Source organism: Tetrao urogallus (genome assembly GCF_951394365.1).
Source record: "Tetrao urogallus genome assembly, chromosome: 3".
NCBI classification, from domain to species: Eukaryota; Metazoa; Chordata; class Aves; order Galliformes; family Phasianidae; genus Tetrao; species Tetrao urogallus.
In genome coordinates this window covers 31131288-31203376 of record NC_136815.1, presented here as the reverse complement: position 1 = coordinate 31203376, position 72089 = coordinate 31131288, and the positions used below count along the sequence as shown (strand labels likewise).

The 72089-nt window shown below is 37.6% G+C and overlaps 1 protein-coding gene across 1 annotated transcript; it reads right to left on the bottom strand.

Annotated features, from left to right (window-relative positions):
* Positions 1-29583: 29583 nt before the first annotated feature.
* On the bottom strand, positions 29584-62991 carry TRPA1 (transient receptor potential cation channel subfamily A member 1; the record flags this gene model as incomplete). The annotated part of the gene is made up of 27 exons (XM_079533251.1): positions 29584-29815; positions 30271-30368; positions 30853-30963; positions 32071-32139; positions 32806-32988; positions 33114-33243; positions 34495-34664; positions 34886-34975; positions 37756-37903; positions 38349-38419; positions 39297-39395; positions 40705-40764; positions 41445-41538; positions 42610-42776; positions 43518-43632; positions 45622-45786; positions 45866-46035; positions 47286-47386; positions 49051-49150; positions 53349-53397; positions 55065-55201; positions 56607-56752; positions 57107-57215; positions 58140-58247; positions 58955-59130; positions 60442-60604; positions 62872-62991. The coding sequence occupies 27 exons, from the start codon at positions 62989-62991 to the stop codon at positions 29584-29586; spliced, it is 3381 nt and encodes a 1126-aa protein (XP_079389377.1).
* Between the last annotated feature and the right edge of the window lie 9098 nt (positions 62992-72089).

The following is a 72089-nucleotide window of genomic DNA, read 5'->3' as shown; positions in this document are numbered from 1 at the left end:
TCAAAGAAGCAGAAGATCTATCAGAGCATGGCCAATCTGAAAGTCCAGTTTTATTTGCTTCATTGACATCACCAGTGTTTTTCATTCCAGCAAAAGATTACCTGCAGGTTGTCTAGAGTATCAGCAACCCATATTACGCAGGGAAGAATGACTCAATTTTCCACTCATCACATATTATTTCTTGTAACAGAAGAAGACAATCTTTGCAGATACAAATTCCCCACTCTTTCAGATAAGCATGAAGAAAAGCACCAGAGAACCTCTACTTAAACTTAAGGAAATGGCTGTGATGGCCAGTCCTGGGAGTGCAGCTCAGCCTTCTTTTGGTCAAGTGAACGTTAGACTGTAAGGAAACATGTTTAAAGACAGTGTAATATACTGATTAAAAATAACATCCTGGATTTTGTTTTTTAAATAGCATTCTGAGTTATTTCAGTCATTTTTTTACTTTAAGAAAACTGGAAAATATTGTCAAACTTCTAAGATGTGCCTGAAATAATAACCAAAAATAATAATTAAGGAAAAGAAATTGAGATAAAGTACAAACATGAGAAAAAACTCCTTTACCTTGAGATCTGCGCAGAGAGGTGTGGAGTCTTCTCCTCTGGAGATAATCATGACCCATTTGAAAGCTTTCCTGTGTGCCCTACTGTGTGAACCTGCTTTAGTAGAGGGGTTGGATTTGATGATCTCCAGAGATCCCTTCCAACCCCTTCGATTTTGTGATTCTGTGAAAGTAGAACTCAAAGTAAGAAAGAACAGCATACAGTAAAACATACAGTAAAGCTCAACTTTACTTCCTTTGTACTCTGGCAAGAGCCTAGACCAAGGACATATATACAGCTGTCCTGATGAAGCAACACAGTTCTGACTTACTTTCAGATTCATTCACAGGAGACACAGCGATTTATCTCATTTGGTCCTTTAAGGAGATGTTTAATAGCCACTTAGGGGGTCCTCTTGCCATTAATAAGGCAGATTAACCTTTTACAAAAAGCATATTTCTTTCTGCTTAAAGCTTCCATGACCTCTGGCTGGTTGATGTGAAGCAGGTTGGCATTATGGAAGAGGAACAGCAGAAATCTCTCATACCATGCCTTCACTTTGATCTGAGGCTCAATCCGAATGTCAGACACAGCTGAGCAATGTGATGATTCAGAAAATTGGCTAACTGAGTGCAAAAGAGAAAAATGTTATAAGACAGTGTCCTACTAACAGCGGGGGCTGGCATCTGGTAGAGTTGTGATGAATCTGCATTTGGTCAACCGTCTTTTCACGAAGAATAAATAAGAAGACAACTTTTAGCGCTCACAGCTTTGGGTTAGGTTTTGTCTGGAACTTAGCAGATGTGAGGATGTGAGAGTAAAAGCTCCACATAAAGGCCAAAAATGTGGAAGAGTCAGGCTTTTCAGTGCTGCCTGGCGCATTGTGTCTTTATTATGGGGCTCACACATTCCTTACTCTGAGTTATCTGTGGCCAAAACGGAATTTCCAGCATTAAAGCCATTCAAGTCATTCCATTACAAAAACGACTTCTGAAGACAGGTATTGATTTTAAAATAACATTTTTCGTGTGTAAAAAAGAAGGAGCATCTTCCTTTCAACATTAAAAAAAAAGATTCATTTTCAGGCTGAAAATGCTCATTAAATATTTCATTTGCATTTTGGTGTGGGCTTTTTTTTTTTCCTTTTCTCTATGTTTTGAAGATGGAGACGTTGAAGACTGCAGACATATTGAACAGACTGTTCCACAGGTCCATGCTCCCCATAATTTTTTCCGCCCTCACTAAAAATAACATCTAAAAATAACAAACTTGACTTTGTAATGGATGCATACCATTATTTAAAATAGATTTCTGAACATTTTGGATTTTTTTTTCTGTTTAAACTCTCCAATTTTAGAGAAGTTTGTTGGTTGTGTTTTCAAGTATTTCCTTTTAAAAATCATTTACTGTTACGCAAACAGGCATGTGGTCTCTTCAACCTTAATTTAGAATATCCATCTCCAGAGAACCCAAGACCCTAACTTTAAAGATAAACTAAGGCTGTTAGTTTCCCCAAGGAATTTGCTCTGCAGACACAGCAGCAGCAGCCGCTCACCAAAATGACAGTAGTGTCACAAGTTCAGTGATATACAGACTGTGTCTGGTTATAAAATGACAGAGACTTAAAAATTACTTGAATAACTCTGACTTGAAATACTTAAGCCTGGCTCTTTAGTTTTAGCTTTTCTACTTCAAAAGTCCTTCTAAGATGCTGTACTAGTGGTGCTGTTAATAGATCACTGCCAACCAACCCCCCCTCCCCCCAGCAATTAAAAATCTCTTGCCACAACTTTTAGCTCTGCTTTCTTTTTCACTTCTGATGTGGATTAAAGTCTGCAGTCACAACTATGATAGTTTGAAGACATTTGATCCTACAGTATTTATCCATTATTGGCTTTGTTTACCCAAGGGAAAATTAAGTGCTATGCCTCAGAGCAGTGAGATTTGTAATACTCTGATGCTTTCAGTGATCTCTGACAGATGTGAGTTGTTGGGAAAAAAATGAAAAGCTACTTCTCTGCCTTAAGAATCAGCTTTGCACACTGCCCTTGCAGGTGCATATGTAATTTGCTAGGGAAACTGTACAGAGGTGAAAATGGTTGTAATGAAATGACGATTCAGCGTCACTTAGCTAACAAAAATCTTTTCTGTTATGGCAAATCATCTTTCACTCTCCTCACTGTCTTCCTGCTTGGGTGACCCAATGAGACACAGTTAGGGAGCTGCAGTTTGCTTGCTCTGCAGAGCACGCTTCTCTGAAGACAGTCTCTGAAAATTTCTTGGCTCTTAAATTTAGAAGCTGCAGGGCACATTTACGCTGCAGGAGGACACTGGTACTGAGAGCCAGCTTCTCTGCAGCTGTGTGTATTCTTGCTTAAAGAATTGCTAGGAGATCAGAATGCCCAGTTTTAGTAAGTTAGTTTTAAGTAAGTTTTAGTAAGTTAGTAAGTTACTTGTCTTAGAAGTATACACAATAATTTTGAAACCTATTTAATTTTTATGCTATAAAAACCTATATAATTTTTTATACTTAGTTGTACACAAAAATGTATCTAAAATATAGCAGGGTAACTAAGTAGTATTTTCTTCTTGCAATACTTTGCCTGAAGTAGGGAAGCGTTCCATACCGTTACTGTTTAATCTGAATAGAAAACTGAAGAGATACTCAGTGGAAACCTGAATCCTCTCACTACTGTAACTAACAAACAGCTCTGCTAGCAGTAGGTGAAAAACCTCATTTTGACAAGTTTGGGTGGACCACGGACTCCCAATGAATTTTTAATCTCCTTAACACTCTTCAGGTTGAGAGTCAGTCCAAGAGGCTGAATCCAAGTCACCACAGGGGATCCTGGCAGTGTCTGTGCAAGCTCCTTTAGATTGATTCAAAACATTAGTCCCCAAAAAGCCATTCTCATATACTTGGTGAGGTGGCAACATGATATATTAATGGCCTGAATCATTACAGCAGAAAAGCAGAATAAGCATAAAGAACATATTAAAATGTAAAGCCTTGACCTACTCATATTTAAGAGAGAGCTGCTCTTTGGTATTAAGTTATGTGACCAAAATGCTACTAAAAAGATTGAGGTGATTTACACAGCACTGAGAAAAAGATCCCCAGAAATGTTATTATGGAATATCTGCTTTCAGAAAACAGGGAATACTATTGGGCCAAACCTCTCCCTCTTATACCAAATAGGACAAGTGTTACATGTATGGTTCCAGAAATTTTTGAATAGGACTGCAGCAAAATATTTCTGTTAACAGAGGAAGAGATCTTTTTAATTTTTCTTCTAATAGTTTAAAGTTATGTACCTATTTATAGGAAAGCTTATGAATAAATCTACAGATTAAGAAATTCCACAAGAAATCAAGATCAGAGCCTAACAACTCGCTTTCACTGAAATTCCATCAGGAAGGAGAAACCCATTTTTAAGAATGATATACATAAAACTTAGGCAAAGGCAGGAAAAAAAAAAAGGGAAAATGTAACCTGGGTATTACAATCCAGATCTGTATCTGAAATAAATCAGTGTATCTTCTGTTGAATCAGTAGAACTATAATAGGTGAAAGTCACCAATTCGATGTCTAAAAAAATGACGGTAGTAAAAAGACCAGGATGGCAAAAGCCCAATTGCTTGTATACACATCTAAAATGTTCAGCATTCACACATAAGCAGGAATCAACAGCTACCTTTAAGAGAATTCAGCTTTGTTCCTTAATAAACAAACACAGTCAGGCTTAGTGAGCCAAGCAAACAACTGAGGGCATTTCTTCTGTACAAAGTATTGTAGTAGCTTTCACATACGGCAAATAAAATTATGCATCTCACCAGTAGGGTTGATTATAAATGTTATCCATGAACAATGAATTGTATTTCAATAGATAGCAGCTGCATTTCTGTAAGGAATGCTACAGGATGTCAAAAGCAAAAAAAAAAAAAAAAAAAAAAGGCCAGTCAGGTAAAGGGGAAAATGTAAGTTCCCAGTCCTGAGAAAAGAAAGAACTGGCCTTCAATTGTCTACTTAGCTCTTTGCACCCGGTCCTATTCAAATATGCAAGAATGATTGATTTAAGATAGTATGCAAAACTTCTCTCACTCTGTAAGAGTACAGTTACGACAGAAACATGTGTGCCTTGTTTTAAACAATCTCCATGAAAGAAGGGCACAGAATGCTCATTTGGACTAAAATTATTTCACAGATTATGGAATTTACTGTGTCTTATTATAAAAGTGGCTACCATCACAGATGTGAACTGTACAAACGGACAGAACTGATTGATTACCCCATAGATAAACTAATTTCACACATAATCAAGAAAAATTTACATCTGAAATATGGGAATAAGTACAGAATAAATCCAGTTTCAAGCATAATAATAAAGTTGTTCTAGATGTGTGAAGTGCAATTAAAAGTTTATCTCAAGTTGATAAGAAAATGATTGTTCTGAATACATTATTTTCTTCTTTTTTTTTTTTTCTTCCACCATCAGACATACCAGACTATTTTAGGGATGCACTATCACTTCTCTAGTAAATATCAACCCCAGCAAACGAAGTTCAAGACAGTATGTGAACTGACACAATGAGAGGAGTCTGCTCTTTTTTCTCTTTACAATAACATCAGGTCAATAATATGGTTGTCTGTAGCATACATGCCACCAGTAGGAGCTAGTGTGACTTGCGTAACTTGCACGACTAGTATAATACCTTGTTTGGAGCATGACGTAAAAATCATCGTATGTTAAAAAAAGGAACTGTTTCCCTAAAATTCAGAATTAAAAAAACTCCAACTTTGCCAAAGTCAAGGGGAGTTTAGCCACCAGCCGTTGACTTCTGGGAATTAAGATTTTCCAGAAGAGCTTCCATATAGGGCATTACTAACAGGAATTTACATGGCAGCAGTGTTGAAATGTGCCAGCAGAAATCCAAACCTCTCTGTGCTCTACCTTACAAACCCATAGCAAGAGATCATCCTAGCTGCATGGAAAGGCAGATGGAGGATAAAGTGGTAACAGGAGCAAGGCAGCAGAATTGTCTAGTTCTTCTGTTCATGTGCAGGTGACTTGGGAAAAGTGTTCCTGAAGGATAAATGTTCAGACAAGTGTTAAGAAGAGACTTGTATGGAAGAAGGAGGCCAATGACTGCTCAGGTTTCACGCCTAGGACAAGCCCAAGAACAAATGCTGACAGTGAAAGCACAACTGATGCTCAATCATGCAACATAGGCTTCTTCTGCACATTTTTCCCTTGCACTAGATATCTTTGGCTCAATGTATTTTGGAAGATCTCCTGGAAGTTGTAAAGTTTATGTGGTTTATCTGGCGCTAAATCCAGAGCAAAATGAGAGAAATCTCAATGTCCTGTAGCTGAGAAAATAAAAACCTTCCTTTTCAGGACAATGGAAGGAAGAATACCTTAATTACTAGCCTACGTTTAGTGCTGGAAGCATGGATCTGACCTGTTTCCCATTAGGAGCCAAGTGGTCTCAAAAGAAAGCGATGGCGGAAATGCATGTGGCAGGGGGGTTGGAGATTCATGATCCTTGAGGTCCCTTCCAACCCCGGCCATTCCGTGATTCTGTGATTTTGTGATTCTGTGATTGTGTGAAATGTTCAGATGGGAAATGGTGCTCCATTTTTGCTGTACTGCTTGCATGCTGTTTGCTGGACTGTTATGAATTCTAAACTATATTTTCTGTTTGTCTTATGGGCAAAAATCCCTTGCCTAAAGCCATTCCCATGTGTGGTCTGAGGTAGGTTATCACAAAGTCAATCAGTCACACCTTCACGCACTGCCTCTGTAAGTCTGTGGGGTATGAAAAAAGCTATTTTAATACAAAACAATCTTATCTTCCTGTTCCTCTAATAAACACAAACTGCATCTCATATTTTCATCATGAGTACTCCCCTTTCCCTGGTTATAGAAACACACTGCGTGTGTTGGAAATGTTTTGTGAAACAGACCTGTATATCCTTTCACATTTCAACATACCCAATTTTCTTTTTTTTCAGCTAACCTGTCTACACATCTCCTTGCTCAATAACTAAAAGCATTGTCAGATATATGGAAAATAATGCCCACGAAGTTCGGCTCTTAAGTCGAAAGATTTTTTTAGGTTGAGGGACTGCAAGACCTTTTCGAGGGAAATACTAAGCATATAATGCTATTACAACATCTCAGAAAATCTTTTGCAAGGAAGCCTTAGTTCCATGCTGCATATATTCTCGAGGGTCTCTTACAAATGACTAAGGAGGTGCTGCCTTCACTGTGTTTGTAGAGCACTTTCAACTACAATCTCTGTCCCAAACACAAGGTGAAAAGTCCTGTGATGTGTGCTGCTACCCACAGCTAATTTGAAACATTTAGCAAGGCCTGCAGTTCATTGTTTTAAAATCATACATCTTTAAACGGCACAGCTGTTCACCTCTGATTGCCAGCTAGATAACAGCTATAAAATACAAACCATAAGACAAATATTTCTGCAGATTTGGTAAGTTATAGCCATCCAACAATATTCCCTCTGCTGCTCAATATGCAAACACCCTTTCTACTGTTAGGTTTTATGACTGCGGAGGATGGAAGTTGTAAAGAATGTGATACCATTGTGCTGTATCATAAACTGCTATTTCACCAGATTCCCCAATTTCTTGGGGGAAATCTAGCGCAAAAAAGCAATTTACGTGGAAAAAAAATAATTTATTAGGACCTTTATACCTTTCTTCTTGGATACAGTTGAGTGCATTACCATAAATATGTTTTGCAAATACGGTGCTCTGAGTACAGACCACCCCTATTACTGCCAGTGAGTCGAAATATGGGGTTTGTCTGCATAATACTGCTTCTCCAGTTCTAACAGTTCTGCATTAATACGGTGTGAAAAACCTATATATAGAATGCTTTTGTTAAAATCAGATTATACTAATTCTATATGAAGTGCTTTAATGAAAAATGTTTAATGGCTGAAATACTATAAGACTGCAGTTAGAGTGCAGGTGCAAAAATGATATTCTACACTCCCTGGAGAGCAAACTTGTACATACTGTGAAATATCAATTAAAGTTTATAGTTGCCTGTACCAGTTAAATGTCTTTTTCATGGGAAATTTTCATCTTCTCTTATGAAACAATCACTTGAGTTAAAATGTGTACTGAATTATGTGGGCATTTTGAGTTATTAAGGAATAGATTTGTTTTACAAGCAAGCTGTGAGCATTCTTTGCAGTTTTTATGAGGTCATCTACATGACTTTTAAATGGCATTCTTGGCCAACCTCGATTCTCAGATCAGTTCATTAATTCACACAGCTGTCTTTAAAAAACTACAAGAATAATATATGCTGGAGTCTGGAAGAAAGAGGTGGATTTTGAAGCTGTATTTCAATCATGGGCCCTGTTGACATCATAAACTACGAGAGAACAGCCTAAGCTGTTTCGTGAACAGCAGCAAGCTTGTGGTTGAAATACAGTCCAGTTAATTGATTTCTTTCAGAATATATGGAGAAAAGATGCAAAATTTCTCCTTTAAGCAAGTAAGCACACCTTCCATAAAGTGTTATCTGGAAAACGTACTCAATATTCAGTGTTAGCAGAGACCATCCCAACAAAATCTTGTATTCTGTGGCATATGCCATAGTGGTCAGCCTGCTTACACACTTCAGGATCTGAATAGAGAAGATCTGGATTTAATTTCTGGCTCTGTTGCACTTCCTGGGTGATGCTGGACAGGTGTCTGATGTCTGTGGACTTCTGTTCCACATCTTCATATTACTGAATATTACGCTTCTTGTTTTTCCTTCTTTTCTATTTTTCTTTTCTATTTCTCCTTGCTATACAAAAATGCCAGGGTTAGTCTCTCAGCAAATATTTGTATTTGTATTTGTATCTATATTTGTATTTGTTTGTATTTGTATTCAATGCCACCAGCTGAAACCTCAAAACCCTGCTGCAAAGAAAATCAAATCCTACGTATACTGGTACAAAAAACATATATTAAGGGGATATTTAAGTGAATGCAATCTTTTTTCTTTGTCCCTTTTCTTCTTTTTATCTTTTTATTTTTACTTTTTACTTTTCCTTTTCATCTTTATTTTCTCTTCCTTTTCCTTTCTCTTTGGAAAGTTTTAGGGAAGTATTTTAGAAAAAAAAAATTACAAGTTTTTGCTATAGAAGATCTTCCTATAGCCACAACCTAATATTTAAAACACAAATGTCTATCATGTTTGTGTAAAATATTTGGAGTCTTGAAAAGGATTTCCTTACATTTACATCTAAATATATTGTTGTTCAGATAAGCTTTTAATGATATTCCAGATATGCAGACAGGCCTGGTAGGCTATGCCTTGGAATCTCTCAGATTTGAGTATGGAACTGTGTAAAGAAATGCAAGTCATCTCACCCACAGTCACACAATATTGGAATCAAGGGCAGACAAGAGCAGCAGCTTAGTGAGACTAAAACTAACACTGTCCATCTCCCATCCTCAGAGCAAGAAACCTGGAAGAAAAAAAAAAGGAAGAGAAAGGTAGGAAAGTCCAGGTAGGACAAAGAGGAGAATGTGATAGCTGGAATTCTATTACCATAACCTGCAAAGAAGTTGCTATGCACATTAAAATGCACAGAAAGCTCATAAATGACATTGTAACAGAGGACATCACCAAAGATTAGATATAGATTAAATCAAGAAGGAATAAAATAGGATACATGCTCTGGAAAACAGAGAAACTGCTCTACCCTTGTTTTTGCCAGATCTCATAGCATCCCATGGAGGAGAAAAACACTGTGCTCTCACTAGCTATACTACCACAGAATCTCAAGAGAAATATGAGGTGATAATTTGAATACTAGCTACCTACTGATATTCAGATTTCTGAAAGGGTGTCTTCTTTCCTGAAGATTCATGCTAGGGCCTATCACTTATTTTTTGGCCTCTTTTACATTTCATGCTTCTCGTTATTGGCTAATTCTGTTTTCTGTTGGTGTTCCCCGTAAGACAAAACATTTCAATATCTCAATATCATTAGTAACAGACAATGTATGCAATCTACTGGCAGTTAGAGTAGTTGTTACAGTGGAGCAACTTGTTTCAAGCACTACATCCCAAACATCTCATTTACAGTATTTACAGTATCCCCTTTGTTTACCAGGGGATATGGCCGTGCTTTCTCATACTCCCGTTTGCCAGTCAGGAGGCAAGATGTGAATCTTCAGCCTACATCACCTCACATACACAAGAAAGTGCTAACAGCTTTCAAGTACTGATTTACACTCTATATATCTGCTTTCATATACTAAAATCTATAGTGGTATCTTTTAGCTTCAGGTTTGCAAGCTCTTGACAAGTGTGTATGTCCAGGTTGCACTTAAAATATCTTTGGAAGTGTCTGGAAAGAGCTGTAGGTTCAAGCTAGCTCTGGAAACCTCATTATGGTTCTTGACTCATGTGAGACAGCAGGCAAGACCATCATCACGTAGAACGTGAAGAGAGCTGCATGGGACATGGGCAATAACATTCCATTCACTGCACAACCTGTGCCTGGTGAGGAAAAATGGTTTCCCCTTCAAGATCAAAATCCACACTTTTCAAACCAGAATCCCTGCCATCGAACGTAACGCAAAAGAACACCTAAACCATGGGTAGAGGCCCTCCTTATTCCTTGGCAGTGTTGGCATTCAGTGGAAAAGTAATCACACAGGTCATAAAATACGCTGTGCTGTAGCAGGCCATTTCTAACTGTGAAGCAGGGAAGACCATGGCAGCACACATGTATCTCCAGGCACTCTCGGAAAAGACTAAACATTGCTTCTTGTGATTCTCTGCATTTCCTGCTGGGAAATTGGCTGATATGTGGAAAGACACTAAAGATTCACTCTTCAGCTTTTTACCTTTGTAGCTACTTCATGCTTCTAAGGCCCAGAGCAGCACTGGCTATGGTGAGTGGTGTGGTTACTTTCTTTCTGCAGTCTTTGCTATGCTTGGCTGGCACAGGCCATTAAAAGGAAAGAATAACATGGCTGCCCAGCATTGCTCAGCTTGTCTGTGCCTTAACTGTTCATGTAATGGTACCTTCATTATATAACTGCCACACAATTCTGGATTTTCTGGCCTGATAGTTGGCTTCTTGGAAAGAAAATGTATTTCCAAAACCATTTTCTTCCATATATCATGATATCCATGAATGTTTTGAGTGTTTTCACCTAGCAGTTTGCTTTCCTTCTAATTTTCCCAAAGGAACTTACTGCAAGTCCTCAGCACCTTTGAGCCTGCCACATCTAGCAGTTGAGAGGATGGCACCATTTCCAGTAGTTTTTTTCAGCACTATTTGCTTCCAGGAACATTTGAAAGTGTTCAAGTCACCTGCTCCAGTTCTCTGCCAGTTCCCTTCCAAACTCAGACTGCTTCAGTTGTTCCATTTTTCCCACTTATGTACTTTATTTCTAACACCGTGTAAAAAAGACATGACACAGGCCTTTTGGCAAGGATCCTTGGGGCTTTTCCTCCTTAGGTCATTTCCAGGACATAGTCACGTGAGACCAGCAATGACTTTAAAAGATTCACTCATCCTGCAGGCATGAATAGGCTTCAATAAGCACCGTGCTGCACAGATCCTTTGGGCCCCTCTCCTACTCAACAGGACACTGGGGGAAGCAGGCAGTCCTTAGCCATCATAACAGCTTCTACGTGACTTCATCTTCTCCTACTGGCTAGAAGCAAACAGGAAAAGCAAACGGAGACACTTTTTTTTTTTTTTTTGCAGCAGTTGTTCTAGTCTGCAGCTGTGTTTAATTAATTACTTGGGGAACTGAGATGGATAGAAGAGCTTTGAAAGCTGTTGAGAACAGAGCTGTCTGCAAGCTAATTATACTGTTACAATAATCCCGTGGGATTCTTGGACTTTTCATCCTCTGACTGAAAAATACATAGCAAATCATCCAACGATCCCCTATATTTTTGAACAAACAGCAGAGAAGAGTGCTAAAAAAAACCAGGATCCAGTCAGGAAAGCTGATAGTTCTTTCAGCTTCTTAGCAGACAAATCATAAAAGATAAAGTCTCAAGAAAATATACAGAGAATCTTCAAAGGTTTTTCTTCCTTCACCCAAATGTTTATTTAGGTTTGATTTTTGTGCTTTAGGTAGCTGACATGATTCATTTTAACAAAAATACTTACTACTGATCAAAACCACTTGGGAAAGTTCTTTATAATGAACAGAGTTGCCAAGGAAGGAAAAACAACCAGAATGTCACTTAATACTTTTGCTCATTTGGGGATGAAGAATGTATATGCTAATACAGAAACATTACTGCCTCAGAGCCAAATGAAAGATTTTTTGAGGAGCTCACAGAGTGTACTTTTTTTGTCAGACCAAACTTTTATTGTATAACATGCCAGGTTACACCTGAGAAACTACACTGAGAGGCAGAAGGGAAATGCTGTCTGAGTACCTGATGAATTGGGAGAACTGGTAACAACGCATAGTTCTTTCATAAAAAGCAGTGAGACAGGTCTCTTGCTTTGTGTGCAGAACTACACGCTGCAAGCTACTCATGCAGTCAAAACAATGCATGAATCACACTGAGAAAAGTAAAGATTAAAAATGAAAAATATCTTCCAGTCTATGCCCCCAAAGTGTTTTTTTTTCTTTTTTCTTTTTAAATCTATTTATCTCTGCATAAGCCTCAAAGACCTTTCAGCACTTAACTCATTCTTCAGTGCAGAGGATTTGCCATCCTCTAAGATACACACGTCTGCAAATCTAATCAGAAATTAAAAAGCGCATACGCAAGGTGAGTAAAACTGCGTCAGCCAGTGCCTAATGATAACCATCAGAGCCACTGGTGGTAAAGGTCTACTGAATTTCTATTCAAACAGAGAAGTGAGATAAGAGATGGCTACTTAGTATCAAGCTATATCTCTGTTAAAGCACCATCACTTTCAATCTTAATATATAAAAAATGTGCCAGCTCAGTTTGTTCTCTGGAGCATAACTGGTCTAAATATTAATGGATGCATTAAATAAGACGTTAAGACTCAAACTATATTTGTTAAAACTAACACCTGATCTGTTTTGTCTTCAAGTCACCTTTTTAAACACAAAAGTTATTCCATATTAGCAACAAGAATGCAGTGACACAATGATAGTTTCAATGAACATATCTGAAGCTCCTTTATTTTTAGCTTTAATATGGTTAGCCCCACTAATGTAGATGCAATAGCATTTCACTAGCCATTCACTAGTGACAAGTATTTTCAGAGCTGACTGTGAGGCAGCCACAATAGCAGCAGTTGCTGACACTGTGGGCGGACAGTGGAAATGAACTGTGGAATAAATCAGTTGTATGAGCAACAGAGGGGAGCAGGGGAGTAGTTAGTGTAATGTACTGGCTGCCATCACAGAGACAACCTATTTGGCTGATGTATGGAGAGACTTTTCTGCAATATTTCAGGTATCTAGAAAAGACAACATTTTTTTAAGCTAAAGTTATGCCTGACACATTCATTTAGGTCATGTCATTAATAACTGGGCCAAGAGGAAATATCCCAACACACAGAGTCAACAGAAAGGTTCTTAAAGCAGCTGCTGCAATGCAATGACTTCAAAGTCCAGTTGGCAATTTTCTCATGTCTTGATAAAACCTTTGTGGGGGAGTGTGAAGTTGACAGTATTTCTCTTCCCTCTCCACCCCTCAGTTTTCTTGCAAAGGAGAAAGAGTGCTTTGAGTTTGGGATATATTGTAAAAGATACTACCAGCAGCTGAAGACTGGAGATGTCGCCCCCTGCCCTCGAATTTGCTCCAGGTATGATCCCATGATGTCCTCTGAAGGTGACTTTTTTCTGAAGTGCATAAATGGAGGTATTCCTTTTGCCTGGACAGATACGGACTTTCAGAGCTGCTTCCATCTCCTAATCCTTTTTGGGTGTTATGAAATGGGTTGGAAAAGGAGGTGAAATGTTGAATCTGTGCTCAGTGATGGCTTGTGTATTTTTCTGATATTTCCTCTGGCATTTTATTTCTCAGTTTATAGCTTTGTATCTCAATCTTCTCAAATGAAAAGACACTCAAGGAGGTCCTCACCTGGAATTAAGTATTTATCACGAAAACAGAGACCTGTATCCTAGGTGGGACCAGTTCTCCATGGATGCATGACCAGCTCTCTTTAGTTTGTGTATCATGAAGAAAGCTAGCTGAGCTAAGTTTAGTAATTCAATAGTAACGATACAGCTTTAGTTTCTGTGTCATCTTCTTCAGAGTGATTCTTTCAGAGTTCGCAGTAGCCTCTATCTGTGCAATTCCCAGACAGGATAGCACAGCAAACACAGAGACATGTACAAAACAGCATGGTTTAGTGGGCACTGCAGTGATGGGTTGATGGTTGGACTAGATGGCCTTTGTGATCTTTTCCAACCTTAATGATTCTAAGATTCAATGAAAATGAAAACTTTTCTTCTGTCTTCTGGCTAGGAATATTTGCTATTTTCACTCAGGGTACTGATTAGTCTTATTGAGCATTTGAATGATCAGTTTCCCACTTAAAGTCTTAAATTTCACTGGATGAACTGTCAATCTGCTTATTTCTACTGTTTTCTGTAGATTACTGAGTATAAGAAAGACAAAGTCACCATATCAGGTGCTGAGTACAATCACAGAAATAACATGAGCAAAGACAAAGCACCCAACCTCATCTAAGATTTAATAATGTGGAATTTCCTTTGGAGATTTCCACTGCTAGTTACAGCTGTATTAGCCAAGCACTATTTCTGAGAATTTTTTTTACAGGACATGTCAAGATACACACTGAAAAGTGGATTTCCCAGTGCTGCTGGGAATAAATATAAAAAGTGGTATCTGGTAGACTATCTCACATGGGATTTTCACACTGAGTGCATTTCAGAGTGCTCACACTAAAGGTGAGGAAAAAATAAGGGACAGTGAAAATCATACAAAAGGGAGATTGGAAAAGACAACACTAGCTGTAGTCTATTTCTGTAGCAAAAGATGTATAGTACTTTATGATCTCCAAGATGTGGAATATTGTATTTTCTGTTGATTCTCTAAGATAAATCCCCTTTCAATGAAATATCCCAATGTTAGAGACATTTCTGCCACGTACTCTGTCATGGTGCTTCCATGGCTCTGGCACACAGTGCAGACGAACAAGAAATGGGTGAACCAGAAGGTAACACTGGTATCTGTCCCATTTGGTCTTGAGATATCTCCTTCAAAGATAAAGCTACAAAGCAATCACCAAAACGGATGATACAGCACGTATGAAGGTGGAAACTGCATTTCCCCTAACAGCTCTACCAGTGCTAATCATGCATGACATTTATTAATGAACTGTATATAATATAGTAAAACTCTTTTGGTTTGATATGTAACCAGGGGATTTCAGGTTTTCTGTCTTACCAGCATATTTCATGGATCACTTCCCTTTCCACTACTGATTGCACAGCATTCCTGGTGCAGCAATGAGTGCTTACGGGGTAAGCTGATATTGGGGCAACATTTGCGGAATAATATAGCTTTTTTTTAGCAGAAATATCAGATGGAAAAAAGGATAGGATTCAGCAGTGTGTGGCCAGCAAGCCCAGTGCAGGTCAGGGCTGCCATTTGACAGTTCCTACCCTGTACTATCCACTACGTGGAGAATCTGCTGCATTGCGATGTCCACAGTCAGATAATTTGCCAGTCATTTTGATATGTGTGGTGTTATTTAAATTTCTCTGTGTTTGTTACTGAAATCTACTGGAAAAAAAAAAATTGCAACAACAGTATAATGTTTATATTAATCTCAGGTAATTGAAATGTTTTTTAAAGGCAGTCACCTTATACTTCATATCTTACGTACTGGAATGATTTAATGTCAAAAAAGTTCAATTTATTCTAATCAAATTTTCTTTAGAAATGAAACTTAGGTTCTAATGGGACTTCATAGATTACACACATTTCAGAACTTGAATCATGGATTTTTTTAATTTGGAACTGAGCAATGACAAATCCTACAGTGTTATTAGCTCAATTTCTCTATTTTTTGCCAAAATCTAACTACTTTTTGAAATGCTTTCCCAAGAGCTTCGTCTAATGTATTTTTAAGTGACTCATATGATACAACTTCTGGCATGCCCCTTCGGTGAATATTCCCAAATCTAATCAACTGATTAATATATTTTCTCTTCTATTTGAATTGCATTTGCTTCCAATAAATATTTTCTCTTAACTTTCATTTCAACATTTATATGTAATATCATATAGAAATGAAAAATATTACTATTAACAAATATGATGTATTGGTATACACATAGCATTTTAAAAAGCCATTTGACTTTTCTTAATTTCATAGAATCACCAAGGTTGGAGAAGATCTACAAGATCATCCAATCCAATTTACATTCTAGTCCCTTTGTTGGTGATGCAGGTATCATTGCAGTAGCTGTGTCCTCCATTCAGAAGAATCTGACCCAAATTTCAATCACATCCTGGTGGACAATGGCACCTATGTGGTATGACCACTGACAAGAAGGTTAGCATCCTGTCAAAGCCGGATCAATTCAGGGTGAAATGAGTAATGAGTGAGAGGCCCTCACCACACTGCAGTGTATCTGATCAGCTGTGCAAGATCTCTTTATCTTCTAAGTCCTTCTAGTTTCCCCTACCCTGCAAGGTCAGGCACTCGGAGGAGCAATTTATAAACTCACAGCTCATATTCTGGTTGCAGTTCCAGAACTGACACAAAATTAAATCAGTCTTGAGTGCAGTAGGATACAAAAATTACCTTCCCAGCCTACTGAGCCCTTCAAGACTTCCAATAAATCTCTTGAAGGCAGCATTCCTGTGCTTGTTGCCTATCTTTCTTTCCTTACAAAAAGACCTTGAAATGGAAACAGAAGGGTTTTCTTTGAAGTCATATTTCATAGCACAAAAAGACATGCACAGAAGCAGCTGACTTAAGTTTTCCCCTCTTGTTCAAAGTATTTTATGAAAAGCTTAAAATGGGACTTATTACTTAATCCCCAGAATTCCTAATTGCTACAGACACACTACATATGGAATCAGAATCTGATGTCAACAGAAGTTCTTCTTTGAAAAAAATAAAGACAAATCTCTGTAAAAATATACTGGCTAGCAAAAACATTGTTGGGCTTCATCTAATCGCATTCCTTCTCTGAAAATTTTAGCACTCTTCCCTGTAAGATATTAAGCTTAGAATTGGCACTTCATGTAGATGAAACATATCCCTACCTAATTATGAAATTGAGCAACACATAGTTGTCCCTAGTTGATTCTCTGGACTTCAATAGAGATGTAGTTAAGTTAAAATCTTCTCTGTCAGAGTAACTCATTTACAGCTTGGGAAGAAACAAGGCTCTGGCTTGGGTCAGCCCACAGCCCATTTTGTTGGTGTGTGGCCTGACACAGGCTCACTGTACTGCTTGTGTGCTGCATTCATCTGGGAAAGAAAAGACTCAGCTTAAAAGCTTGTTTCTTTCTCAAGGCCTTGAGGAGCTGGCCTCTCATCTACTCATCAACTCTATCCCTCAAGGTGAGGGACCCAAGGGATGTATCCATACTGACAATTTCATGGAGGTGATTCCTGTAGGGTGAGGACAAGTCCCCAGCACAGAGCAGGTGGCTGCAGAGCACAGATGATTCTGGACTCCTCTGTCAGAGGTCAACCTACCATTTCGCAAAGGTTTACTTGGGTTCTTTTTGTGTCTATTCAATCTGAAGCAGCATGAATACTGTGCAAAGGACATGGACTTTCACCCTGGCACCTCCCAAACCTTGATCCCAATGCTGATCTAAACTTTGGCCTAGCGCCCACCTCTATTTTATGTGCAGAGCCTCCTTAATCTGTTTGTCTTTGTAGAAGCGAGCTCCGAAGGGAACTCCCACGTGAAGGACCTGTGAAGACTTCATTTTGTTTTAGGCTGCCTAAAGTGTTATTGGAAAATTCTGTAAGGCAGCTCATGTGAGTGAAAATGATTTGCTTAGGATGAATGTAACCACCAGTGCATTACTTCACATAATCTAAACAGAGTTTCAGGCACACTTCATCTATCACTTCTTGAAAGAGAGCGGCTGAGTTAACGGTCTCTGACAAATATTATGTTTCTCAGGCAGCCCTGGTGCTGTCTTCTGCATTTCCTGGCCCACTTTGATTAGATATATAAACAGCACGAGTGAAACACGGGTTGAGTTTTGCTGTTAGAAATGCAAGATAAGGACTCCACAACAATTCATCAACACCCCAGCACTCTCTGTGTGAGACACGGCGCACTCAGGAGATCTGAGATTCCTTCTTGGTGCTGTAAGATGAGTCAGCTGGCTAATAACCATGATTTATAGCTCTGTTTTAATAGCTCCCTGGGCTCTCTAAGGGTAGGGTGTCACACTTCGGGGTGGCTGCCTCCAGAGTGGGAGGAAGGGGAAAGAGTAACCTTGCTCCAATCAGAGATGTGGTGCTTGTTGTTGTGCAGATGTGAGAAAGCATCAAGTGAAGTGGGAAGGAGGGCATCCAAAGGAAAGAGAGGAACATATGAAAAGCAGAACAACCAATGAGCTCCTAATGATGGGTTTGAATCACAGAACTGCAGTATGGCCTGGGTTGGAAGTGACCTTAAATATAATCTTATTTCAGCTCCCTGCTGCAGGCAAGGTTGCTGCCCACCAGACCAGGTTGCCCAGAGCACCATCCAAACTGGCCTTGAATGCCTCCAGGGACGGCACATCCAGAGCTTCTCTGGGCAGCTTTGTTTGTTTTTTTTTTTTTTTTTTTTTTTTAATTATTATTTTATTTTTGCCTGATTTTTGCTAACACCAGCTTTTGCCTCTATGTCAAAAATCAGTGGCAGAGCAGAGCTTGGACAAGGTGAAGAATAAATAATGGTGCATCTCTTGTATACTGTCATTGCTACAAATGTGTGTGACCACTGATCCATTGTGTGACCATCACCACTATTTATGTAGTGAATGATAGGTTAAATTTGTCTTAAAAACACCCAAAGCCTTAAATGTATTTACTAATCAGCTACAAGTGGGCCCATAGCCACATCTCTGGGCAAGTGTACAAAAAAGCAATCACAAAAAAATTGGAACATTTTTTTTTCCAAACATGAAAATCTCCCACATCCCTCAAATTACAATTCCCCAAAAGTCAGTCCTCGCTTTCCCAGAAAGCTGCATTATAGAGCATCTTACAAGTCAGCAAACAACGTACAAAACATACATATCCACTGTATTCCTAATCCAGAGGGCTTGGAAGTTAACTGAGAGCTGGCAGGAGGAATAAAAAGTTTACTCTCTAATTTCCCCGATACCATTATGCTAAAACATTTGCTGGAGGCAAAAAGGCTTGAGACAAATCTCCAGAAAGTTGGGCTTGTGCCCTGTCTTCAGATCTTCTTGCATTTGTTTGAACAGGAGAATACAAACTGTGTTTCTCCACCTTCCCCAGGCTGTCCAGAGAGGCTGCTAGTGATGGGCAGTAATATCAGGGTTTTCAAATATTTGTGTCCTAGATGAGGCCATCAACCCGATGGGCAGCACCCAGAAAAGTTCTCCAGTTAAAGCTGATTTACTCATTATGACACTCTGCAGCTTTAAAAACAAGATTTCACAGGCCAAATAAAGACAGCAAATTAAAAATCTCAAAGAAAACAAAATAATCCAGAAATCTGATGGCTAATTTTAAAGAAAATAAAACAATGCTGTAATGAAGTCTGATCCCTACTTTCAATCATTGTGGTATATTTTCAATATTTTTCTTTTTATGTATACGGTAAACTCAATTGTCAAAAGTAAGATCAGTAAAATTAGCAACACCTTCTGACTGAAAAAATATCAAAAATAAGATGCTTTCAAAATTTATCTTTTTTTGAAATGTTTATTTTCTTGTGTGTGATCAATATTTTTATGAGGCAGTGTTTTCAGGTGAAAAAACGTTTTGTAGAAAACATTTTTAAACAATACAACAAGTATGTGCTAATCTTTTCTTGCTTGTGTCAAGTTTTTAAAAGCAGTCACCTCATGAAGATGCCATAAAGTGTTCATGAAGCCCGTTAGTCCATTAGTTTCCTGGGTGGGAAAAAAAAACAAAGGAGAAGGAGAGAGGAGAAGGAGAGGAGAAAAGAAAAAGGGAAAAAAGAAAGGAAGAGGAGAGGAGAGGAGAGGAGAGGAGAGGAGAGGAGAGGAGAGGAGAGGAGAGGAGAGGAGAGGAGAGGAGGAGCAGCAACCAGCACAGGGGAGGCCAATTAAAAGGGTCAGAATAGTAGAGGAAGAAATCAAAGCTGTCAGTACTAACATCTGAATTAATTTACGAGTTGTGAAGAGCAGCTACTGTTTTCCATCCTTTCTTCTTGATCAGGAGTGACTTTCCTTTAGTCTATACATCATGTTGACTATGCCTGAATCATCTTCAAGGTGTTGCATCTGTCAAGCCATGCTTGGAAGCTAAGCTCAAGCTCTCTGAAGTAAAATGAATCTTTGCTCTTAACAAGCTGTGAGCCTTGCACCCATGGTGGCTATGTTGCTGTGGTTTCTATGCAGTCATTAATCAGACTAACAGCAAAATATGAGGTGGGGATGAACACCGGTGGCTCTGAGGGCAGTCACACCACCCTTCCATCCCAGGACTGTGAGCTGTGCTGCTAATGTTGCAAAGTGCTAGCAGGAGACCTTACAGACAGGGCATCTGTGGGGCTCTGCAACTCCAGCCTGTCAGGAAACCTCATCTGGCTTCAATTTGTGAAAGACCACACACACTCTAGTGCTGTGCCACCTGTTACACATTTCTTGCCAGTCACTGCACTGCTGGTTCTAGTGTAGAAGGTGATCTTGAAAACCCTCCTATTTTGGTAACACCAACACAGTAAGACATATGCTTCTCCTTATAAGCATACTGAGGTTGTGTTGCTGGAAGAACACATGCCACTCAACCAGCAAATGTCAATGTTGACAAAAGCCCAGTTTCTGCAACAAGCTGGAAGTTTCCCAGCAGACTGGTGCAAGCACATGGACAAACACTGTTCTGGGAGGTTGTTTTTATCCTGGAATAAGAGCCCCCTGTTGCAGCACCTTCTGCTTTGTGCTCCTGGCTGCTGCACCCCTCCAGCAGGGTCAATAAAGTCCTGGGGCCATCTCTAGAGGAGCAGAGGTTCTGGCAATGGCCAGTGTAGCAAAAAAAAAACAAAAAACAAAAAACAAAAAACCCAAACTTCTCCATAAAAAAAACAACCCAAATTGTATTTTGAATAGTGAAGAGATCCCTCTTTCTGTTCATGCACAGTCAGGTATGACAGTTCACTCCTCCTTCATCTAACAAGGTGTTGAGCTCTGTCAAATGGAGCAAAATGTTGCTGGTGATTCTTCAATGGATATTCTCAGACACCCTACATGTTCTAAAAAGTGGCATAATTTTGGATTGTGTGAATTTTCCAGCTATACCCAAATTTTTTTCAGGCTAGGAATATGCATGACAGCAGCCAGGGACTAGGATTGCCACCTGCAGTCCGTAGGCACTTCAAGCATTTTCTAAACTCATAGACAATGTGAAGGGTGAATGTAACAGACAATTACAGAAGATTAACTGTAAAAACAGCCCTAATAACCCAGAAGTGAACTATTTGAAATAAATTTTCCCAAGGCTATCTCATTCCATTCAAATAAAACATCAGAATAGCAATATGTGCCCCTTGGTAGAGATACAGTTGAACCTCTGGGCAAGGACAGGGGAGAGGACTCAGAGTAGGTTATCTGGTCTGGTTCAGGGCACAGGAAACCCATCACAGGGACATAACGTGCAGCTGTACAAGAACTACCATCTGCAGGCAAGATTCTCAAAGGAATAATCACCTGAATTATGAAAATCAATAGTGGATTACCATAGGGACCAGAATAACAAGGAACATTCATTCCCCATTTTGAAATGGCTGTTGTCCAATGCAGTACAATTCAAATACGTACACTAGGACAGACCAGGAGCTGTGATGGCACAAAATTATCAAGGTTTCTGAATCTAAAAATGACCAACCGCACTTTACATTTTCTTTATATTTTCTCACTGAAGAATTTTGCCTTTTATGACCCTAACTATTTAGATACATCATAAAATAAACCAAATATCTAAGTTCAAGTGATGTTTATTTTTATTTTTCTTTCAACCTCTTATTCCTCCCTAGCTGGACACTTTAACTTTCTAAAGCCGAAGAGGAAAGAAATCCTCAAGCCCAGGAATGCATTATTACTTATTTCCTAATTCAAGAGCAAGCCCTTTGCCAATCATTTGGTCTTTATTTTACGGCTATATTGTGAAGTAGGATCATAGGCAGAAAATTAAAAAGCAGGCTCTTAAATCAAAAAACATGCATGCTGGAGATAGAATTCAATTGTTTATCTCTGGAATCATTAATGCATGTTTTATGAGTTCCTCGGGAAAAAATTGTGCATTGTTGTGTTTATTCAAGATAAGTGGACGATGCTTTTATGGCTCTGCTGCAAAACAAACAAAGCTCCTTGGTGACTCACAGTTCTTGCTTGTGGACTGTTGTGCTCCATCCTAAATTCTCTGGTACCCCTTGCCTTCACTTTCACCAGCCAAACCGAAGGAGTTTTCTGGCACTGAAAACTTTGCTGCCCAAGCCCAGATGTGATGAGTGCCCTCTAAGCTAGCTGCCACAGTGCTAGGGTAGGTCAATTAACCTTTATATTTGCACTGGACCCTTTGCTATTCAGCACCTCCTTTTCCTTGATTTAATGTTCACTAACACCATGTTGATCTTGATGCATCTGTAGGCCACACAGTTGAGAAAATAGTAAATTTAACAGTGTGTGTTCACTCGCCTATGCTATCTGTAGAAACCCATTTTACATACCCACAAGGAAGCCCCTGTGCCAGCCTATGCTTACTGTTCCCTGTGGTGTTGTTGGTACCATGACTGCTCTCAGGTGAAGAAGACATCCCAAATCCACCTCACAGCTGCTGTGGAGGCAGATAAGATCTGTAGGAAAGAAACATTTGGGTTTGGAATAAGGTATAAATGGACACCAGGAGCTTAGGAGAGACTTCCCAACTTCAGGCCACAGCTATCAGTCACCTTCACTTTCTGAGATCCTCTTACAGCATTTAGAAACACAAATTCCCTCTTCACCTTCCTGTAACTGCTCTCTGTGGGAAACACTTTCTTCCATTCTCCAACCACTTACTACAGCCCAGCCTTCAAAATGCCTTCAGCCCTCCCACCCCAAGACCTATCCTACCTGGAGGGCAGGAGGTTGGGTTGCAGCCTCTCTCCGATTGTGGTCATTTCTTTCTTTTTCATCTGTCACAACTGTAGCATGTATTTTTACACCCCCAGTATTTCTTTCCTTTTTATTTTAAAAGAAAATAGGAAAGTATTTCTAGTTTAAAGAGTAACAGAGAATATTTCAAAACAAAATATCATTTATTTCTTTCATAAGAAGGAATGAAAAGTGGCTGAAATCCTTTGGCTAGTTTAATATATTAATTAAGAAACATGAAATAATGGAGATTTTTTTAGGTGGACTTACAATATCTAGCTAGGGAACAGTCTGCCATGAAATGAAATCAGCCCATCTCTATTAATTAGCAGAGCTTCTTGGGTTGAAGCTAAAGGCTGAGGTAATGCACAACTCCCTGTTTTTTCCTTTGTGAAAATTCTTCACAAAGTAGTGCATGTTTTATAGGAATATCAACAGGCTTTCTCAAGGAAGAGAAAGTCAATGCCCTAACTTAGATCAGATTTCCAAGAAATATGGATTTGAAATGTCAGACTCCTCTCAAAACCAAACAAGGTACACCTGCCCAGAGCATTTCCTATGAACATTTGATGGAGAGGGCTGACATTCACACTCTCACCCATATATGATAGATAAATTAAGGATATATTATATGTAATGCATGTAATTAAAAAATTGACATTATTTCATTATGTGTGCAAGGTGTTACTACCATCAGAAGTTCAGATATGCTTACAGTAACAAATCCTTTTGCTTAGCTTGAAGAAGTCTCTGTTTCCTCCAGCAGTGAGCTAGTTTGCTTTTTGATTGAATGAAACAGAGGCATCTCATAGAGAGCTTGATTCTTGCACAGTGCCAGAGCAAGGATCCAACCCTTAGGCAACTCTATCAGGCCAAGATGTCTCTTCTGCTGAATATAACAGTATTGTCCTGAGGACATATCTTCTTCCAGGTATGCATTTTGTTAAAGAGCATTTCATTTGACATGGACTGTTGGTCATGGGCTTACTTCACATATTCCATACTTACTCCAATTGTCTGTTTTAACTTTTCTCTGATTGTCAGTAATTAGCCTTTCCTTGCTTTGGAAAAACCAAGGTCTTGTGCTGAAGGACAGACAAAACTACTTCTGAAAAGACAACAGGCAGAACTACTAGACCAGTACTTAACTTGACTGTAAACAAAGTGAAGTGAGGCCAACCTGTAAAAAAAGAGCCTAACGAGCCCTTGAAGACTGGTCAGAGCACTCAAACCATGGTACATTTCTCTTTCTACACTAAAAGTTACATTCCCTATCAACAATTAGTAACGATATTTACAAATTCATGTACTAGAGAGTAATGGCTGCAGTTTGTTAGTACTTGCCTTTTGGTAGAGGCTGATCACGATGGTAACCAAACATCTCTGAACTGATTGAACATTTAGAAGGCGATGATTTTATTCTTATCTTTTAGGATGAAGGAACAGTATCCACATATCTATCTTCTTCTCTAAGTAGTTTGCATTCCATATGTGTCATAATAAATGTGAGAAATGAGCTTGTGCTGATGGATAACAATAATGCGTTCGACTAGAACAAATATTTCTTCTTTGTTCCTCTTCATAATGCTCCCAGCAATACCTGTCTTAAGCCTGCAAACTCTTAATTTATCTTTTATTTGTTTGTTTTGCAGAGGGAATCTTCTATTTAGATTCTATGTGTAACACCCTGGTGCAGTGACTCTGTAGTGGAATAGACCAGAGGGAACTCAGACATTCTGCAGAACCAAAGCTGCTTCTCATCCATTCCTGTTACTGCAGTGGAGTCATCATACTAAAGAGCTGAAATATGTGTTTCTGTCATCACCACAGGCACATGAGAGCAAGATCCTATTGGAGTAAACTGAGGTTCTGGACGGTAAGATCTCTCGGCTTCCCAACTTTTACCCAAAATATAATACATATTAAACTGTTGCCTGCAGATACCTTGCTTTCAGGGTAAGGCTAGCAGTGCCTTCACTGAGAACTCTATCCAACATGAAAACATTAATCTAGCTCTGCCTATTTTTTCTGATTTTGGAATTTGATTGTTTTGATGACTTCTTGGAATTCTGGGGATGCTTAAAAGCCCTACCCAATCTTGTTTACCACCTTTGCTCTCACAGCTTAGCACTGAGATGGGCACTGAGGATGGTTGGAGGCAGCATTCCGGCCATGAGTGCAGTGGGGAAAGAGGCTCAATATATGGCACTGGGGTCAGAGCAAGGAATGTTTCTGAGGGAGCACTGCCCTAGTGTCAAAAACTAGGCTGATCAGTGCTAATGGAAATTAATTTCTTTGCATTCTTAAAAGCCCAATATCTTTTTTTCACAAACTGTTTCAGTCTAGGAGAGAGCAGCTACCCTTCGCACTGAGAATCCCTTCACTTCACTGAGGCGAATGCACCAGTTCTTCATGCACATGCATGGATGCTGCCTTCTGTCTGAAAAGAGCTGGATCAAACACTTCATAATACAGGCTCTTTTCTCCATGACACAGCAACAGCTACAGTGTTAATTTTTACCATGATTACTTACAGCCATTTAATACAACTGTAATTATCATGGGTATGGGGATAACATGCCAAGAAACATTAAAATCTGAATTGGCAGGAAATAAGTTGGCTCAAGCAAGAAGAAATCACCCCACAGTCCATGATGCCCATTTATCACAGCATTGCTTCCTTGCTTCCTTTCTATATCACACCAGCAGGCAGTGCCAGCTCTTGGCACTGTCATTAGGACTGAACTGAGAAGCGTGCTTCATGGTTTAAAACTTTAAGTGATCTTAACTCTACCTGTCCTCGATCTCACACGGTGGAGTGCAGCTGATTTTGATGTTCCTTGAGCACTGCTATTGTGCTCAGTCTGGGCACGCAGCCTCTTGGAGCACTCAGTTCTTAGATTACCAAGGTCCATGCTGCTCCCACTTTCTCTCCTTTATTGCTGGCCCTCTTGTCAGTCCCCAGTTTCCTTTTCATACTGCAGTCACCTTTACGGGTAAATAAATACTAACAAATATTATTATTAATTTCTGAAATGAATGGCTTTAAGTTTTGTTCTGCTTTCTAAAGCAGAATTCTCAGTTTTCATACAAAATGCATTACTTCTCATTCACTTCTATTGTTTCCCTCTTTCATCTTGATTATTAAACCAAGCATTACCGTCACAATATAAATCCCCTTCTGAGCTACTTGTTTAAGTGTCCACAGCATTTTCTCTCTTGATTATCGTGGCTTTGCCTTGGCTGCATTTCCAAGCTCTTTCCTTTCTAAACCAGAAAGATGTCAGCATCTTTATGGCCCTGCACAGACTAACCCCAAATGATGGTGGTCTGTCTTTGTCCCAGTAGCAGTAGATCACACGAAGGCCATGAGTATGCTCTCTGAACAGTTTGAAGGAGGTTGTTTCCTACCTTCTGGGTTTTCCCTGTCCTAAAACAGTCTCTCTCTAATCCATTTTAAATCCTCTTGTCAGAGAATTCTCAGGTTCCCTTGTAAGGAGGGATTTCATTGCTCCAACAGATTTTATTCACATACGGTGTCGGGTGGGCCTGATGCTTTCATTATAAAACCAGGGCCCTGGACTTCTGGTTTCTGCCACTGATATTGCATGGGACTGCCGATTCGTTTCAGTCTGCAAAATCATACATTAATGGCACGGATTTTTTTGTCCCAGTTGGTGACCTTTGGCACAAACCTATCCTCCCAGGAAGAACTCCTTAAAATATGCCCCAGACTGGTTTTGGTGGAAGCAGATGGTGCCATTGTCTGACCCGTGTTGTCATTCTCTTTGAGGAGAATACACTGCCAGTGCTGCTGAGCAGTGGGAAATGAACTGCACTATTTACCCTCACTATCAGAAACACTTGATATACAGCCATGAAAGAGAGAAATGGTACCTACGTGTGCCTCCAGAGCCCTCTGTAATGGGCATGAACAGCAGGCAGCTTTTCTGTGTGGATTAACAATTCCACCACTGATTGCACATTGCCTGGTTTAACTTCCTCTTCAATTAGCCACAGTGAAATCATGGAAACCCTTCTGGTGTTTGGATATTTTAAGACTGCTAGGATTCTGAAGTGGTGAAAATGAAAAATAATTTGAAAGAAATCAGTGAAGTAAAAGATGAGTTACATGCGTTCAAGTACATGCCGCAGATCTGTTAGCATCAAGCATTATTCATATTCGTTAAATGGAAGCGGGTGATGAAGATCAGAGACACATCAACACCAGTCACAGTCTTCAGACACATTCACTTCTGCATATAAAATCTATTGGCCAAAATTGTTGTATTTGTTTTACTTTTTTTTTTTAATAAAAAAAAATTGTTTACACATTTGTTAACATACTGGAACCCAAGGATGGCTGAATTAACAGGTGCTGTATGGATCCCAACCACTGTGAGATTTTGTACCACCCTGGGTTTGATTAGTCCTCTATCACCACAATGGAAAATATTATTCCTCTGCCACACTATTCTGATGGCCATGTCAGTCTGAGAGTGCATACTAAAACCAAGAGAAACACCTAAAATAATACATCAATAGATCCCAATACCTATTCAACAAGAGGCAAGCCTGCTATGGCTAAGTCACAGTAAATAAACTAAAATCACTAAGAGATACAGAACCTTAACTTCCAACATCAAATCGTCCTCTATGCAGACAAACTATGCAGTATTTTCAGGGTCAGCTTTGGACATGCACATGGGAAAGATGGATACGGTTATCCATATTTTCCACTGTAAGAGCTGCTAAATGAATGAAAGTAGCAAAGCCTGTTAAATTAAAAACAAAACCATTTCTCAAATTGTAAGCTGAAAGATAGAACAGATTAAAACCCTACCCTGAGAGTCTGCTGTGTATAAACACATCAGAGTTCTGCTTACAGGCTTGAAAGGCTCAAACCTCAAAACTATGAATGATGACTATTTTGCTTCTTTTGTAACCACACTGTTGACTCTTTTAACTTAAAACTAAGTACTTAGGCTCAATTTACTTATTCAAAAATCTTATCACTCACTGCCATCTAGTGTTAGCTTAATATTTTCCTAGTTGAGGACCTGGACATTTCATACAGTCTTAGAACGGCCTGGATTGAAGAGGACCACAATGATCGAGTTTCAACCCCCTGCTATGTGCAGACCAGGCTGCCCAGAGCCACATCCAGCCTGGCCTTGAATGCCTCCAGGGATGGGGCATCCACAACCTCCTTGGGCAACCTGTTCCAGTGCGTCACCACCCTCTGTGTGAAAAACTTCATCCTAATATCTAAACCTCCCCTGTCTCAGTTTAAAGCCATTCCCCCTTCACCTATCACTATCCACCCTCATAAACAGCCATTCCCCCTCCTGTTTCCATGCTCCCTTCAAGTATTGGAAGGTCACAGTGAGGTCTCCTGGGAGCTTTCTTTTCTCCAAGCTAAACAAGCCCAGTTCCCTCAACCTTTCTTCATTGGAGAGGTGCTCTCCAGCTCTCCAGTTATCTTTGTGGCCCTTCTCTGGACTTGTTCCAGCAGCTCTGCAGCTGTCAGAAGAAGCTGCAGATGCACTATAGCTCACCTTAGTAACAGCAGAATAACAGGCAAAAACAGTCATAATCTCTCTCTATCACTGTTTTACCATGTAAGAATACAAAGTCTTAAAGATGGCATAAGGCAGTTGGATGAGAAATAATTTTTCCTACTGAAAAGAGTATCATCCATAGAAATTTTAAGACTCAAGTTTTACTAATCAGCAGCACATCTTCCTGTCGTTCTTAAGGAACTTTTGTACGCTGTGAACTGATTTCTGGTAGCTGCCTTGCTTTAGAATAAACTAGAATCATAACTGTTCCTTAAATGGAGAATATATATTAAAACTGTTAAAGAAGTTGTCTGAATTCAAAAGCAAATCACAGAACACTGTTACCATATACAGACATAACCAGTTTATTACCACTGTTTTTGAAACAAATATATTCAGATACTTGAACAGAGTTTAATTCATGTTTATTTCCACATTTGGTCTGTTACTGTATATTACATAATGCACTGAATATCCAGCAAACAAACAACAAAACCAGAGTGCAGATTAAAGAAACAAAGTCAGTTCTTATGATATAAGGACAGTAAGTGGCAAATTACTAGTATACAGCATGTCATTCTACCACTGCTATATGCATGCAAGTTCAAATGATCCCTCTGAGAATTGCATGTAGGTATCCAGAAAAGGAAATTATTCTTATCCTACACTGCATCTTCGTAATCTTATTTTTTTATCTTTCAGGTCTGATCCTGCAGTTCTTACTCAGCAAAGTTTCCAAAGGATCAGTCAAGTTAGTCCTTTACCCCTGCTGTAGCCTACATAAAGCCCATTGGATCTCTCAAAACATCTGATGAATTGCAGTTTGAACTTGTAAAAGTTCTAAAAAATAATTGTAACAATTAAAAAAACCCACATTTCTAAGCAGATGACTAAGAGCATCAGGGCCAAATCCAGGAACTGACCTAGATAGAAGCCTCAAGAACTGTAAGGACAGCAAGGTTGGCATCTGGTGAGTTAGGCACTTTCCTGATTGGTCAGCCTCTTTTAGGATCACAGTTTTAGATGTAGGCATCTTAAATCTCCTTAAATACTGCTTTGAGCACCTACATTCTTTTTTGGATCTGGCCTTGTTTTCTTACTTGAATAAATACTGTATCACACTGATATTATGCACAGGCATAGAGAATTGACCCTAAAGAAAAACAAAATGTTAATATAACACGGTATCACAAGAAGTCTACAAGAAGGTGCTGTTCTTTTCTGCGCTTGGGTTAGGCACATTTGATTTAACAGCTTTCAACACTGTATCCCATTTACTATTCCTATGTTCTAACTGCCTTTTCCTAAATTTGTGCTGAAATAAATCATTGCTGTCTTCATCCTCAGCCTCTGACACTATCTCCATTTTTTGTATAATCAGTTTAATGAGGTCGTGTTGCTTTTCCAACAGCGTCGATATGTCTTTGAGCCTAAGAGGAAGAAAAAAGAAAAAGAAACAATTTGAAAATAGAATAAGCTTCGTCATTTGGTTTCAAAGGATTGCGTGTATCTGCAAACCAATTGGAATGACAGTAATTGTGAGTTTAGAATAACTCTGGAAAACTTCCATACACAAACCTCTAATTTGGAAATGAGTGTGCCTTTTCCTTATTAATATAGTTCACTCCAACGGGAAAACAAGCCCATCCTCTTTCTGCCATAGGAGAAAAATATTTCTTCAGCACTTTCTAAAGTATTTACTAAAGTAAATACATTACAGAACACAAATTAAGTTACCATACCGCTGAACTTTATTTAAGGACAACTGATACATTAAATTTTACTTTGCGGATTAAGCGTTGAGTTTTAGAATGCTATTTTAAAATGGCAATACCTTTGTGATACAGGGCTCTACTGACTGCTACAGTAATAAGACAACGTATACCTGTATTTCTGCTTCAGAACTTCCAATTCTAATGTTGTATCAGTGCTCTGTGCATCTGTGGTAGAGTCCTCACACCCAAAGCAATACTGGAATACACTCTAAATAAAACATGGTATCAAAATGAAATAAAGTACTGTAATCTGAAAACAGATAAATAACCCTAAATGGGTAAACAGTACCAGCCCCAATATGTTCTTAATGCTAAAAGTAGTTTCAGGTATAAAGTTAGTTTTAGAATACTAAACATTCCCATTGCCAAATATGCTTAATCAGAAAATTCAGTCTACCAACAGCAGATGGAATTAAAAGTAGACAAATAGATATAAAGAAAACAGAAGTGAGTACTTACATTTTCAGTCTGAATAACTTCTGTAACTTCTCTTGACCAATAACATCACCTATCACTGAGAATTCAAAGCACTAATTATAGCTGAATAAATTAGGCTGTACTCAAACTGATCTGCCACTTTAACATCAGATAGTCATGCTATCACTGATATCAATTAACGATCCAATTAATGATCTAAGTTAATCATACCACATTTTAGTACAAAATCTAGAGTCAACTATTCACAACCTTACCATAAATCCACAGTATCGTGGTCTGTTAGGATAGACTGTGATTGATTCCTGGTCCACTCGACTTAGGAACCAAAATGGCAGCTTCTTCTCTAAGTTTGTGTGAAGATTAACCTAAACATTATTTTGCATTTAGAATAAGATATATTCTCTTAAGATAGGGACACATTATATCATGAAAATAACCATTATGTTAGTATATTCAAATCAACAAGCATCACATCTCAGAGGATATGTACACAGCACTCTATGGTATAATATTTGATTCACGTAGTCCAGACACTAGAATACCATGTAGTCAAAGCAGTATATAGTTTTTCGTAGAGTTGATTATTCCACACAGCTATGCACTCTTAAAACTGAAATAGTTTTAGATCTGAGTAAACTCTTGTGTAACTGAATTTACTGTGACTGGAATATTTCATTACTCTGTGGGTTGCAGTATAGATTACAGAAAGGTTCAAAGCCTGAATACTTCATAGCCAAAGATTTTGAGACTAAACAATAATGAGGGTGATCTTTCCCTTTAACTGTCCTATACCCTTTTCCTAGGTTATGACAGAGCAAGTACAGATTAAGAAGCCAGAGGAATCACTGTAAGGAAAATACTCCTGCAAGCAATGCAAGTGCGTTATATGAGTGTCTTCTCAGGAGATGCTAACTTTCCATTTATTCTCACATTGCTACAGAAATACTAAGCATGTATGTCTATTAAAAATGCTACAGAAATACTGAACATAGACATCTATTAAAAAAAAAAAAAAGGATATCCAGTATAAGCCTACTGCAGACTGTTACAGAAAAAAACACACAAAAGGTTACACGCTCAATAAAGATCTGAAGTTGCAAGATACCACTTTTCCCTCTTCTTCCCTCTTGGCAACAAAATACCTCAACAAGTGGAAAGCATTAATTGTCATAAGAACTGCCCTTATACTTCTACTTCACTTCTGCTAAGTCTTTATATATATTAAAGTATCTAAATACGTTTATAAATATTACTAAGTTCCTTAGTTATACCTGGCACTGCAAAGTATCTTCTTAGTGCACAAATGCAGACAACTGAAAATAAGGGTTAGGATAGAATGCCCATATTCAACTTTGCTTTACAGAGATGCGAAGTTGTTAGTTAATGATGAGGGTGATAAATTAGCTAATTATTTGGATGGTTTTCTAGCAGTGATAATTCCTACAGTTGTGTTTCCACGTGTTTCTACTTACCTGCATTGCAATCCTTTTGAGGGCAGCATATTTTTGCACTTCAGCTATGTCCCCAACAGCCAAACCAATCTAAAAATACAGCACAGGATCAAAGATACAAGAAAAATTTTTATTGTGGGTGGTCTTTTTTTTTTTCTTTTTTTTTTAATAATCTGATCTGTACTTTCAATTGTAATTGTTACATTTAAACACAATTTAAAGTTCAACTTGTTGCACTTGAATCTGGAAACATAACTCCTTTGTGCATACTATATCCCTAATCCCTAGCTCTTACATTTCTTCCAATGTCAGTGTAAAGTCAGAGTGTAGCAGAGAACAGACGGACTATGCCTCAGCAAAGAAGAAAAACATTTTCTTCTGATATTTATGCACTCTTTATATACGCAGAAGCTTTTTTTTTTTTTTTTTTTTTTTTTTACTCCTTACAGAGAGAGAAGGCCATGCTCCTGCCTATTCTAGAGCCAAACACAAGAAATAGAGAAGACCTTCTTGCAGCTCAGCAAATTTCATCAGCTACTTAGTTGTACATATCTGAAAATATACAGGATAACCCTGCAACAATTAAGGGAAAGGCAACTTGATGTCACTAAAAATATTTATTTGTTACACCATGAATGAATGTTACACATGATTACTGAAGTAATTCTATATGTCAAAACTGTGTACAAGTGTGTATATACACACACACACACACACACTTAACCACTTCTGTATATCAAGAGGCAGTTTACTTACTAGCAAGTTCATAAGAAGGATTGGAATAAGCAAAGTAAATATAATCAGAACTGTGTAACTCAGGAACGGATATGGCAATTCATTGCTCAGTAATGGATCAAGGAATGCATCGTGATAATTTATGTCTCCCAGCATCATTGCAAATGTTTTCATTACAGAAAGCAGTGGCGTGCTGTATGTTTGCTGAAAAAGAATAGAGAAATTAATAAAAACCCACAAAACTATGAAATTTGTAAGTAATTTTGGAAATTCTTCATTCAAAGGCAACATCCAAAATGACAAAGAAATCATAATGGTACTCAACTAACCTGAGAACCCAAAAGGACAAAGAAACTCAGTCCAAAGGCCAATATCAGGAAGAAGAAAACGACCGCGATCCGAATCAAAGTCCTCAGAATTTCCCAGAACATCACAACGTAAATGCCATAATTTTCAAATCTAGGCAATAAGTGAACCAAAAATATAAGAAAAAATAAATACTGAAGTTAGAGCACTATTAAAAGTGATTGTGTTTTCAACAGCCTGTCCTCTGACAAGCTCACCCCATTCCAGGCCTACACAGCATCCAAATCTCAGAACACACGTTGTCACGAAGCAGACTAATCTAGTTTTTCCCCCAAACCTGAACTCAGGAATTTATGTTTTGTGCCAGACTCGGGGACCAGATGACTGTGTTACGCTAAAACAGCAGCACAAGGTTTCCCCCCCTGAAATATAAGCTGAAAGTAAAGCAAACCTAATCGTAATATAAATGAGTTTGTTTTTATTTGCTACAGTTCTACTGAAATCAATAGCCAACGGTGCTTTGAGAACAGATGGCCTGACTCAGAAAAATTAAGCATACAGTAACTGTACAGCCTACAAACAAACGAATAATACACAGGGAAGGATAACATTTAATCTGCCATAAGAAAAAAGGCTGAACACTCAAGGAATTTGATTTTTACTGCTTATGTTCAATATCATTTTGCGCATAGAACACAGCAAAGGACAGAGGACAAGCCCATTCATTAGTTATCTAAGCTCAGACACGTGTACAACGTTTGTCAACAAATGCAATGTCATAGGGAGATAATATCTTTGACATTGCTTTTACTGGCAAACCTTATCCTTAAAATGTTTCAACTACAGTGAAATGCTATAGAAATGAATCAACAAATAGAGTCAATGTCAACTCACAACACGATTTCATCTGTTGTGATACTTTTATAGAGCATTATGATATAGACAACTGAGGTGTGCTACTTACTCTATTAACTGCTAAGAGAAATTATCTTCACTTAAGTTATGTAACCATAATCTGTTCTCCTTCTGCCACCTGTGATTTACATCCTTTTGTAGCAGTATTTATTTGGGGAAGGGGAAGCCAATGACCTTTTGTTTGATTTTTTTTTCTTAAGTGAAATTCAAGACATTCTTTAAAAGAAATACACAATTACTTAACATCAAAATACTTCTTGTTATTTCTTTTCTATTCATCATAACACACTGTGATTCTTTACATAAAAAACACCAAAAATTACAGTTTATCAGGTAAAAAGAAATACTCCTCATTAGATCCTAATCTAGAAACTTGCATAGCTTAAATAAATATATAATAGGACTAACACAATCAATTATGTTCTCGGGTATGTAAACTATCTGGAAATATTGAAAGTATTTATCACAAAGCAATTAAATAATTGTTACCGCTGAAGATAAAGCAAGAAGTTCATCCAAGACAAGTATACAGCAATTGCTCCACATTCCCACTGCAAATGAGCTGGTGTGTTAATAAATAAAGAAGACACAAAAATTATGCTTGTACTATAAATTGTCCAGTCCAATAGATTGGAGTAATCCAACAAATATTTCAATTTCTAGGATTTAAGAGAGACAGACACATATTTACAAGTCATTCATCATTAAGAGACTGAATTAAATAACATCTATTTAAGTATTCTTTTCATTTTTAATCTTATTTGCAGGAATAAATCGTATTTCCCTTGTAATTAGAAAAAAGTCAGATGTATTTTAATATCATATAAAGTGCCATGCACACTGTAATTAATTTTATGAATTTATTTCTGTATATATTTACCTGCTGAATGAGCTGAAATATTTCTTTGCAAATTCCCAGTAAACTCATAATTAAAACTAAACACATACACACTCTTGTGAAGTATGAGTCCTGAAATATAAAACAGAGCACAAGGCAAATCAGAAACTATTAAATGAACAATGTTTATTTTAGCTCTGCCTACCTTATATTACACATTATGCTAAGATAGCACTAAGTTTATTTGAAGCAAGCTAACAGACTAAAATTCTGTCTTATTAATGCTTTTGTTAAATTACACAGAATCACAAGGTTGGAAACGACCTGCAAGATCATCCAGTCCAACCACCCTCCCATTCCTATCAGTGCCACAAGCTACTAAACCATCTCTCGTAGCTCCTCATCCAGGCGCCTCTTGAACACTACCAGGGACGGCGACTCCACCACCTCCCTGGGCAGCCATTCCAGTGCCTGACCACCCTTTGAGAGAAAAAGTTTCTCCTAATATCCAACCTAAACCTCCTCTGATACAACTTCTGGCCATTTCCTCGGGTCCTACTATTTGCCTGGGAGAAGAGGCCAGACCCTTTTGCACCACAACCTCCCCTCAGGAAGTTGTAGAGTGCAATGAGGTCTCCCCTGAGCCTCCTCTTCTCCAGACTAAACAATCCCAGCTCCCTCAGCCGCTCCTTGTAAGACTTGTGCTCCAGACCCCTCACCAGTTTCGTTGCCCTTCTCTGGACACGCTCCAGGGCCTCAATGTCTTTCTTGTAGTGAGGGGCCCAAAGCTGAACACAATACTCGAGGTGCGGCCTCACCAGTGCTGAGTACAGGGGGATGATCACCTCCCTGCTCCTGCTGGCCACACTATTTCTAATGCAGGCCAGGATGCCGTTGGCCCTCTTGGCCACCTGGGCACACTGTCGGCTCATGTTCAGCCGAGCATCAACCAACACCCCCAGGTCCCTTTCCTCTTCACAATCATCCAACCACTCATCCCCAAGCCTGTAACGCTGCCTGGGGTTGTTGTGGCCAAAGCACAGAACCCGACACTTGGCCTTGTTAAACCTCATCCCATTCATCTCAGCCCAGCGATCCAGCTTATCTAGATCCCTCTGCAGGGCCTCCCTGCCCTCAGGCAGATCGACACAACCTCCCAACTTGGTGTCATCTGCAAACTTACTCAGGGTACACTCAATCCCTTCATCTAAGTTGTCAATGAAGACATTAAACAGGATGGGCCCCAGTACCGACCCTTGGGGGACACCACTTGTAACAGGTCTCCAGCTGGACTTCACTCCATTGACCACCACCCGTTGAGCACGGCCCTCCAGCCAGTTCCTTATCCAACGGAGGGTAAAACTGTCCAAGCCATGGGCAGCCAGTTTCCGCAGAAGGATACTGTGTGAGACCATGTCAAAGGCTTTGCTGAAGTCTAGGTAGACTACATCAACTGTCTTTCCCTCATCTACCAGTTTGGTCACCCAGTCATAGAAGGAGATAAGGTTGGTCAAACACGATCTGCCTTTCATGAACCCGTGCTGGCTGGGCCTGATCCCGTGGACAAGCTGTGTGATCTCTCCCAGGAGGATTTGTTCCATGACCTTCCCTGGCACTGATGTCAGGCTGACAGGCCTGTAGTTCCCCGGATCCTCCTTACGGCCCTTCTTGTAGATGGGAGTCACATCAGCAAGCCAATTCATGTCAATTACACTGTGCTTAAGTAATTCAAACCGAATACGAAAGTTTGAGTATTCCCATGCTAAACAGTTGCTGTTAATCAGTTAAACAGCTGTGAATGGAATTGCCGTACATAGGCAACATTTTCAGTATGTTTTGCTTCTACATGAATGTAAATTCTGCAGTCCATAACTTAACTATCACACTGAAGCATAAGGAATGACAACTGAAGTCTTTAGAATGTGCACAAATTGGAGTCCTGAAACCCTTATGTGGCTATTCCCTTTGACGTCTTTATTTACAATCAGTATAGGCAAAGAACTTTATAGCGAGATGCTTTATATTGGCACAGAAAACAACAGTGAATTTTGACTTTAATAAATAAATTGTAAAGCCAATTCCCTCATGCGAGTTTTCTGCAATATATACCTGGCACATTACTGCATATATCTTTAACCTGAATTAAGAGCCATAGAATGGCCTAGGTTGAAAGGCACCTTAAAGATCATCTAGTTCCAACCTTCCCTGACTTGCTGTAGGCAGAGCTGCCACAAACTAGACCAGGCTGTCCAGAGCCCTATCCAACCTTGCCTTAAACACCTCCAAGGATGGGGCTTCCACAGCTTCTCTGGGCAGACTGTTTCAGTGCCTCATCATCCTCTGAGTAAAGATTTCCTCCTAATTCCTAATCTAAATCTCCCCTTTTAACATTTAAAACAATTTCCCCTTGTCCTATTGTTATTATTTCTTGTAAAAAGTAGTTTCCCTCCTGTTTATAAGCTCCCTTTTAGTACTAGAAGAACATAAGGAGTACTCCCCCAGTGTAATACAAAATACAGGCAAATAAAGCTGTATTTGAATAGGCAAAAAGACTTTACAGTTGACAACTATTTCTATGCCAAAATTTTAAAAAAGCAACATCAGAGTATTTTGTCTGAAAAATAAAAATATATGAAAAGTTGAAAAATTCACCGTTAGCTCTCTCTTTATAGTCTTCCATGAATTGTCTCAATTCATGGAAGAAACTGAAATAGTCTTTTACCAGTTAAGTTTTTAGAAAATACACTGAAAACAAGAAATCATAATTAAAATTTATCATCAGACATCACTGCTGAATAGATAAAAATAAACAATTCTATTTAGAGTTGATAAATAATTAACAGTTCAAAATAATCGTAACTTCCTTCCACAACCATTCTAAATGTACTGTGAAGAATAAGAAAACTCAGTACCTCATATTCTAATGGTCTAGCTTCATAGATTTCTGTCCCATTCAAAGATCTTCCTGGCTGTATGTGGGTGACCAGAAGAGTCAATGGTATCAAACCAAGAGAATAAATGCCTAAATTCATTAGATGCGCTCGAAAACCATAAGCCATCCTTTAAAGTAAAAAATACTCCATGTTACAACATTTGATAAATTTAGAAGAGCATGCATTTAAATTTAATAGGCAAAATGTTTTCATGGTATTATTCCAAACATTTTTTTGTGACCAGTGTTCACTAAGCTTTGTGTGAACTGTAGCAGACATTCTAAAGCATCTTTTTTTTAGCTTTACACTATTAAATATTTTTTTAGAAAATATGTGGGAGGAAAGACAGTGGCTGCTTCTTCCATACATACCAAAGAATCATTACTAAATTCTAAGTTACATTTTATATAAACATTAGCATATTCTGTGTACATTTATGAGTGTTGTATACAAAAGACATTGGTGTCATTAATGCCACAGTAATATGCATGTTCTACTAAACAACTCTATGATACAATAATCTTCATCCTGATGTGTAATATTGCTTTTTGTATACATTAAAATACACGTACCACTTCATTAGCAAATATTCTTTGCACACGGGATGACTAAGTAGCTCCATGCGATTGTGCCGTACCATGGCCTACAAAACAAAAAAGTACCAAGGATCAAATCCGTCTCTTCTAGCTGAGTAACATGCTTACTAAACAAGCTAGCCAACCTTCTTAACTTGATCACTAGTGTAATGGAAACTACAGTGTCTGTGTAAGATACTGCAAAGGTCTTTTGTACATTCAAAGCTATGATTCTGTCTTCTCCACCTACTGAGTCCTCCACTTTCTCTTCTGCAGCTCTCATGCTAGAGAGGCAGACAAATCTGGAAGACTGATTAATTATCTAAGCTTTTAGGAGTAAACATTTTGCTAGCTGCAGATGTGAAATGACCATGATTTTCTAGCTACATTTAACTAGAAAGTAATTTCTTTACTATTAAAAAGTACACCAAATCTAATTGCCAACAGTAAGCCCAAAAAACCAAACAAATCAGCAAGATGTCTCTGTAATGATGCTGGGAAGGAAAAAAAAAAAAAAAAAAAAAAAAAAAGAAAAAAAGAAAAAAAGAAGTGAAAATAAACTGGCAAGGTTTTAGAACAGCAAAGTTTGTTTTAGGAACAGAAATTTTTCACAATCTACGCATGGAAATAGTCAACTCTGTCAGCTTTTCCAATGCCTTTTCTTCCAGCTCATGGTCATTACAAGGACCAGAACATGGTTTTCTTTGACATACTACCTGCCTGCTTCAACACATTGTCTTGAAACATTCATAGTTACTGAAATAAAGTAGTCCTGAAAGAATTGCTATGCATTACATAGGACCATAGGAACTTTAACCCATGCTTCATAAACGCACAGAGTTAGAGTCTTTGGAGAAGAGATGTTATGATAAAATGTAACAAACCCTTGATTTTATCACAAACAAGGCAGCATGGAATTACATCAGAGTAAAATAAAATACTTACATTTAAAATGGTAAGCGGTTCATAGAAAATATCTTCACTTTCCTTTAATTTCTTGTTAAGTGTCAGGGGACACTGAAGATATCTGAAGTTGTATTCAATCTGAACAATAAAGATTAGATAGTATGCTGAATTTTAAAAAGCTTATCCCGAGAGAAAAAAAAGCAGTGTATCATATCATAGTGTTTGTAAAACTGATGCTTACTGTCAGTCTGCCTGTGAACATGACATTGAAACAGAATGTGGTTGTAACATAATTGTTTAAATATGTTATATTGCAATAGAAAAAAATAGACCTATCTTCTTAAAATACTAAAAATATCATTAATGTAACTAGAATTTGCTTTAATGTTGACTTCAAAGAAAAGCTTGTACTCAGAAGTTATATGGCATTGATAATACAATATAAATAAAACGTGTACTAACAGAAAATGTGCAAGTTTTCTGCTAATGATATACACACAATCCAGTGTAGGAATTCATTAGGTGATTTCCATTACGGCTTTAAAGATAATGCAACTGTAACACATTCATGCTTCCTCAGAATTTTCTATTTATGATTTTGGAGAAGAATTTACAAAAAAACCCACAATGAACTCTGAATTATTTATAACAATTGTACTTCTTAGGACAAGCATGTATTTTATATCCACTATTATCTATCACTATTACTTTGGCATAACCACAGCCCACCTGCGACGCTCTGTTTGATTGCAACAAACAACACAAGATTAAAGTTGACAGATTGCTCAGGTTTGTTGTTATACTTGCTAAAATGTGCAAGCATGAAGATTACAAAAACTAGACTTCAAAGCCATTTGCAGCCCAAAGATCAGTCACTTGTCTTTTCTGGTAACATTTGATATTTATCTACAGACATGCCACGTCAGTAACGTGTCACACCATGTTTACAAACATTAAAATATACGTACTGCTTTCTTCCCAAGCTTTCAAGTGTTTCCCACACTTTCAAGTATTTCTTTCAGCGTCAAATAGTAAAGAGAATTAAATTACTGGCTTCGCAGAGAATAACACAGACAAATGTTTGAAGACTGCTAGAAGCTGATGAAGTGACTTTAAGGTCTTCCAAGAACTGAGATGTTTGGTGTTGTGGATTTTTTTGTGAATATATTTTAAATGCTCAGTTATTGGAGAGTAACTATTGAATTCCTCATGACTTAAGTTAAAGCAATTTCAATTTACACCAGGATGCTTGTGCAGCTACAGAAAATACTGAACAGGTATTAAATTTAAATCTAGTACTAGTAGTTAAAAGTCAGGTTGATGGTTCTCTAACTTAATGCTTATCCAGGTAACGTTCTGTTGCTAATATACTGCCAGGGACATTGTGACATATTTGACTTCAAGATCATAAAATCTACTGACTTTATACATTTCTTCATCTACTTACATAGAAATCTCGACTTGTCTTTTCCTCTGAAGACTCAATTATGCAGTTGTCCAAAACAAGCTTTGAAGATGAACAGAAATGTGAACAAAAGTGATACAGATAACATTCATCAATAAGAGCACAGAGTTTGTGCATGAAGAAAAAGGCATTCAAACACAGCAGTACTTTAACAGAAGAGATGATTCAGACAGGTTTTATGGTTTATATTACACATACACAAAATTCCAGAATTTACATGTAGGAGTTAAATAACGAAATTATTCAGTTCACAAGGCTGTATGTTAGTTTAAAGGTACGAAATGAAAAACATTCTTGAATATATACATAACAAGCAATTTTAATTTAAAAAAATAAAAACTTTTCTCTAGCTTGATTTAAGAATCAACTCAGAAGGTGAAATTACCTCAAATACCTTTGAAACCAATTCTCCTCTAACTTCCATCATTTTTATAATTCTTTTAAATATATATGCTATACATAATACACAGCTAGGCTACTTTCATCACTTCATTTTGCTCAGGAAGCCAAGATTTTTATCTATTTCTAAAGAAATTCAAGAGACCAGAAAGGCCTGAAACTATCCCTACAGCACAGCTAAATTAACTTACAATTTTTTTTTAATTATTATAATAATCCATGTTATTTAGGAGAGCATTAGAAAAACAATGGTGATTGATACAATGTAACTAAATTTGAGTTTTTTCATGCAGCTCTGTCTTTTAAGTGAGCAGTAAACTTACTTTAAATGAATCAGGAAGATACTCAATCATTTCCAGTAAAGGACATTTATTGGCACTAGAATAGTGAGAGAATGTCAGAACAGCTTCTTCCCATCTGCAAAAATAAGTTGAAATTTTTGAAGAGGGATTAGTTGCTTCTTTTTAAAATTAGAATCATCATAGAATGGCCTGGGTTGAAAAGGACCGCAATGATCATCGAGTTTCAACCCCCCTGCTATGCGCAGGGCCTCCAACCACCAGACCAGGCTGCCCAGAGCCACATCCAGCCTGGCCTTGAATGCCTCCAGGGATGGGGCATCCACAACTTCCTTGGGTAACAGTAAAATAAAACTCAAATAATCCCAAATAAGTTTAGATATTATCTTGCAAATCACAGTACGTAATAAGTTTACACACCACCAAGTAGAAAATCAGCTATAACTGAGTAACACTGTAGATACTTCTTTGAGAATGATTCATATTTAATTCTGTTATCAATTAAACAAACGTGTCAACTATGCTAAGACCTTCTCAAGAATAGGTGTCCTTCTTTGTACTCCATAGGGAACTTCAAAATAAAGCTGGAATCTTGGATTGCAAGATGAGATGAATACTGGTAAGTATTACAATACTGGCAGTGTTCCCTCAGCACTTACCAAAAGATGTCCTCATCAGTCAACAGTGAAATGTTTTGGTCTTGAAATAGAGCTTGATTACATTGTAATATAAAATATTCTAAACTGTAGTTGAACTGCCACATTTTTAAATATTTGTAACACATTTGAAACAACAATTTTGAACTAATTCTCTTGAATGATATTAAGCTGATCTTTTGATTAAAAAGTCTGCAGGTATAGAACATTACGTAAAGGGCTACATTATACACGTATGAAGAGGGAAAACAAGGGAAGGATTACTTAATTCATATGGGGCCTACATATGCTTTTTTATTTGGTTGTTTTCCTTCCCCAGAATCTGAATACTCAATCTAATATGTAAAGAACACCCCAAGTAACTTAATATAACAAGATTTAGTGACTCTCACTAGAGTATAAGGCAATACCTGAAATTTCAAAATAGGAACTCATTAAAGAGCAGGTCTTCAATACTTAATCTCACTTAAAACAAAATCAAAAACAATAAAAAAGGAAAAATAAATTCAAAAAGCATTTTCTCTGTGTCTTACCTTTTATGCAAAATGACAGCTGACACTACATCTTTCCTTCTGTTGTGTATTGCTTCGTGGAAAAAAGAAGCTACTGCTTTGTTCAACAGAATTTTTGCACCATAGTCAAGAAGTAACCTTACTGCTTTTGCATGCCCTTCTTTTGCAGCTAGGTGCAAAGCTGTGTTCTGTGAAGAAAAGTGGGACAGCAGTGCAACAGGAAGGCACATTTTTTAAAAATGTACATATTTCTGTCCTTTCCCACGCAGAAAAGCCACATAATATTCTCTGTTACAAGTCCTGAATACCTTTAATGACAAAACTAAACAACAGAACATAGTCATAGAGATTCTGACACAGACAAGTTCTTTATTCTAGGTTTACAGTCACAACAGCAGTACACTAAAAAAGGAAACCTAGCTGCATGTAGGAAAGGCCAATACAGTGATACCTTTAATTTTTGTAGCTAACAGTGAGGAACAGATAAATAAACATGATGGCATCTGTTCAATATTAGTGTGCAGTATAGGTAAATTTCAAACAGTATGTTAATGAGTTTGATTTGATGTTTGATTTCTTTTAATCTGTATAAGTTCTTTAAATTGAATTACCAATGCTTTTACTATATAATGAAAGTACTGCTGCACTGTAAAGGGAGCAAGAGGGACAAGTCCAACGTATTTGGTATTTTATCTATTCTGTTAGTCTATTTATACCTTTCTTTTCATTGTTTCTCACAAATAAGAACTAGATAATAGCTTCATTAATAATAAGCTACTCTAAATGATAAACAGTGATGAAATATATATGGACTTTAAATAGAATATGTGTAATAGTGTATGTAATAAAATCTACCAATTGTATACCTCCAACATATGCTTGAAAAGTAACAGGAAATGACAAACAAATTAAATTATGTGAACACATACCCCTTCCTCATCCACTCTGTCAGTACACTTCACATTAGTATCCAATATTATCTGCATTGTGCGAGTGTATCCTCCGAAGGCAGCATGATGCAGGGCTGTCCAGCCTTTATAGTCACTTACATACAGAAGATATAAAAATAGTAATAATAAATGCAAAAGTCCTCCTTCATTCTTTTCAAATAAATTTAATTGCCTTGTCTTTTGACTCACAGCAACTGTTCATTTTTTGCCTGCCTTCTGTGACTATGAATGCATCAACATGCTGTAAAATGTTCAAGTCAATAAAAGTATGCAGGTCTGACTCTTTTTATATACATGCATGCATTGTGCCCTTTATTTTATTTTTTATTTTTCTTAGAAAATGATTCAACCACAGCAACAGACATGACATATATCATGGCCATACTATGCAACCTTGCTTTTAAAGACAGTGAATATACAAAACATTGCAAGCACACAAATCTATTCCAATTAGTATTAACTCAGCTTAGTATAAAATAATACATTTAGCCTTTTACCACTCAGAACTTACCAACCCATCTCAACAAAATATGTCAGTTTTAATTCTAAATTAAGCCTATATATATATATACATACAAAGTTGTATACACAAACACTTGCAATCACAGAATCACAGAATGGCCAGGGTTGGAAGGGACCTCAAGGATCATGAAGCTCCAAACTCCCTGCCACAGGCAGAGCCACCAACCTCCGCATTTAATACCAGACCAGGCTGCTCAAGGCCCCATCCAGTCTGGCCTTGCACACGTTCAGGGACGGGGCATCCACAACCTCTCTGGGCAGCCTGTTCCAGTACCTCACCACTCTTCTCTCTGTAAAGAACTTCCCCCTGACATCCAACCTAAATCTTCCCTCCCTCAACTTCAAACCATTTTCCCTTGTCCTGCAGTTATCTACCCTTTCAAAGAGTTGATTCCCCTCCTGTTTGTAGGCTCCCTTTATGTACTGGAAGACTGCCTGAGGTCAACCCGCAGCTTTTTTTTTCCAGGCTGAACAAGCCCAGCTCCCTCAGCCTGTCTTCATAGGGGAGGTGCTCCAGTCCCCTGATCATCTTTGTGGCTATCCTCTGGACCTCCTCCAACAGCTCCGCCTCTTTCTTGTACTGGAGGCACAATCATCATCTCTATTCTAGCTTTTCTATTCTAGCTAGGTGGACTAGTTCAGCTAAGGACACTGGAAATTATAAAGTCATATAATCATAGAATGGCTTGGGTTGAAAAGGACCATAATGATCATCTAGTTTCAATCCCCCCTGCTATGTGCAGGGTCAATAAGCACTAGAACAGGCTGCCCAGAGCCACATCCAGCCTGGCCTTGAATGCCTCCAGGTATGCAGCAGGTCAGTTAGTGGAATCTCCACAGTCATAAATACTGACAGTATGACAGGCCTGCTTGCCATAGGATCTTTTCAGAACATATACAGCCCTAGTTCCAAGGTGCAGCTGCAGTGCAAATTATCATGGATTTGGAAGAAGAGGACATGACAGTTACTACTCTAGAATGTATCCTGGTAACAGGACTTCAAACTTCTGGTATCTTTTGATCCTGGCTTTACAGATTTGGGCATGGAAACTGGAAATCCTATCAGGATGGAGAGCTGCCAATGACCTGAGGATCTCTGACCTGAAATCAGTACCTCGAGTGCAAGGTAAACTGCCTGTGAACCACCAGTTCTGAAAATTCTTACACAAACCCTTAAGCGAACATGAAGGAAACAACAGTGAAGCTGACACGATTATTTCCAAAACAATTTTTTTTCCATTAAAAATTCCAACATTCTCCCCTCAGCTGGATTTAGAGAAACCTGTTTTGTCAGCACTCAAACCTCTGGCTAACAGCTGGCTGTGATTCTAAGTGTAAGACAGGGGGAGGTACAAGCACCTTAGTTTTACAACTATTGTATTTAAGTGTATTTTTACATATGCGTATTTATATCTGTAAATATTATTTATCATATGCATAAAGTATTTATTTATATATATGTATTTTCATTTGTATTTTATTAGTTTCCTAGCCAGTGGACAAAAAAAATATAAGGTAATAGTTCTTTTTTACCTTAACGAATGGAAGCCTGAACACATACCAGAGAAAAAGGGCCCCTCTTTTCAGAAGAAACTGAACGACCTTCTCATGACCATTCTGGGCTGCCAAATGAAGGGGAGTCATTCCCTTCTTGTCACCTTCATTTAAAAGCCTTGTGTCTTTCATATCCCTTATAAGTCGTTGGCATGTATTGATGCGGCCATAGCTTTGAAAGACAAACATAGAAGTTAATGCCAAAGAAATACTGATGGTAAATGGCGCTGATTCCATTGCCTAATACTAACCTGGCAGCAAAGTGTAATGGTGACTTCTTGTCTCTGCTCTTCGAATAAATGGAAACATTGAGGCTGAGTAAATTATTTACAGAGAGGGCCACACCTTGTCTGCATGCATAATGCAGTGGAGTGCATCCTTCGTTATCTTCATCCACCACGAGATTTTTAATATGCTCCATCTGTCACCCCCAGAAAAAAAAAAACACAAAAGCACAGACTCATATCACTGATGTTCCACAGCTTCTAACAGTTTCTAACAATAGCATTAATATTTTTAAAGCAGTATCTAAAATCAAGAAACAAATATAGAAAAGATAAATGTAGTAACAATTAACATTTAATATCTGTTGATTAGTGGGCGATCATCTTTAAGCAGAATCAGTCTTCAGAGAACACAGCAACTTGTCAACCTGTGCCTTACTGGGCCCAGAACAAACATCATACAGGAGATTTTTATTTGCTGCCATTCGACCAGAATACTCATTGCTGTCAGCAGGCAGCTTGTACCGAAGCAAAGGTAGTCTATACACAGTCTGTATTCAGCAGCAAAACTTCTGGCTGTCTGGAATCATCAGTTCACTGTTCCACAATATAATTTTTCATTCCGATTTCTCTCTTATTTCCCTGTTTTATTCCATACCCTAACACTATCCTGTACATATTCCCTCTTAATGCAACTAAGAATCTCCTCTCAGTCTGCTCCGCTCTTTGATTTATTATTATGATCCAAAATTCAGTTCAGTAATTCAATGTAGACAAACCAGAGTTATCGCTATTTTAAGGCTGATTCTCTACATCTGCTGGAAAGGGAAGTTGTATTTACTTCCACTACCAGAGTTGTTCACAAAGTCCTGCAGAAGTCATAAGATCTGCTAGTCATGATTCACATACAAAAGATTGTAGCTCTGAAGGTTAACAAATGTAACTCTTTCAAGCAAGCTTGGGTTCTAGCAATACAAGTTCACTTCAACATAGCCAAATTTATAATTGAAATTCTCTTTAGAATTAAATCCAAGACTTCACTACAGTCCAGCGGTCCACAGAAAACTCCTGAAGAATGTTCTGTAAGCAGTTTAAGTCCTAGAACTTGACTGAATATGAGTATGCCCCCTAGTTTCACTGCATGCAAACTGGGAAAGCAGAAATGAAAAGTTCTGTATTTCATTGCCTACCTCTTGAGCTATTCAATCCCCCAACAGCAAAATAATTTATGGGATTATGTTATTCCTCTGCCTGGCAATAAGAAAACTGTATTATTGGCTTTGAAATATTTTCCATGAGAGATACGTACCTGCTCACACTATTTTCTGTGACACTTGGCAACTTAACAAACACCAGAATCTAACACTTGAAAACAAAAAAGCAGCTGTTTTCTTCTTTACATTTCTTAGTGAAGTTACTGAAAGACATAAATCAATGCTTACAGTACCTGCAGAAATTTCTCATTCAGATGTTGTAATCCTCCAGGCTGTAATACCGTCAAGTGCAAGAAATTCCGACCAAGATGATCTTTTAATGATACATTTGCTCCTAGATAAATATGGAAATAAATACCAGCAACTTCAAAACTGCTGGCTCCTGGCACTAACTGATGATGCTTAAGACAAAGGAACAAACATTGAAAATAAATCTATAAAATAACGAACATTATTTCAAGTTAACATCTTAAGATATCACTTCACTTGCAAAAAAAAAAATAAAATCTCAGCACAACCCAACTACTCATGTTTACATGCCATTGTACATAAGCATGTTGTATTTCATTGCAGCAGTAAGACTTATGTGGGGCACTTAAATTCAGATACACTGTGAATCTGCAGATCAAGAGGCATTTTAATGATGATTACTTCTAGTGTTCAGCTTACAGTCAACTCCCACTGTAATTAAACAGTCTCAACGATGATTTACTATTTCCAAAGTCACAATAACTTCATCTAGCAAAACTATTTGAGTAAGCCACAAAAACATTATATAAAGCAAGAGTCAGGAAATGGGATTTTTTGCCAGTTTTGAAAACATAAAACAACAAAAAAAAAAACCTCATTAAAGACTTTAACCTTGTTATAACTTTAAAACCTTTATTACAAGATTTATTAACAAAATCAATTATGTTACTGTTTACAAGAGGAAATACACTAACAGTAAATAGCCTGCACAAAAGGCATAGCAACTGATAAAATTTAAATCTGATTGTGATTATTTAAAATTACAGTAATAATTGAAATATGGGCTTTAACACTTAAAGACTGATTTCTGGTATGAAACGTGATCCCATGTAAGTCATGCACTTGTTCCACAGTTCTGCTTTGTGAACTGCTAAGTAATGAAAGGATACGGTTAGGTTGAGGTTGGACTTCATGATCTTGAAGGTCTTTTCCAACCTGAGCAATTCTATGATTCTATGATGGACTGCCAGTGCTACTTTTACCTTGAGAGACATGAAAAATAGAATCATAGAATCACCAAGGTTGGAAAAGACCTAAGATCATCCAGTCCAACCGTTCACCTATTCCCACTAGCTCCCACTAAACCACCTCTCTGCTCCTGCTTGCAACACTGTTTTTGATGCAAGCCAGGATGCCATTGGCCTTCTTGGCCACCTGGGCACACTGTCGGCTCATGTTCAGCCGAGCATTAATCAATACCCCCAGGTCTGTTTCCTCTACGCAGTCCTCCAGCCACACCGCACCAAGCCTGTAGCGTCGCCTGGGGTTGTTGTAGCTGAAGTGCAGGACCCGGCATTTGGCCTTGTTGAAACTCATCCCATTGGCTTCAGCCCAGCTCTCCAGCCTGTCCAGATCCCTCTGTAGGGCCTCGCTACCCCCAGGCAGATCCACACTTCCAGCCAATTTGGTGTCATCTGCGAATTTACTGAGGGTGCACTCGATGCCCTCATCGAGGTCATCAATAAAGATATTGAAGAGGACAGGCCCCAGCACTGACCCCTGGGGAACACCACTCACGACCGGGTGAATAGCCTGAATGCTTTTCTACAACCTGCTTGCTCTATATGAAAAAGGGTGAAATCACTTCCCTAATTCCTTCTTTATCTCCAGCCAGTTGTTAAATGCAGTTACTCCTGGACTGTATGCTGAAGTACTGAATTAAAATTGAGAGAAACTCTGGATGTAGATTTTTGACACATACAAGCCCTGTTCAAAAGATGTATATCAGAAGTGCACATTCTCTTGTACCTTTTGAGAGCAGTAAATTCACAATTTTCCATGATGCACAAGAAGTGGCCAACAGAAGTGGAGATCGACCTTCTGTGTCAACACTATCAATATTTGCTCCCTGTAATAAAGAATTTCAAGATTATCGTGAATATTGAATAAATACAATTAAAAAATGGTGCAGCCCTGTACATCATCACAGTATGAGTCATTCCTAGTAACTCCAGATTAGTAAATTCAAAAAACATGTTATATCTTTATATGAAAACAGTGTTTTCAAAGTAACAGCCACAGCCCAGTACTCTGTCTGCCTATATATATTTAGATGCCAAAATAAGAGCAGCCTGCTTCTAGGTATACTGCACTTACAACTCATGATCTTTTATAAGAATATTTGTTCATGCATTTGAATGCTCAAAAACATGACTTGAACTTGAAAACACTGGGGTTAAAGCTCTGGGAAAATACAAAAATTACAGCCTTTTGGAATGACATCTTACTATGTATTGAGCAATTACCAGAACACAACCCTTCTGAACCACTGTACATGAATTCTCTTCAAGAAACAATGCATCTTGACACGTAGACTTTGATCCGCATAGCTTGGTATATCTTTATTTTTTATTATTTGCCATAAATTATATAAACCCAGTTAATTTTGAACCCTAATCATCCGTATCAGCAGCAGACACATTTCTGTTCCCTGAAATTAAGATTTTTGATTTCACAGAAAGACGGAATTGCAGGGGTTGGAAAGGATCTCAAGAGATTCTTGAGTTCAACCCCCTGCTAAAGCAGGTACCCTACAATAGGTCTCACAGATAGGTGTACAGATGAATCTTGAATATTTCCACAGAACGAGACTCCACAACCTCTCACAACCTCACAATTTGTTCCAGTGCTCTGTCAACCTTACTGTGAAGAAGTTCTGCATGCTAGCGTGGAACTTCCTGTGTTCAACTTTTAGGCCATTACTCCTTGTCCTACTGCTATGCACCACTGAGAAGAGCCTGGACTCATCCATTTGCTTTCCACCTCCCTTCAGATATTTATAAACATTTATCAGATTTGTTCTCAGTCTTCTTTTACGCACACTGAACAGATCCAAGTTACTCAGCCTTTCCTCATAAGGGAGATGCTTCAGACCCTTCATCATCTTTGTGGCCCTCTGCTGCACTCCTTCTAGCAGATCCCTGTTTTTCTTGAACTGGGGAGCCCAGAACTGGACACAGTAAAATCTGATCTTTTTCCTATGGAAAGACTGGAATAAGATAATGCAGTAAAGCCCAGTTTTTGTGGTTTTCTTCTACTGTTACATGAAGCTCATAATGGCAGGAAATCGCGGTCACTATGGTCACAGTATCACTATGGTCACATCAATAAAATATTATGAGCATAAAAGAATCTATCTTAAAAATCCTGTCAACAAGGGAGTGTGATGATGCAAGTAAATGAAATAATGAGATATATATTTTATGATGTGGTAGATACTAGATATTGAGTTGCAAGTCAAACTGAATGAGGTGAACTGAGTACACCAAAAAAAATTTCTATTTCAGATGCTACCCATTGAAAAAAATCAATTGGAGTTTTAATATTAACTGAAATAATCTTTGGGTCCATTCCTAACTTGAAAGAGAATTAATAATAATCATGATCAATATTTACTTTCTAGGATAATAAAACCTGTAATATAGTAGTAAGAAGCATGTAATAAATGCACAATGCTTAACCAACCAACAGTGAACAGGAAGCTTTCAATGTATGCTGATGAAATGTTTGAGGGTAACGGTTACCCTCAAACCCTTTTTGCAAGTCACCTTACTACAAGGTCAGACAAACTGAAAAACATTCTTATTTATCAAAGGAACAAACAGAGATCTGTTTATGCAAGTGACTCATTGATTTCAGTGAATACAGTGGTACCAAATTCCACCTAATAACATAACCTTATTATCACAGTCCCTGCACCTAACACCTTCCCTCAGCAGAATTCATACTATGTAACACAGTAGGGAGTAACTCCCATGTTGACACATACGTTTATAATGTTTACAATACAGCTGAATCAACAATTTGTAAATTTAGTTTCTGAATTCCTTTTAATTTTGCATGTATAAATTAACACTTACTAGTTAAACATAAATGAAAGTACATATAAGTATTACAAAAGAATTCTAAGTATCAGCATTTATTATCAATTTAATATTTAGGGGTTTTATTGGAGTAAAGTAAGACAAAAGAAAAGGAAGAAGAGAACTTAAAGTACAACATTTTTAACAGTACTGCTTATTTTGCTTAATTACTTTGACTAAGGGTGTTTTCAGTAGTTTACAAAGAAAAACCCCTTAAAGGAAGTAATCTCAGCAAGCACCTCAGCACTCGGTCGTCCAGCACCCAGCAGCCCAGATGCAGGCAAAACATTCAATGATATAAATGATGAGAACTTTCCAATTGTCATGTTTTGGTTCTTTTTTTGTAATTGTGTAAATAGCTTTCTACTATAACCATGGCATATGCATGCACAAACCAGACACTAGTTGTTAAGTGTGAAAATGACCATTTTGACGGTACTAATGAAGCCACCATGATTAAAATGCTTGCACTGCAAATCAATCTATACACTTTTTTTTTTCTGAAAGCCATAAAGTTTTGTAATATTCAGCTGTTAGGGATACTAACATAGGCTTCTGCCTTTTCCTTTCTTTAAGGCTTCAGTTAGCCTTCAGTTACCTCAAACTACCTCAGTGAAACAAAGCTATTTACTTATTGCCATGCTTTGCTGAAGCCCAATGCAAAATAGTGAAAGTCTGCACAAGAAATACAGTTGGATTCTCTGATTTCTGTACAGCACACTGACCTACAACTTACAAAATAGAATTGGTGTAATTTAAAAGAAAAGATGTATGAAAAGAGCATACAATGCATGCCTGGACAATTTTCTTCTTCTTAGGTTTTTTATCCAGAGGAGCTACACATAACACTGTATATGTTTACAATGATTTTTATTTTAAAATATAGAAAGTACCAGAAATAACATGAAGTCAATCAATACACTGGGTTCTGTGCCAAAGCCAAAAGCCATTCTGAACTGCATTTTGCTATCCTTTCCGAGCAGTAAAAATCACTATCTTTTCTTTTTTTCCCCTCATACATATACAGCATAAGAGGTACCTAGTTATCTTGCCAGGAGCCCAGGAAGCACAAGTTGCATGTGCTGCACCACATTAACACTGACTGACATATTTTGATCCATTCCCATACAGGGCAAATGAAAACAGCCTTAAAGCCTCAAAACCCTCATCATGGACTACAGGAAAAGAGGCCAAAATAAAGTGACGCTCAAAGCATTTAACTTTGTTCTCAAGAAAAAAATATGTGTTCTTATATGGGAAAGACATTCCCTTTTTATACTTAGTCACACAAACCAGCACACACAAGAAATACAGGCACAAGCTGTCAAGTAATAACTTCTGTAGACAGGTTGTTTTGTCAGCCAAGCTTAAGCAGTCAAATCTCACCATTTCACATCTGGAATAAAAATAAGCACCACATCTATTTTTGACTAAGCCAAATCCCTGCAAGAGAATCCTGGAAAGTGCAAAACTCTGCATAGAATTGTTTTTAATGTAATTCTCAAGAAATTAAGAGAAAAAAAAAAAAAAAAAGTATTAGCTGACTTAAAATGGAAAAGTCTGCTGACTTCTGAAAGTTTCCTCAACAAACACAGCACTGCTGTAACCACAGCACTGGTTACATGAGCCTTAGTTTAATTGGCGTTAATGGACACTTGGAACATGGCCAGAAGCATCCCAATTCTTTTCTTTTTCTCCCCCATAGTTACTTAGTGCAGAAATATAACCAGACTACACAGAGTAAGACATATTTCTGGATCATCCATAAACTTCATTATATGGTTTTGTGATCCCAGAACAATTATATGTATGTACATTAGACAAAGGATTTCTTGAGAAAGCAGATTAAATTCACTACAAATTCAGATTTATTTCATATTTAAAACCACGAAAGTGAGGGTGCCTGAACCAGCCTGTCATATCTGCTAAGAAATGTTTACGAAAATTTTCTGAGTGAGTAAAATGGAAATAAAAATGCAACCTTTCATCCTCTGTAACTTTCAGATGCTATTATGGAGCCTTAACATTGCTGTACTGTAGCTGTCACTTACGTATTATGAAATATATATACAAATAAATAACGTATGCCTGAGAAAACGTTCTCCTTTATGAATTTCTCTATGCAGACCTATAGTAATACATTCCAATAATCCGTATAAACATATCACTTAATTAAATATTTACCATTGAAATCAAGTAGTCTGCCAGTTCATAATGATCAAACAAGGCCGTCCTGTGAAGAAAAAAATGCAAAGTTACAGTAATATTAGACAACAAATTTTCAAACCAAAGGGTAGAATTTTTCCCTATTTGGTAGCATTTTATATATATAAATATATATAAATATATATAAAAGAGACAGAGAAATACCCGTGCTGCATAATTCATTTTAATAAGTTATCTCTATTTTTATCAGTTTCATTTTTAAACTAAGTTCAGTTCAATCAATACACTGATTTTTAATCCAACCAGACATTTTGTATGTCAGATTTTTGTCTGTACCACACACATTCACTAAAGAATTCCATAAACTTCAGACTTGAATCATTTCATCCAGAACTTGAGCATTGTATCCATTTCATTGATAGTTTAAGAATATGAGAACAAGAGTTAAAGTAGTAAAGACTCAGCTAAAACTCCATTCTGATTGTAGCAGACAAGCCTACTTGAGAATTAAGAAAAATTGTAATATACCACCTGACGTAAATGGTGGTGACATTTATTAATTTACCAAAAAAAAAAAAAGTTCAAGCTAATTGTATGCATGAAAAAAATCTCAGGCTTTATTCTTCAACAAGATACTGAATTATGTGTTGTCGTTTTTTTAAAAGAAAGATTAAAGGAGGAAATGCAGCACAGTTAATTCACACATTCTAAAGTCAGATCTCTATTATCTCTATTAAGTATTTCTACTTAATGAGTAAGAGAGGATAGTTCCAATGCTGTAGTATAACTCAAGGATAACAGTTCCTTTAGTATTAAGGGAAGTAGTAACACAGAACATACTATAGTTACAATTGATTATTAAAAGACATATTTGGAAAGCTTTTTCAATATTCCAAATAAGTAGATATGCTTCCATTATCTATTTTGTAATTCTATGATTCTACCGCTTCCAAATTTCTTGTCCTTAATGTCAATAAACTCCTTGTAGAAAAACACTGTAAAGTTATGATGATTTACCTAAACGGAGTGCAACTACATCAATTTGTAAATGGAGAAAAATAGTATCTCCCATACAGCTGGTAGCCAGCACATCTAAAGAAGTTTCTTGCTGAAGGCAACTGAGGATATTTCTCCATGATTTCATGCTCTGATTTCAAATGAACTGAGGAAGACTAGATGTCTAGAGGGTTATTCTATACAGGAACACCACCTCCAACTTTGCAGTCATAGAGAAGTTTATCTACTTGTATCTGAACAGGTATAAAATATTTTTTTCTTTCTCCCAAAAAATGTAAGTTTAGTTTTTGTTTTTGTTTTTTTTCTTTTTAAACAGTTTATGTTCTTTTTCTATTACTTCCTGGAGAACACAAGCCTCACTAAATGAGGACATTTGTTACACAACTTTGGAAGCATTTAACAAATCCATATATTTATCACTTTCTTATTCTTTACTGTAATGAATTTTCAGTACAAACTGTTAGTGGCCATTCTTGGGCATGATTCCACGGTAACCAGACTTTTTGTTTTAATTTTGCTATCAGAACCAGAATCTTCAACATTCTGATCAAATTGCAGACAGTTTCATAGTGTACAATAATCATCTCCCATCCCATGGAGAAGTTCCAATACACGTGGAAGGGTGTATCCAAGTATACTTTATAAATTGTCATTGGATGCTGTAGAAGACTAACCAAAAATACTGTGCCTCTGAAGTCTAGTAGAGCAGCCTCCTACCTGTGAAGCAGTGTTTCCTTATTCCCATCTACAGCATCAATAATGGATTCATCACCAGCATAGGATGACATCATTAACTTTACAATTTCAGTTGCTCCTTGAGTGGCAGCAAAATGAAGTGCAGTGCATTTTTCATTCTGTAAATAGATAAATAAAGTAACATCCCAAGTCAGCTTAGTCTACAACCAACTAAATATGCTAGCAATCTAGCCCAGGATTCATGCACAGGAATTTAGGAGATACGTGATAAAACTTCAGTCTTTAACTAAAATAGCAAAACTCTAAAGATACTTAAGACCAAAAGAAAAAAAAAAAAAAAAAAAAAAGTAAAGAGATTGTTTAAAGAATTACTACAAAGCTTGTTACTATCCTACACCAAGCTTTTGGGATACGTGATCCTGAACCTCAACAATGTTTTGTACCTGATTAATCAAGAAACAAGCACAGCATCCTTAAATGGAAGAGATGAAGCAAAGGAAAACCACAGAAAAACAATAGGCAGACCAGTACAAATGAATAAGCAAACAAAACCGACTCTGTAATGTGTAATAAAGAAAATGCATTGTTCTTTATGGTCTTGACTTCCTTATCTTCTTTGAAAGAGTTTCATAAATGCAATTTTCTGCAGGGTTCATTAAAAATGACTGGGGCTAGTAAGCTATTAAACTATTATAATCTGAACAGCCATAAAAATTATTAAACGTTAAGTAAATGGTTGGAACAAGATTTGCCAAAACATGATTTCTTTTAGTTAAATAGGACAAACTAGGTTTGATACATGCCTGAAGATCTTGTCTTTGTTCTTTTGAGAACTGGAAATTTCAGCCACTACATTGGAATGGGCTTTTTCACAACTCCATAAACATTCTTAAAATGGTTCTCACCTATTGCAAAACGGTCAGCATGAACCGTAACACTCAAAAGTTGTGTGTTCAAAGAAACAAATACATAAATGTTATACTGTGGTACCTCTGCTCTCATGAAGCTTGGAGCAGGTCTTTACACCAACAGCATCACAGTACAACAGCAGTACTACAGATTTGTCTAAGTATGCATGTACAAAACTATAAAGGCCAGGGCAAGGCTGAGAATAAACAAAAAATGATGAGAATGGGTCAAATCAGAGACTCAGTATCTGGCAAGGGATGACAGAAGGTACAGAATTTGTGTACCACTGTAACAGTTCTCAAGAGTGCTCTCCCAGATTCCATCTATTTATGACTCAAGGACTTCCTGAGTCAGACAGAATGTAGGATGAGAGAATGCATTCAGTAGTTACGAGCAGATCTTTTCTTCTGCGGACTTGTTCAAGTGCATTTTGAATTCATGTAAAGTTTTCTCATTATCCATGTAACTTATGTTAAGAAACCAGCCATTTTATATGCCTTGAACTAGAGACCTTTTCTCATTCGCTGCTCCTTAGGCATTATATTGGAAAATACAACGGGCTACGATTATGTTATTCTTTAAATCATACTATTCTGAGTTTCAGAGACATCTAACTTCTATCAAAAGTATATCCCACTCTATTGCAAAGTTTACCTGTTTAAGATCAATTTGGGCTCCAAATTCAATGCACATTTTTATCATTTCCAAGTCTCCACTTTGAACTGCCAAATGAAGTGGACTGCACTTCCCATTATTGGTAAAATTAATGTGAGTTTTAGCAGAGTGACCCAATTCTTCACCTGAGAGATGAAAATAAATTTCAATTTTCATAGCAAGGATGGAATAACAGAAGCAATGATTATTTATTTATTTATTTAATGACAAGCAACTTAACAATTAAGTGTGAGACATTCTCCTACTCAGAACACATACCCCTTCAAACCTTTCATTAAACAACAGATGGTCACACGTTTAGGAACACAGCCACAGTTCTACAAAAGTTACTAGTATGTACTGCCCATGCGAATAACAGCATTAAGTTGCTTTAAGTTCAATCACATTTTCAGTTCTTGTTCACAGTTCTTTGAAATGTAAAGCAGAAAATTAGTCTAAATAATGAATCGTACTGGCCACTTTCGAACAAAAGGATTTACCTTTTTTTAAAAGGATTTCCATACATGTTTTTGCTCCTGAAAATGCAGCAGCATGGATAGGCATGCACCCCGTTTTGTTTGGTTTACATATTTTTCCTCCATTTTCAATCTGAAAATTAATACCTACATACAGTTTAATGACATAAAGAAAATTCTCAATAATGAACACATTGCTGCAGATGCAGCATTTGCAGTAGCTGTCTCCTTTTTTACACTGCATTCGCATTATGAAGTTAATATATAGGCATGTTATATCTTACCTCCATGCATGTATGCACTGATGTGCTTCTTTTTGTTTAGTTTTTTTTAATCTTCAAGATATCTTTTTCCTGTTTCACACTCAGATATGCTTATGTATGGTCTAAAAAGACTAAAGTTCATTTGTAGCCTTACCAATAACGACTTGAATCATAAACATCATCTTTTTTTTTCCCCCCACAAAACAGGTAATGCTTTTCCACATATGTCCCACACGTTTATACGTTTCACATATAAACAAGTAAAGGAAGTTAAGCAGGCCTAACATTTTTCTAGTTTTCTAAACTGCAAAATATGACATCTCATATTTTCCAAAGCATATACAGCTCAGGGTTTGCAGAACATACTTAGGAATTACTCCCATCGTCTTTCAAAGAGCTCTCAAGTATTTCATGAACAGTTTTATTCATGCTCCAAAAGCACATAAGTGAAAACTGTAAAAAATAATGACACGGGGATAGATAAAACACTTGGCATCTCAGAAAAAAAAAAAAAAAAAAAAAAAAAAAAAAAAAAAAAAAAAAAAAAAAGAAAAGAAAGAAACATTCTTTTTGAATTCTGAATTCCAATTTTTTACCAGCTGATAGTGCCTTTACTGAATGGATAAGAATGACATGAGGCTATCCCATTAAAGAAGCACACATATGCATGCAAAATAACCTGAGTGTTGAGTCCATGATCACCCTTCCCTCCATCATACAAAGAACAACGGATTAGAGCGATGCTGTATCAAGACAAACTGAATCACATCTAAAGCTGTGATAATCATACGTACCAGGAGTATTAGTGCTTCAGGATTGTCCTTATGACATGCTACCATTATAGGTGTGTTTCCTGCTTCACCTTCCAAATTAACATCTGTACTGCTATGCTGGACCAAAATCTAGACATTTAAGAAAACATGAAATCAACTATTAGCAAAACCCAACAACAAAGGCCTATTCCATTACTTGAGTTGTTTACTTGTGACTTGTTCTTTTTGCATGGAAACAGCTAAAAATGCAAAAGCAGAGGAAATCAAAAATTGAGAATGGATGTGAAAATATGCAGGTGAAAAATGCTGTTGAAAACAAAATTGTTTATGGTAGACAGCTGACTAGCCAAGATAAATGTTGCAAATAACTCCAGAGTGCCTTAAAAGTTTTATGTGTGTTTTACAGCTGTATTCATCCAGTAAATTCAGTAACTTTACAAATTCTAAGCTCTTATCCAAATACCACATATGGAATGAAACCATTCTCACTATAGATAGTAAAATGACCAAAAAAAGTTTGAAAGAACCTTTTTCGAAAAAGTTCTTGTGTTCAGAAAAATTTAAGACTTCTCTGTGAAACTACTACAGTAACACAAATATCAGTATTATGAATTTTTTTAATTTTTTTTTAATTCACTGTAATTTTTTTTTATTCACTGTCCTGAGAACACCCAAACCTTTTTACAAGCACTGTATGTTACATATGTTTGCCTAACAAAGCATATGAGGAGCTATGTCCAGGATACAGCATATATAAACAAGGTCTTAGTGTTCTACACACAGGTGCTGCTGAGCTGCTTATCAAGTCTGCATATTTATGTGGACTTTAAACTTACCTTGACAATTTCATTATGCAGGGACTGTATAGCCATATGCAAAGGTGCCATCATATTGGAGTTGAGAATGTTTGGGTTGGCTCCTCTACTGAGAAGTAAACTAACACTTTCAACCTGGTTTTTCCTTGTAGCCCAGTGCAGTGGGGTATTTCCAGAAGCATCCATCACATTTAATACTAGATCAAAGGAGAGCAAACAAAACAAAAGGTAGCAAAATCATCATAATAGCTGAAGGATGGGAAGAAGGAAACACCTATCTATTTCTTGCCCAGTATTATATGCCATCTTTTTTACACCCAGAGTTCTTGGTTTACTTCTTCCCTTGCCTCTTTCCTATTTTCTTTGATGTTGCAGCAACTGCTTCAGAGGCTGCACAGAACAAGTGAGTACAAATAATTAAAATATGAGATAATAAAAAACTGCCTGCAAATTTAGGAGATGATTCAAGTATCTACTGAGATGTAAAACAGCTCATGTCAATTACAAAACTAGTCTTTATATATAGATACATTTCATTTGGAAACAAACTACAAAAAAATACTCCATGGCAAAAAATTATATACTGAAAAGAAGAACATTTTTTCAGACCAAATAATCTAAAATTATATTGGTCATCATTTAGAGAAAAATAAAAAACTTTTCTGTACCATTTGGTTTGCTCAGTAGCCCTCAGCCTAGCACTGGAAGTTCTAGGCAGTTTCGTAATGCTGACTAATGACTGTTGAACAACTTCATTTCACAGAAAGTGTTTTTTTTTCCCCACTGTTGAAGGCCCTGTAATCTTCCACTTCTCACTTCTTCCCCACATTTCTTCAGATGACCTAGCTCATTAAATGGTTTTCTTTCCCCACTGTTAAGTAAACAAGAATGAAATTATAACAACGAAACAAACTAGCACTTCCTTTAGGGTACCCCTGCACTTAGCCTTACTTCTGCATCTGCGCTTCCTCAGGGCTAGTAACATCCATGTGTCTGCAGTTTAACCAATGTAACTGCACTCTAAGATGACTGTTTTATTAAAAGATACAAGAATTCCACTAAAACAGGTCTAAATGACTTCCATTCAATCAGAAAATATTCAACTATGTGTTAAATTGACTTGGAAGTATTAACAACTTCAACAACAAGAATGAGAAACAAAATTACTTTGAAGTTTCCAGTGTTTTAGATGTAAAAAGAAAGACAAATAATGCATATAAAGAAGATACTCAGGCTTACTGTAGGTGCATTACAGTTTTTCCATATCCGAAGACTGTAAATCTGAGTCCCAAACAAAGTAAGATGCATCAAATCACCGCAATAGAGATCAAATACTAACAAGACAATAAGGGTGACCTAAATCACACCCAATATACCGTGAAATATGATAGCTTGAACTCTTTCTGAATGTAGAAACATAACACATACCAAGTCAGCTTTAGCTGGATAGCAAACACTTTGAATTTTTAAATTGTGCTGAATAAAATAATTTGTAAGATGTGCATTACCTTCAGAGGAAGAATCTTCTATAATCAACTGCATTAATTCTATTTGGCCTCCTTCAGCAGCATGATGCAGTGGGGTTGCATTTAATTCATCCACTTTAGTGAGACCGGAACGGTTCTTCTTAATGAAGCTTCGCAGCCTACAGGCACTTCCATCTGAAATCACCTATTTTGGACACAAATTTTCTGTTATTTTCATAAAGAAATACACAAATCCTGATCAGATCAAGTAATCTGAAAAATTCAGATTGACTTAACTGATAGCAAATCACACCCAGATGAGAAACAAAACACGAAAATGTAAGTAATTTAGAATACCTTATTTCATCTTCTGCAATGAAAATGATCCTTCTACCACAGGAAAACTAACAAAAAAAAAAAAAAGTCATCACTTTCTCCTACACCTCTCTGCAGCTGTGGCCAAATAAGTGAATTTAAGAGAGAGTTAAAAATAATAATCTTCTCTTCAGGACGTTTCTGCAAAGACTGACTTTATGTGCTGGGCTTTCAAGCTTAGCCCTTGGGTTTCTATGCTTTTTTGTATGTCAGAGCAATCAACAAAATCTTCAGTTTACAGCACGACCCTAAAAGCATCCATTGGGATGCTCTTCAGACTGAAACAATCCAGTGTCTTCACACTGGATTACAACAAAAACCCTCTGACAGATCAGCTGTCTAGCAGCATTACACAACACTTGTGCTACACTTTGCACCCAAAGCCCGCTATGCAAAACGTACTGATTCTCACTCAAGAAAGTTAAGATTGTTTCAAAAACTATACTTGTATATAAGGAAAAGTGATAGTAAAATATTACAAGATATTAAAAAGACTAAAAAGGAATTTTAAGAAATGGGAGAATAAAGAAAAAAATGTACACCAAAATAATGTAACCTTCCTCAAAAAGAGTGAGCAAGCAAACCAGGAAAATAAAGAATGACTGTTGCCTCCTGAACTGAAAAACAAAACAAAACAAAACAAAAAAACACAGAAACAAAGTAAAACTTTTTCTACAGGATCCCTCAAGCCACAACAACTGAATAATTTTTTGCTGCCTTTGATTGAATATACCTTATAGGACTGCTCATTCAAACACTTAAGCACATGTTTAACTTCCTTCAACTTAATAGTCCCACTGACCTCATTAAAGTTAGTCATGCAAATGATGCTACAAATGCATTTAAAGATATAGGAGATTGGGGCCAAATGCAGGGATAGCGTTTGCTTCAAAAGTGCAATTAGAAAAAGCTAATAGAAAGCAGGTGATACCAATACGAAAGAATTGTTTAGAATGACTCAACAGTCATAAAAATCAGAGGTCAATTGCATACACAAATATCTACACATTATACACTCTAAAAATCTATTTAAGAAAACTTTTTTATAGAGTCATATATACAGGCAACCAGGAAACAATCTTGTAATCCTCCTTATTTTATAATGCAATTTTAGTTGTAATGAATTTTAAATCCCCTAATTTAGATCACATTTCATGGCTTTTTAAGTTGGGACTTCTTGTGAATGTAGGACAAAATAAGGCTGAAATACTGCACATTGAGAATTTCTAATACCAAAAATAAGACTGCAGAGCTTCGTGAACAAAATAAGAAAGGAAGAAGAAAGTTAGATTTGCCATGTAGTTAAAAAAAAAACAACCAAACAAAAAAGCAGAGCAAGGCTTTTTTACCCAACAGCAGCTCTTTCTGCTCCTTGTGACCAGCTCCAGAGGGACAGACGACCCTCAGAGCAGCGCCATCCCACCTCATGCAGTGGTCCAGCTGCCCCAGACAACAGCCAGCACACAAAATACAGTTGGAAACGATCTCTTGAGGTCACGAAACCCTTCTATGCTCTTTGGCATACATGTTTAGGGAACTTTGGAGATTTTTATGAATGGGTTATCATTTGTATCATAACCAACCTCTTCACTGACTTAATTATTCCTAGTATTAAAAGATGCTCAGCCTAGCTCTCCCTCACAGCACAGGAGTACATCACTTCTGGTTCTGTTCTCTATAGAAGAGGGCACTGACTGCATCCTGCCCAGAAGCAATTTCATGCTTGAAGGCTGTGATGTTTCCCTTTCCCTTTATACAAGTTCATCTCAACTTTCTTTTTAGGACACTTTTACAAGACAGACAGTGTACTTATTGCCACATCAACCTCCAGTCAACACAGCACAGCTCTTCAGATGAGCAAGGGGAGAGCGCAGCCTTCAACAGGACCACGAAAAGGATCGCGTGGAGGAACGTTTGTTAGGAACGTAACCATCAGCAGCCCCCTACAGCTGCCCCAGAGCCCCACCTGACCACCTCACAGCCCTCCAGCACCGCCAGCCCATCTCGCCCGAGTCCCGCACACACAGCCCAGCCCTGGGTACCACCTTTTCTCCCTCGGTCTCCACACCTCCCCAAGGGACCGCCGTCCCCACGCACCTTGAAGACATCCTGCGAGGCGACGGAAGCGGCATCGGCCTCGCAGACGACGCCCTGGTAGGCGCTGGACGCGGCCGCCTTCTCCCGCGACTGGCACAGCCGCCACAGAGAGCGCTTCATGGCTCCGAACAGCGCCAGCCCCGCCCGCTCCGGATACCTGCGAGGCGAGAGACAGACTGAGGGACGACTCGGAGGCAGCGGTAGAGGAGGCGGGGAAAGCAGACGGGAGCTCCGGCCGCTGCACCGGGAGGAGTGCCGCTCCCACAGCGGGGCGGGCAGCTGCCGGCGGGGCGGAGGAGAAGTCGGCTGCGGGCACTTGTGCGCGGTGGTGCTGCCTCCGCTAGGGCTGGTGCGGGACGGGGCCGAGGGGTCGCGGCTTTTTGTTTCATCTGCCTCAACTTCTGTCGGCGAGGCAGCCCTAGGGGTCTGCCTTGGGGTGTCAGCGTGGCTGTCGATGCAAAACCTGCGGCGATGTGCAGAAAGAAGGGGCGCCAGAAAGTTCAGCAGCCGAGTGGGAGCCTTCCTGGGCACATGGTGCGATCTTACGAGGAGAAAATCTCCTCACCGTGGGCTGGGTAAGGAGGGCCGTCGGTCAGCAGCCCTTGGTCCCACCAGGCTGAGCTGTCCCGAGCTGCCTCATCTTTCTGCCTTGACGTCTCAACCTCTGCTTGGTCCTCCTGAGAGGCGTTTGTTTTTAGCAGTAAATCTAGGCCAGCTTGTGAAAAGAGTAAAAAGAAGCATTGCAAAATATTTCAAAGGGTTAATTACTAAAGAAACGTTAACGGAGTCATCCTGAGCATTTAATGGAATCACTGTAGCTCAGAGGAACTGATGGTTTACTCACTGTGATAAGGACAGCTAAGCCAAAGGTCAGCCCTGCAGTCCCAGCTCAAGGCAGTGGCTGGGCAGATGCTTGGAAAACAATAGGAAGCATGTGGAATTGCTTTTTGGCAATGTACTGTGTTTACAGTATACAGCAGCTAACAGGCTTCCTGAACCAGGTGTTGTATCCAGCTCAGCCATCACTTTGCAGTTCTCCATTACTTCACTCAATCCTTTTGGCAGCCCTTTTTATTTTGTTTGCTCCACAATGTCCTGTGGCACTAAGTGCCATAATTTCATTATGTATTTGTGAAAAAAAGAAGCTTTGTTTTATCACTAATTTCACTGAGTATTTCTTCACATTCTTTTTTTGAGAAATAGAATTGTTTGCCATTTTTAGCCCCGATAGTGTTCATAATTTCAAAACTTTTTTCCATCTCTACTTGCTGATGAGGCATCTTAGGGAATCATAGAATCATTAACATTGGAAAAAAACACTGAGATCATGAAGACCAACACTCAACCCATCACCACCGTACCATGCCTGCTAACTCTTGTCACTCCATGCCACATATGTTCTTTTCTTAAACACTTCCAGGGACAGTGACTCCACCATCTCCCTGAGCAGCTCATTCCTATGGGAAGCCTTCCTTTTTGTATTACTAACACCCTCATTCTGCTGCTCTGCATCATTCCTATCTTCCTTTTGAAATAGGATGACAAGACCTAGGTACAGAAGTCATAGTAGATTCACACAATACTTTTTGTTAGTTGTTCATTTTTTTTTCTTCATTCTTCTGAATGTTCACAATGATATTTGGTTTTTGGAATGCCGCTGAGCTAAAACTCCAGGGAATTTTTGCCACTCCACCACAAACCCTTTTCTGAGTGATGGTAGTATAAACAACATTAATTGTAGTGTAAGGGCACTTAGTGTTATGTTTCCCCTGTGTGCCCACTTAGCATTTATCAGTGTTAAATTTTATCTGCTATTGCATTACTGTGTCACCAAATCTTGTGGGAATCCCAACAATTATCTTCATCTTTTGGTCATTCTGAAAAATTCTACAATATCTTCCAGATCACCAGAGTGTCTTTACACTCTTTATAGGGTCCTAAGGAACCTTGCTACTTAGTAAACACTGTCCATGTATTGCTATTCCATGTTTTATAATAGGATTCAGGAGATCCTTCTTACTTGTCCTGTGACAATTTGACTTTGCTAAGAGATTATAAGGGGGTGTCCTGAAGAATTTTCTCAAATGCACCTACCATTGATGTCATATGTACCTTTACACTTGCTAGTGCCTTCAAATAATTCCAAAGCTGCATTTAATGCCAGGCTTCTCTCTATGAATGCTGAGTTCACTGCTTTGATCCTACAGCCTCTAACTCCAGAGTAATGTGCAGCAAGTTGCTTTGAATCACACAGCATTAACTAAATAGCCTTAGGATCATAAGGTTATACAGTACGAAAACTAACTCAGCTGTTTTAAAAGCTTGTGGTGTAGAGCCTCAATCATATTAATTTTCAGGCAACAGGCAACATGAAAAATTAAAAAAAAAAAGATTTATTCACCCCACATTTTTGTACTGCATGCATTCAACACTAGCATGTTTAAGGTACATCTTTATTGTTACGTCACCATTAACTCTGATCAAAATAGGATAATGTGTGCTACAGTAAGCAGGCAAAACTCAAGAAAGTTGTCCATTATTGCCTTCATATGTCTTGGAACTAAGTCACTAGAGAAGCCCTTTGTACATCTAACCCCTTTCCTGATACTTCCATTAACAGCAGCTTCAGTTGGAGAGATTGCTCACCTTTTCATGGTGAAGCTCCCTTTAATTCCCTGTCTAGACTTGAGTTTTCTCTTGCCCATAGACGTCTTGAAGTCTTGAAAAATTCAACTCAACAAGTGAGATTTAAACACCATATAAAGAAAACAAATTCTATTTTCTGCAAGAATCATTGGAAATAAAAGGAGAGATCACTGAAAATACGGTAAGCATTGTTAAGTTCTTATCTATCATCAATTTTTTCTTAATGAACTCCTATACTGCAGTCAGAATAACACTGTGAAAAAATAGAGGTCATGATCCTCAAACAACCAATCTTTTACTTATTTTCTGAGAATGCTGTCCTCTTCTTCAAGAATTATTGTTAGCTTTCAGTCTTCTAGTAAATGCTCAGAAGATCATTCAGACTGTGAGAACTAATAGAAACACTTTTCCCAGGAGGAGTCAAATGGAATTGTAAGTAGGCTGACCACAGCTTTTATTTCTACATAATGATTTGACATAAGGAACTAATTCACCTAAGTAGTCAGAGAGTAACCTTTCTTAAGTCTGTTTTTTTCCCAAGAGTAGATTAAAATGCATTTATACCATTTTATTTCAAATATGATCTTGCTAATGGCTGAATAGCAGATCCATTAGCATAAGCAAAATTCACTGAAGGTGACTACAGAATAACATTTCATTAAAAATATGATTGTTTAATAATTAAATTGTATATACAGGAAATATCCGCCATTCCAGTTCTGTAGCTTTAGTAATAGTGCACTGCAATTTTGTTAAATCTGTAGGCATAGGAGCTGCAAATTTAAGCAAATAACAGTAATGAAAAGGATGTACTGTTCGCTTTTTACTTTGGAAGTGCTTTATTTGGTAACAGTGTTATCCAGATTATCATAGAATCACAAGGTTGGAAACGACCTTAAAGACCCAGATGGCTTTTGACTGTCAGACTGCTGATGTCTGGCTCCCAAGCCCACTGGATAACTTACCTTCTGTTTCTGCCTCCAGGAGTTTTTGCAATCTTACCTGCCTTATTCACCTGCCTATGGCTAAACCCAGCAATCATCTTTGAAGCAGAAACCTCAATCTTGGTCATCCCATACCAGTCAAATTTAGGAAAAGACAAACTATCAGCCTTCAGAAACTTTCTGGTCCATAATGTCCAGTCAGATTTAAGTGCGGTTTTTTGGACTAATTGATTCCCATTCTGGACATTGCAAAGGTATGCCTCTAGTTGTACGAGCTCTAAATAATGGGATAAAATCAGTCATGAAAGACAGGTTCCTCAAGATATTCATACATGAAATGCTTAGGCAAGGATTTGTCTCAGGCAAGACACACTTAGATTTAAAAAGCCTAAATTCTACCTGCAGTCTAACTTATGAGCTTTCTTTCTGATAGTTGGTACATTCAGAAAGAATTATTTGTTAGTGCTATTTGGTCTTTCCTTATCAGCTGTGTATTTTACATTGCCATTGCGGTCCTTGTAGTTCCTCATCCTAACTGAAGATTTGTCTTACACAGCTTATATGTTGCTGGGCTGTAAAAGATCAGCACATTCATGTAAGAGTAGTTATCATTTATCATCAGATTATCTGCCTACTTAGGAGCCTTCTTCTCTTCTGGATATCCTATGCAGGAAAATTTGTCCTCTATAAGAACATCTTAATCACATAACTCCTACTTTTCCATGTCAGAGAAGCTGGAAGGTACTTTTGATTTTTTTTCTTCCAGAGATACAGCCTTTTCTCATTGGCAGGAGAGATGTTATTGATAAATATATCTAAGATGACTGTCTCAAGGAAAACCTGTCAGAATGTGTCGCAGGAATTCATAACATGCTTTAGGAATTAAATAGTTGAATTTACCATATTCAGTATCAGAAAAGCAAAATAAATAGGAATAATTCCATATTACAACTGTATTAAATGCTGTATTTATTGTTGTGTCGAATGTATAATAACAGTACATGTTGTTCCAGCAGTCTTGAATGTTGACATTCCAAAGTTATTGTTTTGACTGTATTTCTAGCCTTACTCCCATGTCTCTTGCAAATTCTTGTTTATATTTATTTCATACATTTATATTTTGCTTAATCTTCCTTCTTTTCTTTACCTGACATTATTTTCTTTCTGTATGTATGTTCTGTAGTTAAAGATTATCTTCCCCCTAGTTTCTGCTAACTATATTTTATTTTTCATACTAAGAGGATTCACTTCTCTAACCTCCTTATGTACAAAGGTTCTAAAAAAAGCTTGTGCCTTACTGTACCAGCATTTCTAAGCTCTAAAAGAAACAGTTCCTACCTTTTCAGTGGTTAACCTGAACGTTCTGTGTTCATGAATAAAAAATAGAAAATAGAATCTATATTGACAAAGAAGCCAACACTGAAGGTTTTCAATATATGCTCTTTATGGATATCACAGACTGGTTTTTTCAAGTAGCATGCAGGTCTGATTATCTGTGTTAGATTACATTTTGATTTCACTTCTTTCAAATATGAGTGAATTATTTTCCAAAATGTCTACATGAATTTTGTTTCTTCTCAAAGAAATGCTGAAATGCCCATGCAATTACACTGGAATTCTGAAGCAGATCTTTTGGTGTACTAAACTATGGTTTTGTCAGAATAAGGAGAAAAAAAAATTGTTAAAAACTAGAATTCTGAAATTTTATGTCATATGATGCAAAATGACTATACTTACATTATTTTAAATATTGATAAAACTCTTGCAAATGGGGCTCTGTGTTCAGTTAAGTGAAAATGATACACATCTGAATTAGTAAAATAAAGAAAGATAAAGTTTCATTTTAAATTAGTTCAAATAAATAAAACTCAGGAAAGAAGAGAAAGATCAAAAGATTCTTATGAAATGTCTTTACATTCAGTATTTAACACATTAGATAGTCTCACGAGTTGATGAAATCTTGACTTCATAGGGTGCTAGTAATAAGTCATATTTAGTAGACATGAAATGACGATCAGACCTTCAGTGATAATAGCCTCTCCAAAAACATAATTCATTTACTGACAAATGGTAAATATTTACCAGTAAGATATGTGCAATATTTAGATTTTTTTTTTTGTTATGTATCTATTGAAATAAATCATATTTGGTGGCCAAAAGAACACCTAGGTTGTGAAAAAGATATGCCAATAAAAGGAAATGTCATCCTGATCATTAAAGGATGGCATATTATTTTCCTGCCGGGAAAAAATAGTTTTTATTAAAATTCACTAAGATTTGTACCATGCAGTCCTCCAATTATATGAATTTATGCCAAATTTACATTTAAATATGAATTCCAAAAATTCCATCCTGTATTTCTAACACATCTCCCTAATCAAAATAAGAATAAGCCCAACAAAATTCTGAATGACAGAATTTGAGCTACAGGAAAACTATAATCTGCTTACCATTCAAGAAGTTTGCAGGTGATTTCTCTCGGAAGCAACACATATATAAAGAAAAAAAAGATGTGACTGTTTGATTCCTTATCTGATGCTTATATCAGTAAATTCTTGTGACGTGTGAAGCCACCAGGTATGTCATCCAGTGGTTTGTTCCGTGCAGACAGACTGTTATTTAAAAGATATGGAATGCATTGCTCAGCATGGGAGGAGCATCGATATTCATCAAGTGATACTTGAAGCATTCTTTTTTTAATATTCTGATCAAAGCTCAACCATTTTTGTTCCTGGCTGCAAATGTACCTTCTGTACCAGAAGTTTTTTCTAATGCAATATCTTTGAGTAGTTTCAGTTTTGTTAGGTAGTCACTGGAGGGTACTTGTTTACCTATTTGCAGTGTACTAATTGCTTATAATGGAAAATCTAAATATCACTGAAGAGGAATACTGTCTACTTATGAAGATTCACTTTACTAATAAATGTTTCAAAAATCAGAGTTGGCGCATAAAAAGTAGCAGACTGTGATCAATGCCTAATGCAATATGGAGCAACATAAAAGTTACATGTGCTTTATTTTTGAAATATACGTAATGCTTTCCTTCCTGCACTTTTATTTTGAAAGTACCAAAATTTCTTTATTCGTTTGTACTGATTTTCAAGTGACTCCTTGGCCCCATCTACATCGTACTGAAAGTAGAGCTATACAGTTCTCTGATGCTAGAACAGAGCACTGAATGCCACTGTGGCCAGAGTTTTGATTTAGAACAATGTTTATTTGTGCTAGCTTTCTTGGAAAAGTAGTTTATATATTGTGAGCAGATTTAAGGCCTGTGCAATTTCTTCTTGGTGCTTCAGAATCTATGAATCTTACTGATTTTCAAACAAGGGATTTGATTTGTGGTTCAGAGAGGCACAGTTTCAAACTTTTCTATCACATCAAAATTTTGATCACCCTGAATCTTGACAACACCAAAATATTTAGAATGAGGATTTTATATTTAATTGATTCTCTTAAATTGCCCCTTGGCAAGGATGGAACCACTAATTCAGCATCTCGTTCTTCCTCAGCCTGCCGAAATGTACCAAGCCTTGCAACTCAGCATGCCAACTCCTTGTTCATGCCCAGGAAAGCTTAGTGACTCGAGAATACAGATGAAAAACAACGTTCTAACATACCAACAACCAAGCAACTTCAGAATCTCTCTTTAAAGACTTGCCTGTCATCATTACATAATTCTATTGTATGTTTAGGGATATTTAAGTTCCTATTTCCTAAATAGCCACTGTTTAAAAAAAATAAAATAAAAAAAAAAAGCCAGACACTTTGTTATATGCTGAAGGAAAATCTCCAGGATGCAACAGTGCTAGCCAGAGTTGTCCCAGGGTCCTGAAAGAACCATCTGATATAGTCACCAAGCCACTGTCCGTCATAAAGTCATGCATGTCTGTTGAACTCAGCAACTGAAAAAAGGTAAACATCACTCCCATTTTTAAGAATGGTAGAAAGGAAGATCCAGTGAACTATAGGATGTCAAGCTTCACCTCTGTGCCTGGGAAGATCAAAAAGCAGATCATTCTGGAAGCTATGTGAAGGCACATGCTAGACAAAGAGGTCATCTGGGACAGCCAGCATGGCATCATCAAGGGCCAATCATGCCTGACCAGTCTGGGGCCTTCTGTGATGAAGTGATGGAATTGGTGGACAAACCAACTATCAGACTGGGAGAACTCCTTGAAAGCAGCTCATCAGAAAAGGAATTGGGATTCTGGTGGACAAAAAGCTGAACATGAGCCAGCTGAACATGAGCTGAGAAGCTAGTAAAATACTGTTAAAGTGTTTTCTTTCCTGGCAGCGTGTTGTACTTTAATGAAAATCTTTATAAAATGAATTTGATAAAACACACTCACAAGTTATGCATAATGTTAAAATGTTAAAATCTGGTATTCAGTGCTGTAAAACATGAAAAATTTTGACAGGTCCACAATTAGAAAATAATAGGGGGAAAAAAAAAAAAAAAAAGAAAACAAAGTCCAAATATATTCACTTGGAGTTACCCAATGTTCTTCAACGTTTTCTGTGCCTAATGACTCAGTTTCTGTTCTCTGGAACAGAAGTGACTGCAGTATATTTTAAAGAAAAAGGCAAGAATAATATTGCTCAAATCATGTAGAATGTATTCGAAGGATTCAACTGCTGTTGAGTTCAAGTGTTTTTCAGCTTTGCCCACTGTGTTAGATTTTGCAATGGCCATAGTGATTCAGTGCTTAAGTAGAACAGCGCATACAATGGACACTCATATACTAATCAATTACGTTTCATAGGAAGTCACAAGATAGCAGCATGCTTACTTACAGTGGTGACCAAGACCACATCTGTTAATATGACTCATTCTGTTTATTGAGAGTCATAAACCATTAAAAAAATATATTTTTTTTCTAAAAGTGTTGTTAAATTACACAAAGGTACTCAGTAGGTGTATTTGAAAAATGTTTCCATGTATGGTATCGTATTTCCATGAAATATGAAAATAAAACTCAGAGCTGCTGTAAAATAGGAATACATTAGAAAGATTTGTAAGATGTTTGTGTCTAAGAAAGTCCTGAATGCACAAGCTAGAAGTCTAAAAATGTTGCAGGCCTTAGGATTGGCTCATAGAAACTGAGGCATAAGGTCATAGAAAAATGGGGTATAAGACTTATGAATCAGAGCTATGTTCTATGCCTTGCTTTCATCATAACACAGCTAAAAAGACTGTCTTCCTCTGCCATCTGCATATACCCTAGCCATAACCTATTTAAATCTGTATTTTAAATATTTACACTAGGTCCCTTTTTTGTGTTTATAACAGTAGTAGAAACTTTATAATGTGGATTTAGTTAGAACTGTAAATACTAGCTTGGATATTAATAGCGTTCCTGCAAACATAGTAAATAGTGTTTTTATTTACTCCCCATATCTGTCTAAATTAAAAAATATATATAAATTGTTGGAAACAACACAATAAGCAGAACACAGCCAATGAAGCATTCCGTAGATACACAGTTTGTTCCTGCACTTCTTTAATCCTGTTCAGCTACACAGTCATCAGTCTGGCTGCTTATGCCACTTATAATGGACTGATCTGAACCAATTATCAACTTTGAAGTAATAAAGCTGGTGAACCTGAGTTCAGTGGAATGCTTT